Below are 72089 nucleotides of genomic sequence, written 5' to 3'. Positions count from 1 at the left end.
GACCTGGAATGGCACCAACGCGTCTGGGATCGAGCAGGGGTTTAGAGTTATTGTGACCTCGAAATTAGCCTCTTCGCTCATGTCTGCAGTACCAGGTGCACATTAGGCCACAGATAGGGGATGTACTAAATTGTGTCAATAATTTTCAATAAGGAGTTTCGTGCTTGATGACCTATGAAGAAGGATCCCACGTGGAAGAAGATGAGCAGGCGAGGCTGGGACCAATGGCCTGGCATCCCCTATGGAGCAGGCCTCTTATGTATAGGGTCACACCAACCAGCTATTTGGATTTGTTACTTATGTGACATACGTCACTTGTGACGCTTTGTACCTTTAAAAACGATTGCTTTTGTTAATTTTGTCAGAGCGCTCTGTGGCAGCAGAGTTCTTTGCCATTGCGTACTTGTTTTTTATGAGAATAAACCTTGTTCTCCTTGCAAGAGGTGTGCTGGGCCTTTTTCCCTAGTGGGTTGTATTTTCTTCTGGTGTGAGCATTGAGGGGCTTCTCTACACTGTGCTGCATGCGTGAGGTTCCCGCAAATCCCGGTAAATATGTAGGCTTGAAATACCTGCTGTGTCTCTTGATGGTTCCGCAGGTAAATTCTCAGTTAACAATTCTGTTGCTGCAAAGCCAATTCAAAAGCAGCTAATCCAAGCCTAGGCTGTGTGAGAAATGAATGTTGTTAGTAACTGAGTAGGACGGACAGGGTTAATAAAGTAAATATGGTATGTCTAGCCCTAGATGGAAAGTATTCCTTAATACCGCATTAAGGCTGCTTCATAGCACTGAGGAACAGGGAGGGGATTGTTCAGACTGATAACCAGCAATGTGAGTACCATTTAAAAAAAAAAAAAATGATTTACACAAAAAAAGGAAAACCTTTGGCTATTCCAACAAAACAATCTATTGTTGTTTTATAAGTAAAAACAAATTCTTGGATAAACTAAAAATCTCGGTTAAAAGTCTCATACAAAAAACAAAAAGAGGAAATAAGAAAAAAAAATGAGGAAAATTAAATCCCTTCATAGTCTTGTTGCTCTTTCTTTCCCTTTGGCCAGAGTGGTCCTTAGGACAACATGTATCTGTTATTCCTCATGACCGTGATTATGAACCTGTACTTGGCAGTTTTCCCTCTATTTTCCCAAAGATAAGCAGCATGAACTTTACTACCGCCAGGTTATTCGAAATCTTTTCTCCTTCCAGCAGATGTTTCCACCAGAGATCAATTTCTTTGAATCGATAGTCCTGCCAAATGTGGCCAAGGTAGGTCTGTCTTTCCTCTCTTAGAGGCGGGCATTCCAACAACAGATGTTTCAAGGATTCAACAGCCTTCTGGCATAATCTACAGTCCTTGGGTTCATCTTTTATTCTCTTTCTGTAGTTGTTAGTTCTACTAGGCCAGAAGTTGAGGTGGAGTCTTAGGAAGCCAAAAAAAAGTTGGGAAATAACATTAGGTATTTCGGTATTCTATTCAGCTTTCGTGGCACTGCCCACAAATCTTCATATCCTTGATATTTGTAGAGCTCTTCTATAGTTTCGATCCAATCTCTAGTGTACATTATTTTTTTCACCTGGTCCGGATTGGCTAATAATGATTCTTCCGATTCATTCAGATTACAGAGGATTGTCTGACATGTTTTAGTCCATTGGGATAATATCGGCTCAGAGCAATTATCCATTGCTTTTTTTAGGGCGGCGAAGGCACCCTTTGGCGGTGCTTCCAGGCATTTCTGGAAGAAAGACATTATCTTCCACTCTGAGATGACTTTCAACAAAGACAGTGTTAATTCTCTTCGAATTATTTGGATAGGAAAAGATTTTGGCAGTCCGAGGGTCGTTCGCCAGAATGTACCCTCTAGGCGCGACCATATGTTGGCGTCCAAAAGGAGAGAAGTTTGTGATCCATATGTGAGGATTGCCACCACTTTTGTTCGATAGAAATCTATCATGGGTTTCAAGGAGAATCGACAGAATTGTGCCAGCAAGATCTTTGCTTGGCCCATCAAGTTTCTTACTTTGTTTCTCAGGTCTGCACGTCTTGGGGCTTCATTTCGATTGGTGTTAACGCAAACCCCCACGTACGTAAAGGCGGAGACTTCCGTAATCTTTTTGTTGTTTAAGAACCATTGGTCTTTTTTTGTTTTTTTCCCCTTTTTGTGTTGGTGAATCTTAAAATCCTGAATTTTTCCGGGTTGATGGTGATTTTATTTATGCCCACGTAAATCTCAAGAGCTCTTAGTTGGTGTTGAAGGTCTATTGGGGTTTGATCAATTAGGACTATGTCGTCCGCATAGATTAATCTGCCAATTGATACATTAGCGATTTTTGCCGGGAAGATTCTTGAGTCAACAAAGGCGTCCTCCATATCTGAGGAATAGAGATTGGATAGTTTGGGTGCCAAAGGGAAACCTTGCTTTAACCCGATGGTCGTGGGGATTATATCAGACAGAAGGTCAGCCTGATTTAGCCTCACTCTAATTGAAGTGTTTGAGTGTAGGTCTTTTATGTTATGGAGAAGGACTTCCAGACAGTTCCATTTTTTTTGTTTTTTCCACAACTCTGCCCTGTCCACCGCGTCAAAGGCCTTAGATAGGTCTATAAAGGCCACAAAGAATCTCGCCTCTTTGTTTCTTAGGGTTCATGCTTTTAACAGGTTTAGGATGAATATATTCAACAGAGTACCTTGTCCCTTTACGAAGCCTCATTGCCATTCATCTTTGTGACCAGCTCGTACCGCCCATTTGGTCAAGGCTCTTAACTGGATAGTGGCAAATATTTTCCCTGCCACGTCCAGTAGGGCAATTGGCCTATAGTTTTCTGGGGCTGTTCTTAGGCCCTTTTTAAATATGGGTACCACTACACTCGTCTTCCATGAAGTTGGTATTCTTCCTGATTTGAGGACGTATTTGTAAAGTTGGTGTAAGATTTTTGCCCATTCTAATGGGTCCTTTTTCAATCCTTCGTTGGTCAAGCCATCGGGCCCCAGTGCTCTTGAATTCTTCAGTTTTCTAATGATCTCTTCTAATGTTAAGGAATCAATGTCAAGCAGACTTTCGTCCATTCTAGCTGGTACCCATCTAATTATCGGGGGTTCCACTGGAAGTTGCCTTTGTTTGTAATATAATTGCAATTGTTTTCCTGGGACTGGATTGGCTGTTAAGGCGTCTTGCAGGGTGTCCTTCCTATTTATCAGGGCCCACGTCTCTGCGGTATTTCTCTTGCAGATAGTAGATATCATTTCCTGAGAGTCATGATTTAACATTGATTTCTTATGCATTCTTATCCAATTATGATAGGTTTGTTTTAATTTCCGTATTTCTGCAATTGTGTTTGTCTCATTAGATTGCTTCAACTGCTTTAAATGTTTCCTTAAAGTTCTTTTCTTCTCAACCACTGCTCTGTCAAATACATGCCGATTTGTCATTGTTGGTTTAGAACTTCCTAGTTTACTTGTGATGTTAAAGATTTTTAGTAGCGGGACGTAGTCGATTACCTGCAGTGTTGTCTGTGACTGAAGCTCATTTATCATCGTCGACAGATTACCATTCAATGTCGGCAGTTTTGCTGGTTGCATTCTTAGTCTGTTTCTGCCGGAATTAATTTCCAAGTTGACTGGGTAAATTTCTGTATCCCTTTTGACAGTTTTAAACATGTCAATTTGACCGGGTTATGATCACTCGACTGTGTGGTTCCTACCTCTAGTTTTTGAATGAATGTTGAGAGATTGGACGAAACTGTAACGTAGTCGAATGTAGCTTCAGAATTCAGGCCCCGCCATGTAGGTTTCCCAGGGATATCTCCCGGTGTGATCCCATTTAGGATTATACAGTCCCGGGATTGTATGGCGGACCTCCAAGTTATTCCTCTTTTTTGTTTCGTCGTGGCCATTATTGATTCATCTTGAATTGCATTGTTACTCTCATCAAAGCAAGTACAATTAAGGTCGCCTACCATTATTATCCAGGCGTCGTGCCATTTACCTGTCAGATCATCAATTGCAGTTACAACTTCCGTCGGGAGTAATTTGTTTGCTTTTGCTCCTGGCGTCCAGTATATGTTGATGAGAATTACACATTGTGAATGTTGGTCTATTGGGTTCCTAGATACTTCTGCCACTAAGATTTGAATATATGGTGACGAGTTCACAGAGTGGATCATGTTCCAATTTAGTTCATCTTTTACTGCTATAAGCAGACCAGCCATTGGTCTTCCTTTTTTCCCTTTCCTGGCTGCATTTATGTTTACGGAATAGCCTTCAATCAAGGGAGTTTCTCTCAGCCAAGTTTCTTGGAGGCATAAGACATCTGGCATATTTTTTACAAATTCATTTTTTGTTAATAGGTGGTTGAATCCCATTGTGTTCCATGTTATGAGGGCCCAGGTTTCCTTCTGGCAGTCCTTTAGGCATATTGGGGCTTTATTTTTTCCGCTGCTAACCTAGCCAGCCATTCCCACCTCACCTGTTCTCCATCCATGGGCTGAGTCACTTGGGATTGTTTCATGGCTTTTTTATGCATGTCGTATGCCTCTTGGAATTGTGCTTTCTTTGATAGGATTCCCTGCTCTATTACGCCCGGTTCCACTTGTTTGTTGTTTTTTCCATTATCTTGAATCCCATGCTCCATAAGGCCCTCTCTTCTGTCAACAATAAATGGTGGATCATTTGTGAGCGAGTTGAGACCCGTACTCTGTCAATATAGGTTTTATCAGGAAACTTGATTAGGGATATGTCACTGGAGCTTATTAGTCTCAATGTTGGAACATGGTGCAACAATCTTAGCACATTGGCACAATTTAGAGTTAGACCATCATTAATGTGTATTAGTCTTTCCAAGAGGAGACCCCTGCCTTTCATTTCAGGATTTAGTCTTGGTTTAGGTAATCTCAATGGGTTTATCAAGAATATTTAGTCTCCAGTGTTATGAATACCCTCCTCTGTGTTGTTCTCTTTAGTCTTCGGTATGGGAAGGGTGCTATTTTGGTTCTGAGCTCCCAGCCCCGATGCTGGAAATGTCACTGCAATTCCTGGACCACCCTCCTCATTTGGTTTTGGTTTTTTCCTTTGGCTACCTTCTGGGTTTTTAATCACTGTTTTGTTTTCAGTTTCTGAATCACGTGTCTGGAGTTTCTTTTTTGGCATTTATTGTTGATGAGTCATTTGGTCATATATCATATTTCCTTCCTGAATTGTTTTTTGTGCAGGATGGTCAGATTCTTCGACTTCTGATTGATCCTCGTTTACTTGTTCTTTTTCTTCTACTTCCGAGTCATTGGAGGACCCCCTCGTCTTCATCCAAAATTGAGTACGTGGACAGATCCATTAAATCCGACTCCGAGTTGTCCTTGCTACTTCCTCCTCGTCCTCTTGAGTTATTTCCTCCAGCGTGTTGGACTTTTTTTGGTTACTAGCACTTTGGTTGGCGTTAGTTGTCGTAATGTCTTTTGGCATAGTCAAACATTTAAAGAATGTTTTACTTTTGTTTGATTTCCGTGGTCTCTGGTATGAATGGTTTTTTGATTTTTTCAGCACCTGTAATGTTCGAGATGATCTTGATTTCTGTTCAGCAGTGCTTGATTTCTCTTTCGCCCGCACGGGGGCATTCACCAGCTCCAAGTTACCTTTTTTTTTTGAAGATTTCACACATTTTAGATTTAGAGTTATCAGCCTTGGGTGATACAATTTCCTGTACAGGTTGTTGAGTTGCCGAAATTGCTGGTTTTACATTTTTCCCTTTACTGCTCTTTTGTTTTACTTCTTCTTGTGGCACGTTGTCTGGCCAAGTACTTGGACTTGTTTCGCGAGTGTTATTTGGTGTCTCACGTTCCTGTTGTTCTTGGGGTAGATGTACCCAAGGGAGTTGTTACATAGAGTTGCTGTCCTCGTTTTTTTCTTCGCTCTCGTTCCCCTTTTTAGTGACAGCTTCGATGTTCAGGCCCTCCACTAGAGATGTTTTAGGGTCCTTAGTCAAGCCCTTCTAAGTTCTTGCCTTGTGATGTTTTTTGAAGGTGCTCTTCTAGTATCTCTTCGTGGAGTTTTTTCTCCTTGTGTGATTGATCTTTCGTTCTTTTCATTGTTTGTAGCACAGAATTATCGAGGCCTCCTAATGACTCTCTTCGGGGGTTCTTCCACCGGGTTCCCTTCTCTTTCATAATCGGTTCAACAAACTGTGTGCAACATGTCTGAGATTCTTTGCTCGACATTATGCATGTTCTTTTGTAGGGCTATTATGAATCCTTCAATAAAGATTGTCCTTGAGTGTACCATAGCTAGAAGTGTAGTATGATCTTTTAGGGTATCCTTGGCGTCTTTGTGTAGTTTCATGTAGGGGGCCAACATTGCAACCATTGTAGTGACCATCAAAAAGTTATCTTTTTCTGGCCTTTCTTCTATTACCCCATCCTTAAGACGGGGCTCCTCAGATATATAAAGGGGTTCTGTTGGTGGTGACACTGTCAATTTTGGCTCTTGCCGGTAGTTTGTTTGTGTTCACTGGTTTCTATTTCCCCAACCCGTTGTTTGTGTTGCTGTCTCTGTAGTCAGAATGTCTTTTTCCAGAAGCAAAGAGTTTTCCAACATTATAGCGTCAGGGATTTCGCATGGTACAGGATTTTTATGAGACTTTATTTTGGGGAAGTGGGTTGCTGACTCCCCTACCCAATTTAATAGAGATTGTTTCCCAAAAAATAGTTGTTTCTGTCTTGGCCTTCTCCTGAAGATAATGTTCGAGGTTTCCATGTTTTTTTTTCTAAATCCGTGTATCTTATGAAATCCATTCTAATTGATTTGGGGGTTGTTGTTCTTCCATTTGTTATAGGCGAATTCCCCTGTGATGGTTTATCAGCTTGTTTACAGAGGACATTTAGTTGCACCCTAACCCTTCCCCGGGTGTTTGATTTGGTTCACTTTCTTTGGTCGTACTTCTGTGGGCGTACTTGACCTTGGATCTGGTAAAGTGAAAGGGGTGCCAAGGTCACCTTCCTTCAAATTTTCAGCCCTTTTTAGTAATTCTAGCACTTGTTTGTTGGCTTCAGATTCGTCATTTGGCTTAGTTAAATCGGCTCCTTTTTTTTCCTTCAGATCGTTGCTACCTTCTTGTCTTTCAAATGGTTGCTTTTGCTCGGTCACGTTTAATATGGGATTAGATGTGTGATTGGCCATAGTCGGGTTCTTCCCTTCCTCACAGGGTTTATGCTGGACATCATCTGATTCCGTGATCAGCTCCGTTCGCTCCCCAATCTTCACTTCAATCGTAAACAGGCATAGAGCTCCCACATGATTTTAGTCTTTATTCTCAGAACCCAAACAAATGGATTGAAAGACTTAATCGTTATGAGGTGTGTTGACTGGTTCGTTGTGCTCAATTGTCGGTAGTAGGTCCTCTTGAGGTACAACCGGCCATGAAACTACACTTGGAGGTTGAGGGGCCATATGTTCATAGTTCCTCCCCGTCATAGTGAGCTCTTTCACTAAGGTTGTCGTGCTTTAGTTTTGCTTTCAACTTTCTAGTTTCCACTTGGGTCTCACTGGAGTGTGTTATAATAACCCCCCCCCCCCCCGAGTGGTGTACTAGTGTGTCCTCTTTGACTTTGCTTGGCACCTAGTCCGAGGCTAGACACCCTTTTATGTGTTGTGCTACCTTTAGTACCTTTAATAGTAGCGATAGTGTCGGTGGACGGGATCAAAGGGGACACGCCCCAACAGTCTCCCGGTTTCCGAATCAGTATGGACAAACATACTGGGTGTCTTTAATAGCCTGTGTAAGTGCTTGTTTAAAGAACACTACTTTGGCTTGAATAGATTGATTTAGAAAGTTTTTTAGACTATCAGGCTCAGCCATAAGGAATGCCATTTTGCATGTACTCACGTTTGTCTGATGTTCATACTCTACTTTCCGGGTGATTTATTTCCGCTGTGCGGCACGGCAATGGCCAGCGTCCAGCCAAACAGCAACGCCCTTGTCGCCGCAACAGGCTTTTCGCCGCGAGGGCTCCTGAGTCTGAATTTATGCGGCCAGTGGGCGGTGCCTAGGTCCTTAAGGCGACAGTAGGTGCAGGTCAGTTTACAGGTTTCACACAGCCCAAACAACAACGCCTGTGTCTCTGCAAAAGGCTTTTCAGCACCATTGTGCCAGAACAACAGCACTCAGGAGCAATATTGATCTCCCGCATGGGGGAGAGAAGTGGAGCGGCAAGGACCGCTGTTGCAGTTCCGTACGTGAAAGCTCCTGCCTGAGGAGACGTGCAGTGCCTGGATGCACTTCTGCCTGGGGGAGAAGACACAGGAGCGGCCCGCCCCTCCGGACATTTCGCAAGGCACTCCTATACGGGGGAGAGTTGTGCTGCCTCATTTGAAGGCACCGAATTCTGGGGAAAGGTGCACTGCCTCAAGTAAAGGCACTCCTGTCTGGGGGAGAGGTGCACTGCCTAAAGAAGCTCCCAACCTCGGGGCGATTAGTGGCACATAGCGCCATATACAGGGCGGGAGAGGCCTAGGGGGAGAGAAGCGGACCATGCTGCTACAGTGGTTGAACACGCCTGCCTGCGGGAGAAGAGAGGCGCATCAAGGACGGGTGCTGCAGTGGCTTTCACCAACTGTGGAACAATTGTTACCCTGTCTATCCTTGCAGCCAAAGAGCCAGGAGCAGGTCATGCAGCAGGGTACGTCCCCAGCACCTTTAATGGGAGAAGAGCAACACAGCAAGAACCTCTGCTGCAGTGGCTTTTATCCCAGATCCCCCAACAGCAACCTACCGCCTGGAGGTTGGGGGAGCCCACAGTTGGCACAACTTGGACTGCAGCCACAGCAAACTCCTGCCTGGGTAAGGTGGCAATTGTCCAACAACATTGGCCTGACTGCAGTTCTCCCCTGAGAGAATGCTTGTGCAGTGAGGCAGGAGGTAAGCATGATGAGACTGTGTGGCCCAAACATGCAGCCGTCAACTCCTGGGAGTGAGCCTGTCCATGAGGCGCTCATCGCCTCCACTGCATACGTCAGCCTGGCCACGGTTCTCCCCTGAGAGATAGCTCATGCGGACAGGCAGGAGGTGAGCCAGGAAAGACTGCATGGCCCAAGAAGGCCACCGTCAACTCCTGCCTGAGGGAGCCTGGCCACAATACGACCATTGCCGCCGGCGTACCAAATTGATTTGAGACTGCCAAGAAAGGAGTAGACGTGGTGGGCCCTGACCGCAGCCGCAATGTTTGTCCGATTACCTCCTGCCTGGGGGCGGCCCTGCAAGACCCTGACCATTGCCTGGGACAGTTCCTGCCACAGGAAGCCCCAGGCATCAGCTGTTCCCCTACCTGGTGGGGGGACTCAAAGAGAGTGTCCTTCCTCTTTCCCCCATCATCATGGGAGAGCGGGGGCAGAAGATTGACAGACTGTCTGCCGCAAGGAGGGTGGAACCACCTAGGCCATGCCGGAAGGACCATCCTTCAGCATTGGGAGCATGCGGGTCGGCAAAGACGCTCCACTGGCTCTATAGCTGCAGCCTGAACGCTCAGCCCAGATGGGGCAGAGACTTGCCGGGCAGATGGCAGACAATTTGGCCCCCGCTATCCCTGGGCACAGCTTTGCCGGTTACTGGAGCACACTCCACCTTGGGTGAACGGACAAAGAGGGACTGCCCTGTGATGACCTGACGATCTGTCCCCAGTGTCACGGATGCAGTGCATGGCAGGGCATCCTTCAGGAGTGAGGGAAGGTCACTCCTGCTCCTACGCCATACATAACTAAACCACCTTCCACCACCTCTGTCTCTCTCCTTCCACCCTCCTCTCGTTCACACCCACCGCTCACAGACTCAACACTCTCACACTCTGCTTTCAGCACTCTCCTCTCATATCTTTCCCTTCATCCACCCTCCTCTCGTCTTTCTTGATCTAGAAACAAGTGTGCCAGACCCACAAATCTTCATTGATCCTGTGGACCTGTGACACACCCTTGTTGTTGCCTGTTAAGACATATGTGGTTTTAAGTTCATAGACAATGAGTCCGCATGCCTTTGTTGGAAGTACGTCAAAGATTCACGGATTACCTCTAATAACAGAAACTGCCCGCTAACAAGTTCCGCTGCTGCCCGCGGTACCGCAGAGCTCATCAGAATGGTAGGTAGACTCCAGCAGCTGGGAAACTGCATTATTTCTGAGTAACCAGAGGGAGGATATCCCTTCTCTGGGTGAGTACCTAATGTAAAAAATGTGTACTTTGCAACAGATGAACACTTCGTAAAATATATACGTGATAAGGTGTCCTGAAAACATATTCATTCATTCATTCATTTTGTCATTTGTTATAGGGCCTTTTTACCTAGTGGGTTGTATTTTCTCTGGTGTGAGCGTACAGGGGCGTGCCTTCATTTGCGGACCCCATCATGATCCCAGCGACCCCTGCGCCGACAGAGGCTTCCAGGCCGCTACTCCATAGGAGCTGCGTCGACCTGCATTGACCAGTCCCCAAAACACGTAATCCCCAAAGGTTTACAGGAGCAGTTGTTTCGAAGGAGAGTGCAGGCCGGTGTTGGGACCCTGTGACAGAGGAGTTCGGGTGAACACGCATAAGTAAGTATCCCCTTTTAAGTAATAACAAGTATGGGAATGGTATATGGGGAATAGTGTGATATGTGACTGAATGGAAAACAAAGGTGTGAGTGTCACTTGTATTTTTTTTATTATTATTATTGATTTAGAAGGATGGAAAGAAAAGACAGGAGTCTAGGGAACCTTCCAGGGTGAGGGGAGATGGTGGTACTACTTTTTTTGTGTAACAGAGGAAAAGCGTATTGTTTTAGTTTGTTGTTTTAAGTGTTTTATGATTCATTGAAGGAGGGAGAAGCCCAAGAGGGAGTGGTGTTTTTTTTAATTGTGTTTTCCGTGAGTGCAATGAAGTATTGAGAGCATGTGAAAGGGTTGGGGGGGGGGACTAACCGGGGCTGATCGGGTGGAAGAGATGGGAATTATTTTTTGACTGTGCCATTTTTGCAACGTGTGCAATGCGCAAGTAGGATCTTAGGAATGCTTTAAAGCGTGTAAAATCACTGCAATGCGAGGGGACGCTCCGCTGGAGTACATGTACAAGGTTTGGCCCCTTTATAGGCACAACAGTGAAAGGTACCACACATCAGTGCGTAACAGAGACACAAGGGGGGCTTGCCCCTGCCATGGCCAGAGCAAGGTAGCCATAATCAGGGAATTCTGGAACACATGACTACATTTTTAGCTGCTAAATATAAAGGCAAGTAGCTGCAGAGACGGAAGGAGATTCTAGATTTATAGAAGATGACCGAGGATGTGGAGGATACCAATGAGAAGCAGGGAAGAAATACCCTCGAGGGAGACAAACAAGCAGAGGAGAGTAAGGCAAGAACAACTCATAAAGGGGTGTATTCCACTGACAACGCACCCAGCGCCAGGGTATTCTAACACAACATATCTATCTACGTGGGCCTGTGTCCCACCTCCCCATATATACCCTCTCCAGCAATGGCTCCCCCTTCAGAGTGCACAGGGCAGAGGGAGCTAGAAGAAGCATTAGAATCAGCGTGAGCAGAACTAGCGCGATCAGCACAAAGCGAGGCGAAGGGGAACCGTTTAGATGAGTGAAGAGCGGGGGACATTTTGTTTAGATTAGACAGCATGGCAATGAAAGAGGTGCACATAGAGAAGGAACAGGGTATGTAAGGTCGAACAGAGGAGCAGAGGTCCCCGGGAGAAGAGGGGTGGAGTACTGAGGACAAGTTCGAAGATAATGGGGAGGAGGAAGCGCAACAGATGCCAGTGACAGCCCCACGGGTGGAGAGTTTGTGGGATGAGAGGGTAAGGAGGCCTGGCCGGATGGCAGTAGCAAGAGAAAAGTAGAGAAAGAAGCAGGGTTACAGATCCCACTAATACACAAGGGCGTGGGCAGAGCACAGTATGTGCCCTGTGCGCAGATGGATAAGAGTAATCTGATAAAGGCTCTTCTGCCATTGAAAGCAGGGGCGGTGAAGTGGATATACGCATTAGAAAAACAGGCTGCAGGTGTACCCCTCACCGTGGGTGATATGAAATGTTTATTGGTGGCCATAGTAGGAGATCAGGTGGGAGACGTGTGGGTCAAAAGAAGGATATCAGGACATGAGGTTAGACGACGACGCACATGATGGCGCACCGTTCAATAACATCAGAGCGCAGGTGTGGGGTGCACCTGCCCTGACATGCCAGACACACAGTCATTTATGCAACATGTCATGGGCAAGGACGAAGACCATGCGCAGTACATTATTAAGGTTCAGGATTTCTGGAGCGCGATGACGGGGGACAATTGGGACTCATCACTTCCTCTTTTCTATTTTGTGGTACACAAGGTGCTAGACAATATTGTGGGCATTGAGGCGAACGGGTGGCCGGAAATAAAGAGTATAATAATACACCATTGCAAGCGAATAAAGGAGCGCAAAAAAAGGGCGGGACTCAACAAATACAGGCAAATGTGGCAAAACTAGTGCAGAGGAAGTTAGCTAAAGTAGCTGTGGAAGGAGCAGTGACCACACCTGCACAAGCAGAGGTGATTGGGAGCACACAAGGGAAAGCAGATGTCAGGATAGCAGCATTTTGGCCAGCCAGAGGACAAGGGCAGTGGAGAGGGGGACAGCAATGCTGCACTCAAGAGCGGCAACAAATAGGTCAGCAGCGCAGGAGGAGTGGATTTAGGGGAGGTTTTGGAGGAGGTATGGGTCCACGAGGAGCAGGTATGGGGATATCACAGTGCTGGAATCATAGGAAGTGGGGACATTTTTTGAGGGAGTGTAGATGTAGGCCAGGACTTGGATACAACACAGGCAATAACTATCACCCACCACCCAAAAATATGCATCAGATTCCCACACCAGGGATGACCTAAATGCCTTCTGAGATACATCAAGCATACACACAGCTGCCACGTAGACCGCGAGAGCGCAAGCACCTCCCTAAAACAACCAACAATAGCATTATTCACAACACCCAATGCCCCAACACGTGAACTATAACATACATACATCTAGTGAAGTGCCGAACGGAACTGTGGTGCTATACAAGAGAGTGAGTGTAGTGGGGAAGAACCCTTTCACCTTCCACGGGTCGACCACCTGACTAGGACAGCCCACAGAGAGCGCTTGCATGCCCAGTTCTGTCTTTGACCGTCTGATCTGATGAGGAACCCTTGGTGGGCGCAGGGATAGGAAACAACCAATTCATTTTTATGGTCGACACGGGTGCCACAAAATCATGCATCAGTGAGGAAAGATTCCCAATGCCAGGCCAGACTCTAGACATGCAGGGCTTCTCTGGGGCTGTCTCTCCGGTTCCATACACTAAGGAGGTTGATATTAAGATAGAGGGGGAAAGTGGTGCAGGCCCCCCTGTTGTATTCTGAAAGCTCCCAAGTAAACTTGTTGGGCAGGGACCTGCTCTGCAAGTTGAACATGACAATCTCCTTTACAGACAGTGGCATAGTCTGTGCAATGCAAGGAATATGCACCATTAGGGCATGCTTATTATTCATGCATTTGGTAGCGAAGTGGTGGCTCATGGAATTCCCATAGACCCAGACATTTTTGTGTATGGGATAACAGTACTTGTGTAGCAGTGCCTCAGATTGGCAAGGGTGGTTGGCGTGTGCCCACAGACTTCATTTATTTTCCCGTTGTGTCCCCTGAGTTGTCGCCAGGCACAATACTACCCTTGCACTTGCAGAATCTGATGGTGTCTGCTAAAAGAATTGTGGTGATTTCAAATGAACAACATGGGTGCAAGTGGCGCACTGTACTTTGTATTGAGCCTACACTGCCCCTAAGAGAGGTCACTGACGCAGATTTGTTTGAAGATAGGCCTGATGATGGAGAGATAGTACTGGCAATTTGCATGTACAGTACAGGAAAGTTCAGTGCCCCCTGGTGGCCCTTGCAGCCCCATCCCATTTTGTTCAGGAAGATTTGGAACAGGGGCCTGAGAGCTTGTGGACCACTAACCCCCATGATATAGGGCTTCTACACTGTGTGACCCCAGTGCGAATAACACTAAAACCAGGAGCAGTGCTGTCATGAGTGAAACAATACCCACTTTCCAGAGAGGCAGAGGAGGGGGTTAGAGACACAATAAATGATCTACTCAACCAAGGAATATTGGTACCATCTACTACCCCATGTAACACAGCTATATATCCTATCAAAAAGGCAACAGGGTGGTAGTTGGAGAATAATCTGCGATTTACGCCCCTTCATTGACGTAGTGCAACAGGAGTTTCCTGTGGTTCCTAACCCTGCCATGACATTATGCAGCATCGCCAAACAGGTGACACAATTCACTGTGGTCGATTTGAAGAATGCCTTCTTTTCAATACCTTTACACCCAGACTCCCAGTACCTCACCGCCTTTTCACATGAGGGGGGCACTAAGAACACACAGGATTACCTCAGGGATACTGTGAGAGCCCTAGTATATTCAACAGAATACTCCACACAGGCTTAGGGAACATTGAAGTGTCCAGTACCATCTTCCAGTACGTGGAGGACTTGTTGGTGTGCAGTGACAATGAACAGTAGTGCAGGCAAGACTCAATCATTCTGTTACTGCTCCTGGCCTGCAAGGGGTACAAGGTTGACAAGGTAAAGCTACAGTACTGTTTACAGGAAGTGTTGTACTTCAATATCAGAAAATGGCAAACGCATTTTGCCAGACCATGCAGCATCTGTGCGCATAACCCTTCAGACCACAACTGTCAAAGATATGCAAACGTTTTAGGGCTGTGGATTTACTGCAGAGCGTGGATTCCACACTAGGCGGCCTACACTAGGTTGCCTTTACAGAGCCTCAAGGAGGCAAAAAGATGGACAGTAAAATTGTGTCGACAGATAAAAGGGCACAGAGTTATTATGACCTCAAGGAAGTGATTTCTACCACCCCGTGTTGGCCACCCCAGATTGCACTTAGGAGTTCTATTTGTTTTCACATTCAAACAGACAACGTCTGACTTCTGTACTAACACAAAAGAGCACTATAGGCCACAAGCCATTGACCTATTATAGCAGCATGCTAGATTCAGTGATGCAGGGACAATTCATATGAGCAGGCACTTGCAAGAGTATCACCATAGTGATGGGTTGCTCCGTCACTCTGTACGTTGAACATGCAGTGTTTGCCATTCTAGAGAGGTCAAAATCCACATCAACAAAACAAACAGTATCTGGGTATGAGGTTATCCTTTCCAGCCCAAATATACACATTGTACGGTGTAAACTGTCAATCCCGCCACATTCATAACCAAAATGTGCACAGACGAGGATTAAGCAAGACATAACTGTTGACTTACGAAGGGAAGGAGGATGACATACCCAAGGTAATGTCATGGCCATAGGGCAAGGGCCCAGGCCTCCGTCACGCACATGGGCCACTTGGACCCAGTCCTGGTGCCTTTGGCACCAGGCTCATGAAAATATGTGCTTGGAACACTCTGTGCCTAAGGCACGTGCTTTGGGACCGGGCGTGGCCATAGGACTGCATGGGGAGGCATGTGCTGGAATCCTTGGACAAGGCAATGTGGAGCCACAAGGCGTGGCTAAAGGGAGGGGCCAGCCTATATAAGGCCAGCTCAATCTCAGGCCCTCGGTTCGCGTTACTCTGCTTTGCAGCGTGACGCCTATCGCTGTATCTCACTTCGATTCCGGCACTCCAGTTCCGAAGACCTCCGCACTTACCTGATTCCAGCTGCTCCATCGCTGAAAGTGCTTACCTGATTCCAGTCGCTCCATCGCTGAAGGTGCTTACCTGACTCCAGCCGCTCCATCGCTGAAGGTGCTTACCTGATTCCAGCCGCTCCATCGCTGAAGGCGCTTACTCCAGCCTCTCCATCGCAGAAGGTGCACTTACCTGCCTCCAGCTGCTCCATCACTGAAGGCGCTTACCTGACTCCAGCCTCTCCACCTCTGGGTGTGCTTCTCACCTGCATTCCGCCGGAGTCGGGGCCTCTTCTCTTCTGATTCGGACTACCAGCGACTCAGAAGTATCTCACCTCTTCTCCACTTCTCCACGGAATCTCCCTCCGGAGCCATCAAACCATCTCCGTCTCCAGTCTCCGGACTCTGCTCCATGCCATCGGACCGCTCCTGCAAGGAGAGAAGAACACAACAGGTTAGAAATTCCTCAATCACTAACTTTGAGATACATCATACCCAAGTCTTGACTCCCATCATACCGATCTGAGTACCTGTCATCCTTGCGAGCCCATCTTCTCTGGGGAACCCCAAGAGCCGTTCCATGCTCTCGACCATCATCTTTGCACCTATTTGGGAAGAGCAGTGACATAGCAGGAAATCATTACAGCTTACCTTTTCTTCAATACTCATCGCTAAAGACATTATTAGAAAACCAAAGACTTAACTTCAAGTGGATTGGTCACAGCTGGTCTGGATCGCCACATCGTGAGCCAGTGAAGCAACTAGGCCCTCTTTACGCACCCCTACTGAAGGAAGCAGGACGGAGAGCCCAACATCTCAAAAGAACAGGTGAGCTTGCATGGGAAGACTCTCACGTACACTGTTCTGGTACGAAAGAGGCGGGGGAATTCAGGATACCTCCACACTCTCCTCATTTCCTCTCCTCTCCTCCCAGGCGCAATACCAGTATCCAGAACCCTATCCTTTGAGGCAGCTGGGGGAGACAACCGGCACCTGGAAGCCAAGTCGAGGGAGGGCCCAACTGTGCCCCAACGCCCCTGCAGAGACCCTGTGAGCGTAACAGAACGCAAAGCCTCTCCGAATCTCTGCCTGGGTGCAATGGAAACCTCTGAAACAGACCAATTAGCCCAACTCCTGGGGGAACTGGGGGCTGAAGTTCACGCCTCAAGATAAGAGACTAATTCCTTAAGAAGAGATCATATAGTTGCCCATGAGCAGACGGATGATCTGGCAAGGCAGATACTTCAAGCGCACGCAGGACAAACTCTGTTACCCGGAATCAAGCCGACCTAGGTGCCCCAACCATCACCTCCAGTACAGGTGGTTCTGCCGGGGGCTGTTCCTTTGGCTCCACCCGAACGCTTCTTCGGTGGCCCAAACAAATACTCCGTCTTCATGAACCAGTGTCGCCTCCACTTCTTATGTCGACCAGGAGCTTTCCCTAACGACAGCGCAAGGGTGGCTTTTGTACTTTCTTATCTGGGAGGCTGTGCAGCTGACTGGTCCATCCCGTTAGTAACCCAGGATAATCCCATACTTTGGAACTTTGGGGAATTTCAACAGGATTTGGAAAAACTGTTTGCCAGGCACCTACGGACAAGCCTTAGACAATGAGTTGCTATCTCTTAGACAAGGGCATCATGACCTATTAACTTACATTGCCACTTTCATTCGCCTCATTGCACAAACAAATTGGCCCGAAGAGAAAAGAACTACACTATTTCACCGAGGACTACGGGGTGAGTTAAAAGATGTGCTAGCTCAAGTGGTCAATCCGCCCGAGACTTGTGCAGAGTATATTAACCTAACCGTACAATTGGACCATTGTCTTCAAGACCGAAGAATGGATCGCACATGGTCAGAAGGGAGGTCTGTTTATTTGCAACCTCAGGACAATCAAACCTAGGCTCATGAAGCTACCGAACCCATGCAAATCGGGGGGTACAAGCCCCCATTTCCAAAGCTGAGAGGGAGAAGAGGAGACGACAGCAACTCTGTTTATATTGCGGCAAGGCAGGACATTTCTTGCGCGATTGCCCTGTTAAGCCCCCCAGGAAAGTGGTAGGGGTTGTGGACACTGAAACCGAAGTCAAAGAAGAAGAGTCGGAAAAACTCAGACGCCCGACAAGTCTAGAGGTCCACTTGTCGAGCGGAATCAAGAAAGCTGAACAGACCTCCCACCTACTCATCCCAGTGCTTCTAACCCACCACCAACAGCCATCAAAAGTCCATGCCCTGCAAGCCTACATTGATAGTGGTGCAGTGGGGAACTACATCAATCAAGATTTTGCCACAGGGATAGGCCTTCCACTTCAGCAAAAGCCACACTCAGAAAATGTCACTGCTGTGGATGGCTCACAGCTGTCTTCGGGGCCAGTAACTAAACACACTGACAAAGTAATGCTGACATGTCTGGATGGCCATCAGGAAAGCATTTTGTTTGACCTTACAGGGGCCCCCCAGTTCAAAATGATCCTCGGGATGCCATGGCTGGAAACCCATAACCCACGGATTGACTGGCGTACCAGGAAGATGACCTTCCCGCAGGAATGTGCGAGACGCTGTTATCCTAGGGAAGGGAGAAAAGTGCAGTCCAAGGGAAATCCATTCTGGGAATTGTCGGTTCACTACCTTCTGAATATCAAGACTTCCTGGATGTATTCCAAAAAGAACAAGCCAATACACTACCGCCTCACAGAATTTATGATTGCCAGATCGACCTGGTCTCTGGAGCACAAGTTCCCTGCAGCAGATTTTATGCTCTGACTGAGCAAGAAAATCAACACCTGAGAAGTATCTAGACCAGTATTTAGCTAATGGGTTTATTCACCCATCCAAGTCCCCAGCCTCTTCCGCGCTATTTGTCGTGCCAAAGAAGGAAGCGGACCTCAGGACTTGTATTGATTATAGGGTGTTAAACCAAATAATGGTGAAGAATAGGTACCCTCTACCGCTGATTCCCGAACTGCTTGATCAGGTAAAGAATGGACGAATCTATAGGAAACTCAATCTACGGGGAGCTTACCATTTGGTAAGAGTTAAAAAAGGCGATGAATGGAGAACCGCATTCAGGACCAAGTACAGGCTTTTTGAGTAACAGGTTATGCCCTTTGGGGTATGCAACGCACCAGCAGCATTTCAGTTCTTTATGAACGATGTTTTCCACAAACTATTGGATATCTATGTTTTAGTTTAAATCAACGACATCCTCATTTACTCAAAAACCAAAGAAGAACACATGGAACATGTTCGAGCCGTTCTGGGGAAACTCTGTCAACACCGATTATTCACCAAACTGGAAAAATGCTCCTTCCACGTCACGGAAGTAGATTTCCTGGGCTTCATTCTGAACCCACCAGGGGTGCACATGGGCACTCGTAAGGTAGAGGCTGTTCTTCAGTGGCCATCCCAGACGTCAGTCAAGGGGGAACAAAGTTATTCGGATTTGCCAATTTCTACCTGCGATTTATTCCAGGTTTTTCCCAAATTGTGTACCCTATTACCTCTTTATTAAAAAAGAACAAGAAGTTTCATTGGTCTCCCGAGGCAATAAAAGCCTTCCTGGAACTAAAAGCGGCTTTCACCTCAGCACCCATCCTTCGGCATCCTCGACCCGATCTACCCTATATCGTCGAGACTGATGCCTCTAGTGTTGCCATGGGGGCAGTCTTATCGCAAAAGTATCCTGACACGGCACAGCTGCATCCCATAGCATTTTGGTCTCGCAAGTTTACAGCGCCGGAAAAGAACTATGCCATAACCGACAAAGAATTACTGGTGATCAAAGGAGCCCTAAAACCTGGAGACACTATCTTCTAGGAGCCAAGCATACCGTCACCATCATTACATATCACCGTAATCTACAATATTTGAAAACTGCCAAAGCTCAATCTTCCCGTAAGCTTCGCTGGGCCCTCTTCTACGCGGAGTACGATTTTGTGATTACATATCAGCCAAGAGTGCGTAACAGAAAGGCTGATGCACTGTCACGCATGGGAGAAGAGAAGGACGCCTTTATGCCATCAGACCCAGTCCTAATCATTCTGGAAGAACGGATTCAATATCAAATCACTGTAACTGCATGTTTGGAAGACTTAAAGATGGACCTTCAGTCTCAAATGGATCAAACCGCCCAACAAGAATGGTTACGCAAGGGGGATCAGTACTCCATTAACGACCACTTACCCTATTTCCAAGGGTGGCTGTACATTAAAGACAAAGACACTCAAAACAAAATTATCGCAAACTACCACACATCATTTGTGGAAGGACACCCTGGAATTACAAATACCCAAGCCAAGATCAGAAAATGTTACTGGTGGCCAACCTGGAGATCTGGAGAAAGGATGTGGCCCAATTTATCAGCACCTGCGGAGTTTGTGCCCAACAAAAATCCCAAAAGTTACGCCCTTCAGGTTTATTGCATCCACTCGCCATACCACCGGCTCCATGGCACACGTTATCCATGGACTTCATTACAGACCTACCTCCCTGCGACAGTTTCAACACAATCCTAGTACTAGTTGATTTGTTCTCTAAGATGGCACACTTTATTCCACTTAAAGGACTTCCGACCGCATGAGCTTTGGCAACTGTATTCCTAGAGCAGATAGTCAAGCTACATGGTTTTCCTTCGGCATTGGTTTCGGACCGAGGAACGCAATTTGTCTCAGCATTTTGGAGGAGTTCTTGCAAGTTGGCTCAGATTGACCATTGCCTCTCCACGAGTCACCATCCCCAGACGGATGGTCAAACAGAAAGGACTAACCAGACGCTGGAATACTTGAGGTGCATGCTACAACAAACCGAAAAGCCTTGGAAGGACATTATCTGGTTGACTGAGTTTGCGTATAATAACTCCATCCACACCAGTACTGGACAAACTCCCTTCTATATTATGAATGGTCGGCCATCATCCATTGACCCGCCTGATGAGCTAGAAATGCCGGCAATTACCTCCCTACACAAGACAATTACTCAAACTCTGAAAGAAGCAACCAAAAATGTAACCAAAGCTAAGGAACAACAAAAGAAATTTGCTGACGGACATAGGAGGTAAACCCCACGGTACCGTATTGGGGACAGAGTATGGTTGGCTGCCAGGAATATACCTCTAAAAGGGCCGAGTCTTCCGGCCTAGATATCTCGGACCCTATCCTATCAAGGCTATTATCAACCCGGCCGCAGTAAAACTAGACCTAGCCGCCAGTATGCAAATTCATCCTGTGTTTCATGTTTCACTCCTAAAGCCGGTAAAACCCGAAACCAGAATCAAGAAGCCTCCAGAGCCAGACATTATCGCAGGGAACCTGAGTATGAGGTTAAGGACATTCTGGACTCAAAGATGGTGCGAGGGAAGCTGTACTACCTGATTGATTGAGAAGGCTATGGACCTCAAGATCGAACTTGGGAACCCGAGGAATTCGTCCATGCACCACGATTGATCAAGCGATTTCACTGTGACAATCCCGCCGAACCTGGATCAGGGAGGAAGACACCCATGAGAGGGGCCTTGCGGGGGAGTGCTGTCATGGCCATAGGGCAAGGGCCTCCATCACCCACAAGGGCCACTTGGATCCAGTCCTGGCGCCTTTGGCGCCAGGCTCATGAAAATATGTGCTTGGAACCCTCTGTGCCTAAGGCACGTGCTTCGGGACCGGGCGTGGCCATAGGACTGCATGGGGAGGCACGTGCTGGAATCCTTGGGCAAGGCAAGGTGGAGCCACAAGGTGTGGCTAAAGTGAGGGGCCGGAGCCAGCCTATATAAGGCCAGCTCAATCTCAGGCCCTCGCTGCGCGTTACTCTGCTTTGCAACGTATGCTTACCTCTGTATCTCACCTCGATTCTGGCACTCCAGTTCCGAAGACCTCCTCACTTACCTGATTTCAGCTGCTCCATCGCTGAAGGCGCTTACCTAATTCCAGCCACTCCATCGCTGAAGGCGCTTACCTGACTCCAGCCGCCCCATTGCTGAAGGTGCTTACCTGATTCCAGCCGCTCCATCGCTGAAGGAGCTTACTCCAGCCGCTCCATCACTGAAGGTGCACCTACCTGCTTCCAGCCGCTCCATCGCTGAGGGCGCTTACCTGACTCCAGCCTCTCCACCGCTGGGTGTGCTTCTCACCTGCATTCCGCCGGAGTCAGGGCCTCTTCTCTTCTTATTCGGACTACCAGCGACTCGGGAGTATCTCACCTCTTCTCCGCGGAATTTTCCTGCAGAGCCATCGAACCATCTCCACGCCATCAGACTCTTCTCCACGCCATCGGACCGCTCCTGCAAGGAGAGAAGAACACAACAGGTTAGAAAGCTCTCAATCACTAACTTTGGGCTACATCATACCTGAGCCTTGACTCCCATCATACCGATCTGAGTACATGTTGTCCTCGCAAGCCCATCTTCTCAGGGGAACCTCAAGAGCTGTTCCACGCTCTCGACCATCATCTTTGCACCTATTTGGGAAGAGCAGTGACATAGCAGGAAATCATTACAGCTTAGCTTTTCTTCAATTCTCATCGCTAAAGACATTATTAGAAAACCAAAGACTTAACTTCAAGTGGATTGGTCACAGCTGGTCTGGATCGCCACATCGTGGGCCAGTGAAGCAACTAGGCCCTCTCTACGCACCCCTACTGAAGGAAGCAGGACGGAGAGCCCAACATCTCAAAAGAACAGGTGAGCTTGCATGGGAAGACTCTCGCGTACACTGTTCTGGTACGAAAGAGGCGGGGGAATTCAGTATACCTCCACACTCGCCTCATTTCCTTTCCTTCCAGGCGCAATGCCAGTATCCAGAACCCTATCCTTTGAGGCAGCTGGGGGAGACAACCGGCACCAGGAAGCCAAGTCGAGGGAGGGCTCCAACCATGCCCCAGTGCCCCCGCAGAGACAAGGTGAGCGTAACAGGTAAAGGACAGTGCACTCGAGGGGGCAGGTCCTCTTCTTTGACGGTTAACCACCTATTGACCAAGACAACGGGAATTAGGCATTCTTGCACACCAGTGGTACGACTAGTGGATGGTGAATATGAAATACTGATACAAAAAAGATTATCCATGCACTACTCAGCTCAAGCGGTAGAGCTCATTGAGCTCATTGAAGCATTGCAGGCTTCGCACGGGTGTCACATGACTATCTATTCAGATTCGGCTTACGTCACTATAACAGTGCATGCAGGTCTCTCAATGTGGAAAAGGAGAGGATTCAGGAGGGCAGATGGGTCCCCTGTGCAGCATGCCATGCTTTTGGAAAGTCTAATCTTTGCACTGTCACAACCTTCTGTAGTAGCGGTTGTCAAACGCGGTGCCCACACTAACAACACGGACGAGGTGTCACACAAGCAGATGGACCTCAGAACGTTCCGTGGCAGCAGAGTTCTTTGTTGGCGCATTTCCATTTTTGTATGGAAATATAACCAGGTTACTCACCATAGTGACCACCTTACTCCTAGTCCATAGTCCCCTTTCCTCCATACTTATGGGACATTCTGTCATGATGCCTACCCCCGGGGAACCAGACCAGGTCCAGCAACCCCGGAACGCAGGCATCAAGTTATTTTGAGCAAGCCCAAAAACCCCTACTAGGGGCTGTTTGGGTACGGTGCTGGTGCCTATGCCGCCAGGCTCATATGGAGAGTCAGACCTGGCGCCACAGGCGCCAGGCTCATAGAGTAGAACTTACCTGATGCAAACCATGCTGCAATCTTACCTGATGCAGACCATGCTGCAGAGCTCCAAGCCAAATGAGGCTTGGAAGGGACTATTTTACCTAGGGACTATTTTTTACTCGGGTGGGGCTGGGGAGGAATACTTACCTGGGAGTACTTTGGTGGCTATTTAAACCACGCCCGAAGAGTAGCACACGCTTTGCGTTATTCTGCATCCAGCAGCGTAACGCTCATCGTGTCTGCAAGCCTGCATCCAGTCTTCTACCACGCCCGCCTCGAGTCTGCAGCTCCTAGAAAAAGGGAGGAACAGAAGGAGAAAAGGTTAGAATAAGGGCAAAACCTTCGATCCTTACCTGAATTCCGGATCCACCGCGCCTTCAAGCTGGAAGAAAGAAGTATTTTACGCGCGCCGCCTCACCTGCTGCAGTGCCGCGCTAAACTCACCGGCCTTCGCAGCATCCTCACGATCCACCGCATCCTTCTGCATGTTCCCGCCGCACTCCGGCACCTAAGGGGAACACAAGAACAGCAAAGGTGAGCCAAGGGAATAAACAGAGGCAATAGTAACTACCCCCGTAGACTTACCTGATTACTGCCGGGGGTATTATTCCTCTTCACGGGTCGGCGCAGTCTCCATTGCATCCTCGCCGTACCCCGGTCCCTAAGGGGAACTAAAGGACAACAAGGTGAGACAAAGGGACAAACAAGGGTAACTCTTCTCACCACAATAGACGTACCTAATTTTACCGCTGGAGGCATTATTCCCGAACTTCATATGTTCTCCACACCTGAATAAGGGAGCAAGCAACAGGTTACATTCTGGCCTTATTTTATTGAACTGTGTAGGATAAGTCAAATCCTTACCTGAACTTTGTCAGCTACCACGAGGAACTCTTCGCTGGGGTCAAGGTGCAAACTGCAAGGAATCGGACAAGAGTGAAAGTCAGACATGTGAACTCTTACGAACTACATACTTTTCGGAGTCAATATTGTTCTGGAACTCACCAATTCCTTCGAGCCAGTGAAGCAACTGGTTATCAACGCACCCCTGCGCTCAATGCAGGACGGAGAGCTCATATTTTCAAACCATCAGGTGAGACTATAAGAGGGGACATCAAAGGTGATCTGTGGGGAGAACAGTGGGGGTGGGAGGATTTAGGCTCAACTCCACGGGTGGTTAATTCCCTTTCTCCATTTGCAGAAGAATATTCCTACGGGCCAAGCAAACAAAGCTAGGTGGGCCAGTCACGTCCGTCATCTCGGCCCTACGCGTCACATTGGTGGAGACCGCAGCTGTCCAGTTCAGATTGACGCCTCTGTGGGAGCCAGGTGAGCATAACAGAATGCGAAGGCTACCCACAAATTCCCACCCGGGCGTTATGGATACCTCAGAGACTGACCAATTGGCCCAATTACTAGGGGAACTGAGGGCTGAAGTGCATTCCGCCCGTCAAGAAACCAATGCTCTTAGGAGAGAACTGATTTTGTCAAAGGAGCGAACTGATGACCTTTCTAGGCAACTATTGCAAAGCCAGGCTGGACAAGCACCCCTACCTGGTTCTAGGGGAAATCCAGCTCCTGTGTTATCGAGTAACCCTGTGCAAATAAACCTACCAGGACATATTCCATTAGCTTCACCCGAACGCTTTGCCGGAGATCCCAAAAGGTTTGCCGTGTTTATGAACCAATGCCGCTTGCACTTTTTATGCAGACCTGGAGCCTTCCCAAACGATCAAGTCAAGGTAGCCTTTGTATTGTCATATCTCAGCGGCAGTGCAGCTGATTGGTCAGTTCCACTAGGTACTCAGGATGACTCAATTCTTCGGGATTTTCAGGACTTTCAAACAAGCATGGAAAGACTATTTGCCCGGCACTCCCAAGGACAGGCCCTGGATAACAAACTTTTGTCCCTACGACAGGGTAACCAGGACCTTCTATCCTACATCGCAATCTTTAATAGGTTAATAGTGGAAACTGGATGGCCTGAGGTAAAACCAATCACGTTATTTCATCGAGGGCTTCGAGGAGAACTCAAGGATGTCTTGGCTCAAGTCGTGAACCCACCTCAAGATTGTGCTGAATATATAGACTTAGTTGTCCAGTTAGATCACAGACTTCAGAACAGAAAGGCTGATCGAGCCAAGTTTGAGAACAGGGTGTTGGTCAAAACCCACGCTAACCCCAAAGGAGCAGATGCTTCAGAACCCATGCAAATCGGAGGGGTTAAAGGACCCTTAACCCAGAAGGAAAGAGAAAGGAGACGGGAAATGCAATTGTGTCTATATTGTGGAACCTCTGGGCATTTTAACTGTTAAGAACCGATACCCATTGCCTCTGATCCCTGAACTACTAGACCAAGTGAAGGACGCTTGTATATACACTAAATTAGATCTCCGGGGGGCATACTATCTGGTACGTGTAAAAGAGGGCGACGAATGGAAGACTGCTTTCCGCACTAAGTATGGGTTATTTGAATACCAGGTGATGCTTTTCGGGTTGTGCAATGCACCAGCAGCCTTCCAATACTTCATGAACGATGTCCTTCGTGAACTCATTGACGTTTGTGTTGTCGTGTATATCAATGATATTCTAGTATACTCCTCTTCAGAATCTGACCATGTGAAGCACGTCCGAGCAGTCATTGAGAAATTGCGCCAGCACAAACGATATGCAAAACTAGAAAAATGCGTTTTTCATGCCACAGAAGTTGAATTCCTTGGGTTGATCCTGACCCCAAAGGGAGTCCGAATAGACTCACGAAAGGTGGACGCAATCCTTAAGTGGCCATCACCAAATTCAGTTAAAGGAGTACAAAGCATGCTCGGCTTTGGCAATTTCTACCGCAGATTTTTCACATGTCGTACATCCCATCACAGGACTCTTGCGAAAAAATAAACGCTTTATGTGGACTGAAGAAGCTGAAAATGCCTTCCAAGAGCTGAAAGCGAAATTCACGTCTGCACCTGTATTAAAGCACCCGCGGCCTAAACTTCCATACATAGTGGAAACTGATGCATCCAGTTTAGCCATGGGAGCTGTCCTGTCTCAAAAGGACCCTGAAACTGGCCAGCTTCACCCAGTAGCATTTTGGTCCCGAAAGTTCTCGGCACCCGAGTTAAACTATGCAGTTACCGACAAGGAGTTATTAGCCATTAAATCTGCCTTCAAGGCTTGGTGGCACTATCTTCTCGGTGCCAGGCATACCATTACTGTATCACCGATCACCGGAACTTACAGTATTTAAAAACAGCCAAGGCCCAATCGTCATGTCAACTCCGATGGGCATTGTTCTTTGCCGAGTTCGATTTTGTGATAACCTATTGATCAGGTTGTAAGAATGGTAAAGCAGACGCCTTATCCCGAATAGGGATGGGAGAGGCGGAAGTGAACCCAGAACGGGTACCTATAATTTCCGAACAAAGGATTCTTGGCATGACTACTCTACAGACACTATAGGACATTCAGGTAAAGATCCAGCAACTCTTTGATTCTACATCCCTGCAGGACTGGGTAAAGCAAGGCCTGGACTACTCTGTCACCAATGATCTGCCTTATTACCAAGGGCCGCTATTTCTGCCACACCAGGAACTACAAGAGCTAGTCAATTCCCGTTATCATGATACCCTAATGGAGGGGCACCCAGGTATTGCAAAAACTGAAGCTAAAATTAAAAGACAATTCTGATGGTCCACCTGGCGAAAGGATATTAAATCATTTGTGATGTCTTGTGGCATTTACGCCCAAAACAAAAGTCAAAAGAAAAAACCAGCTGGACTCTTACAACCTTTAGACATTCCGCCTACACCATGGCACACCTTATTGTTAGACTTTATTACTGATCTACCTCCTTGTAATGGGTTTAACACCATTCTAGTTATTGTGGATCCTTTTTCCAAGATGGCCCACTTTATTCCTTTAAAAGGACTACCTTCAGCCTCAATCCTGGCCAAAGAATTCCTCGAAAACATTGTTCGCATACATGGATTTCCGTCCGTGTTGGTCTCTGACCGGGGCAGTCAATTCATTTCACATTTTTGGAAGAAATGTTGTCAATTGGCGCAAATCAACGTGAGATTATCGACCAGTCATCACCCCCAGACCGATGGTCAAACAGAGAGGACCAACCAGACTCTTGAAAAAAACCTGCGTTGTATGTTACATCAGACTGAGAGTAATTGGAAGGACATTCTTTGCATCGCCGAATATGCATACAATAATTCAGTACATTCTGGAACTGGACAAAGCCCCTTTTATAACCTATATGGGCACCATCCTCGAACCTCAGACCTTGACTCACCCTAACACTTAGAAATGCCTGCAGAGGACCATCTACACGCTGCGATTACACAAGCCTTTAAGGAGGCAACTGCACATTTAAAACAAGCGAAGGAGAAATATAAGAAAGATGCTGATCGGCATAGAGGTGATACTCCACAGTACCAGATAGGGGACCAAGTATGGTTGGCCACAAAACACATACCTCTCAAGGGAACGCGGACCTTTAACCCTAGATATTTGGGACCTTACTCTATTAAGGCCATTATCAACCCGATGGCCGTCAAGTTGGACTTACCTGCTAATATGCAAATTCACCCCGTCTTTCATGTGTCACTTTTGAAACCAGTGCAACCAGGGGCAAGATTAACCAAGCCACCAGACCCCATCCTTATAGACGGGGAACCCAAATTTGAAGTTAAGAACATCCTGGACTCCAAGATGGTGAAGTCAAAACTTTTTTATTTAATCAACTGGAAAGGTTACGGACCACAGGAAAGGTCTTGGGAACCTAGTGACCACGTGCATGCACCTCGATTGGTGAAAAGATTCCACCGAAATTTCCCAGACAAACCAAAACCACGGGGAAGAACGACTTTAGGAGGGGCCTTGGGGGGGAGTACTGTCATGATGCCTACCCCTGGGGAACCAGACCAGGTCCAGCAACCCCGGAAGCAGGCATCAACTTATTTTGAGCAAGCCCAAAAACCCCTGCTTGGGGCTGTTTGGGTGCGGTCCTGGCGCCTTAGGCGCCAGGCTCATAGAGTAGAACTTACCTGATGCAGACCATGCTGCAAGCTTACCTGATGCAGACCATGCTGCAGAGCTCCAAGCCAAATGAGGCTTGGAAGGGACTATTTTACCTAGGGACTATTTTTTACTCGGGTGGGGCTGGGGACGAATACTTACCTGGGACTACTTTGGAGGCTATTTAAACCACGCCGAAGAGCAGCACACGCTTCGCATTATTCTGCATCCAGCAGCGTAACGCTCACCATGTCTGCAAGCCTGCATCCAGTCTTCTGCCACGCCCGCCTCGAGTCTGCAGCTCCTAGAAAAAGGGAGGAACAGAAGGAGAAAAGGTTAGAATAAGAGCAAAACCTTCGATCCTTACCTGAATTCCGGATCCACCGCGCCTTTGAGTTGGAAGAAAGAAGTATATTACGCGCGCCGCCTCGCCTGCTGCAGCGCCGCGCTGAACTCACCGGCCTTCGCAGCATCCTCACGATCCACCGCATCCTTCTGCACGTTCCCGCTGCACTCCGGCACCTAAGGGGAACACAAGAACAGTAAAGGTGAGCCAAGGGAATAAACAGAGGCAATAGTAACTACCCCCATAGACTTACCTGATTACCGCCGGGGGTATTATCACCTCTTCACGGGTCGGCGCAGTCTCCATTGCATCCTCGCCGTTCCCCGGCCCCTAAGGGGAACAAAAGGACAACAAGGTGAGAAAGGGACAAACAAGGGGAACTCTTCTCACCACAATAGACTTACCTAATTATACCGCCGGAGGCATTATTCCCCGATCTTCATATGTTCTCCATACCTGAATAAGGGAGCAAGCAACAGGTTACATTCTGGCCTTATTTTATTGAACTGTCTAGGATAAGCCAAATCCTTACCTGAACTTTGTCAGCTACCACGAGGAACTCTTCGCTGGGGTCAAGCTGCAAACTGCAAGGAATCGGATAAGAGTGAAAGTCAGACATGTGAACTCTTACGAACTACATACTTTTCAGAGTCACTATTGTTCTGGAACTCACCAATTCCTTCGAGCCAGTGAAGCAACTGGTTATCAACGCGCCCCTGCGCTCAATGCAGGATGGAGAGCTCATCTTTTCAAACCATCAGGTGAGACTATAAGAGGGGACATCAAAGGTGATCTGCGGGGAGAACAGCGGGGGTGGGGGGATTTACGCTCAACTCCACGGGTGGTTAATTCCCTTTCTCCGTTTGCAGAACAATATTCCTACGGGCCAAGCAAACGAAGCTAGGTGGGCCAGTCCAGTCCATCATCTCGGCCCTACGCGTCACATTGGTGGAGACCGCAGCTGTCCAATTCGGATCGACACCTCTGTGGGAGCCAGGTGAGCATAACACATTCCTCCGTCCTGTGGGACGGGACCGGAGCACTTTGAAAAAGCATCAAAATTTTGCAAAAATGTTAGTCCTTCCTCTCATTCTATGCAGTGTACGGCACGCGGCCGTAACCCCGCCTATCTTAGTTCCGCCCCGCGCATCGCCCATCAGTCCTTTTCTATCGGCAGGTAAGAGACCTTTAAGCAATAACAGAGGAACCTTATTAAAGGGCACGGCGGGTGGGCGTATGGAGGAAAGGGGACTATGGACTAGGAGTGAGGTGGTCACTACGGTGAGTAACCTGGTTATACTCCTACGTCCCGTCCCCTTTCCTCCACACTTATGGGAGATTCCCAAGCACTCCTTACAGGAACTACGGGTGGATGGAAAACCCCTCACTGAAACAGGTTCTTCAGCACAGCCTGGCCAAACTGAGCATCAGATCTGGAGCTCAGATCAAGACAATAATGTTTACAAAATGCCGATGGGGAGGCCCATGTAGCCGCTTTTACGATTGTCTCCCAGGGGACAATTGCAGCTGCCTTGCCCCGCACCAGGTGTGCATGAATACCTTTAGGAGGCTGCAACCCTTGGACAGTGTAAAACTCTGTAATGCAAGCAGCGATCCATCTGGAGATTGTCACCTTAGTGGCCTGTCTACCTTGTAGATTACCAAAAGTCACCAGTAGTTGAGAAGAGCTCCTAAATTCCGATGTTCTGTCTAGATAGAACTTAAGAGGCCTTCTAACATCCAAACAATGCAGAACCCTTTCCCCTTCTGAAGCAGGGTTCGGAAAGAAGACCGGCAGGGAGATTGACTGATTCAAATGGAAATCAGAGACCACCTTTGGCATGAAAGAAGGATTTGTCCGTACCAACAAAGCTTGGGGCTCACTCACACGCCTCGCAGAAGTAATGGCGACCAAAAAGGACAACGTCCACGAAAGGTGCTTAAGGTCCACCGTGGCCATTGGTTCGAAGGGTTTATGGCACAACGCCGTAAGGACCACGTTCAGATCCCACATCGGGTCCGGTTTGCGAACCGGGGGTAAAGGCACGACAAACCCGCGAAATGCCTCCTAATCACTGGATTAGCCAGAAAGTAAGAGCATTGGTCCGTGGATAGGTAGGCGGATACCACCGAAAGATAAGTCCTGAATGACAGAACGTGAATACCCGACTCTGCTAGGTGGGATACGAAGGACAGCACAGTTTCAAACCTAGCCGCCCTTGGGTCCAGTTGTTTGTCTAAGCACCAATGACAGAACCTACGCCATTTGCTCCTATACTGAGACCTGGTTGAGGGTTTCCTAGCTGCCTGAATAATGCGCATGTTATCAGCAGACAGGTTGAGATGTTCTAAGGACCTGAACTCAGGCACCATGCCGCCAAGCTGAATGATTGTGTGGAGGGGTGCAACAGCTGCTGGCCACCCTGGTGAAGCAGGTCGGAAATCACTGGTAGCCTGACCGGTGCACACACCGACAGGTGTTAAAGCTCCGAGAACCAGAACCTGGCCAGCCACCATGGGGCTATGAGCAGAGGCGAACAGTTCACTGTGTTCTTTAGCTTGCAGATCGTCCGATGAACTAGAGGCAGAGTCGGGAAAGCATAGGCCCTTATGTTATGCCAAGGAATCTCAAGAGCATCCCCCAGAGAGGAGGCTCCCAGGCCGTTCCTGGAGGCATACAGAGGAAGTTTCTTGTTTGCTGACGTCGCGAAGAAGTCCAACTCCGGCGTGCGCCAACGCAGGAAAATCCATGAGAGGATCTCCGCCTTCAGCTCTCATTCGTAGCTGACCATTGTCCGCCGACTGAGGACCTCTGCCGTAACGTTCAGCTGGCCCGGGATGTGTACTGCTACCAGCCAGACACCATGACGAACCGCCCACTCCCAAATCTGGATGGACAGGTCCACGAGAGGGGGAGACTTGGTGCCCCCTTGCTTGTTGATGAAATACATTGACACCACATTGTCTGTGCGGATACGGACCACTTTGTTGGCAATGACCGGTTTGAACGCTTTGAGCGCTAGAAAAATCGGCAGGAGCTCCAGATGATTTATATGAAGGAGCTTGTCCCGAGGCGACCAAAGGTCCGAGACCTGAAGAATATCCAACTTCGCACCCCACCCCAGCAAGGAGGAGTCCGTTGTGACCGCCACCATCGGGGTTGGGTCTTGAAACCCCGCACCCACCGACCGTGCTGAGAGACGACCACCACTAAAGGTCCGCTCTCATGGAATCCGGAATCAATATCAACTTGGAGTCCGGATCCACCGCCTGACGCCAAGAACTCCGAAGAGCCATTTGAGTCTGCCTCATCTTGAGACGAGCGAGAGGTAAGGCCAAGACACACGAGGCCATGAGGCCCAGAAGCCTCTGGAACCACCAGGCCGAATGCTCTCCGACTGCGCAAAGATCTGACACATGGCCAACAGATCTGCCATTCTGTCTCCGGTCAGGTAAACTCTGCAGTCGATCGTGTTCCAGCGAAAACACAGGAAAATCAAGCCCTGAGAGACCGTCAAGGAAGATTTCCGCCAGTTCACCGGCAACCCGAGATGGAACAGAAGCTGGAGAAGAGACTGCAGATTGCACGCGGCCTTCACTGGGCAAGGGCAGCGTAAGAGCCAATTGTCCAAATACGGATACACATGGATACCCTGCAGACGAAGATAAGCTGCAATCACGGACATCATCTTCGTGAAGACACGTGGCGCCGAGCTGAGGCCAAAAGGAAGCACTCGAAACTGGAAATGCTCCTCTCTCACAGAGAAATGGAGGTATCTCCTGTATGGATTCCAGATCAGTATATGCATGTACGCATCCTGAAGGTCCACCACGCTGAGCCAATCGCCCATCTGTAAAGAGGACCGTATCTGGCCGGGGCGTGATCATCTTGAAATTCTCTTGGGGTAGGAAAAGATTGAACTGGGAAAGGTCCAGGATGGTGCGCAGGCCAGCCTGGTTGGGTTTGGGCACCGTAAACAGTCGGGAGTAGAAGCCCTCCGCTCGTTCCCCTAGGGGAACGGGCGTCACTGCTCTGAGTTCCAGCAACTTCTGAATCTCGGCTCTGCTGGAAAGGAGGGTTAAAGGGTGGGGTAGGTGGTAGAGGTAAGCGGAAGCCCGCCCCAGCGACTGACAAGACCCACCGGTCTTCGGTGATGGTCTGCCACACCTCCCATTGAGATGCAATGCATCCTCCCACCGGGATCTTGAGCGAGCGCTGAGGAGGAGGCTGAGGAACGGGAGAAAAACAGAGTCCGTTGCTGCCTCCAGTGGGAATTCCCTGAAGGGGTATCCACTCTGCGAGATTTCCGATCTAGAAACCCCCTGAAACCAGAGGAGGGCCAGCTTTGTGACAACGGTCTCTGAGTCCTAAAAGGGGTTTTAACCAGGACGGACAAGGACTTAGCTGTCTGGGTGCTGTCCTTCGTTTTGGTGAGCTCCACATCCGTTGAGGAATGAAAAAGCTCCTTATCATCAAACGGCAGGTCCAACACTTTGTTCTGCACCTCTTTTGAGAACTTGGTAGCATGCAACCAAGCCTGCCGAGAGGTAACAACTCCAAGCATAAGGCCCCGAGCCGAAGTGTCAACGTGATGAGCCGCGGCCTCCAGCAGATCCTGGGCCAAGACCCTGGCATCCGATAATCCCACTTTAAAGTCCTCCAGCTTCTCGACCGGAATGAACTCCTCGAATTCCGCCAGACCTTTCCACATCTTCATATTCGCACCCGCTAACACCAGTTCTGCATTGGCCTACCGTAGCTGCAGGGCCGAGTTATCAAAAATCTTCCTTCCAAGTGAGTCGAGGAGCTTATCCTCTTTCCCCAGGACCTGAATAGCCGTCGTAGAAGAGGATGCTGCAGGCCTGGACTGTAACGTGGCCGCAGCCACTACCGTGGAGGAGGGGGGCGGACAAGAAGCTAGAGCCACCTCTTCTGAAGAATACAGCCTGTAGCGTGTGTCAATTTTCTTATTGACGAAAAGTCCAGAGTGTGGTTTCTCCCAAACTCTACGGATCTCAGCCAAAACATCCTTCTGCAAGAACAGGCCAGTACGCTCCGAAGGAGACAAGGTGAATGCCCCCGAAAGCACACCCTCCTGCGGAGTGGGTGCCTCGGGCACTGGGACATTCAATAGACACATCATTTCCAGTACCCGGTCGTGAAAGGCTCTGATAGAGCGGGGCTGGTCTTCGCTGTCTTGATCGCCCTCACATCATCCGACAGGTCAGGATCCTGCTGAACCACGTTGGGCACCTCTTTGTCCACCGGGGACAACGGAGGCAAGAGCGGAAGTGTAGGGGGAGGCCCCGCAGGCAAGGGCAGCGCCGGCGGAACCACTGGAGGCGCGAGTGGAACCGGTGGCGCAGGCAGGCATATCTCCCTAAAAAGACCCTTGAAATACTCTCTCATGGGGTCGGTACGCATGAGTACCTGAAATTTGCTGAAAAAAGCGTCCTCTGGAGAAAGCTTTGGAGCCGCCGGAGAAGGCCTCTCATGAGGGGGATAATTCCAAGGATGCAGAGGGGAGGGTTGCCAAGTGGGCCCATCCCCAGAGGTGTCCACATAAATCAAGGGTGCCGAACCAACAGGCAGCGAGATGTTGTGCGGAAGAGGCATCCGAGCGTTCCAGTCATAAACCGGACGAAACGGATGCGCATAAGGAATCTTTTGTTCACCAGCAGAACCTAGAGCTAGGGCCGATGGCATATTTGCAGGGGAAGCGCCCAAAATGGCCACCATGGTCTTGGCGGGAACGGCTGCCATTTTGTCGTCACTTGAAGGGAACTGCGGCACGTGTGGAAGTGAGGCAGGGGTCCCCACCAGTCTTCATTTTAGCCTTTACACAAGGAACCTCGGCCGAGCCGGTACTATGCGCCCTGGGATGTTTCTGCAACATACCAATATCCAAACTAGCCTTCACAGGAAGGACCTCGGCACTGCCGGTAAAGGAGGAACTACGTTTCGAAAAAATCACTCCTTGCCCCCTCAATGGTTCTGGTGTCGCCACAAGAGCGGGAACGGTGAGAAACACCTTTCACCGATAAGGCCTTCTCAGGCCTCTCAGAACTGTTGGTTGCCTTAGCCTCTGTACGAGGGACCTCGGACCCGGGTCCGGTAGAAGCATCTTCATGGCGGGCCTCGAACATACGTTCGGTTTCACCAAACCCAGCCAAGGCCTCGGGGCGCACCCCAGTAATTTTGAGGGAAGCTCCCAATAAGGAGGCCTCGGAGCAAGCTCCGGTACCCCACGATTCAGTAGAACTAGGTCTACAACCAGCCCCCACAGGAGGGGCCTCGGATTGCAGTCTGGTGTCCACAGGCCCCTTACAGAGACCCTCAGAGAAAACTCTGGTACACTTTTTAGGCCCAGAAGGCACCTCAGGGTTGAGCCCCAGTGACAGAGCGGTCAACGCTCCTCCCAGACCGGGAAGACCCCGGGAAGGAGTCCCCCGGCCGGGGTGCCCTAAAAAGTAAAGAACTCACCAGGCGTTTTTTCTCTTCAAGGAACATTACAAAATGCGATGGAGGAGCGCGTTGCAACACCTCCTCCCACCGCTCCAATCGATGTTGAATCGCCCGGACCAAAAGGGAATTGCAATAGAAACAGGAGTCTCAACGGTGATCGGGACCCAAACACTCTAAACAAAGAGGATGCGGATCCGCCCTCACAAAGCGCTGCTGACACGAAGAACAATTCGGGAAGTGTAGCTTAAACGGCATAGACAGACTACTACGCAATCGCTAGTGAGAGCCAGAGAGGAGGAAAAAAGGAAGAAATTCTTCCTCAGATGCTAGTGTGTCCAGTCCCAAACGAGCGGAGTAAAGGACTGATGGGCAATGCGCAGGGCGGAGCTAAGATAGGCAGGGTTATGGCCGCGTGCTGTACCCCGCGTAGAAAGAGAGGAAGGACTAAAACATTTTGATGCTTTTTCAAAGTGCTCCGGTCCCGTCCCACAGGATGGAGGAATGTCCCATAAGTATGGAGGAAAGGGGACGGGACGTAGGAGTAAAATATGTGTTATTCTTGTAAGAGTTTCTTGGGTCATATTGTCTCTGGTTTGAGCATACAGGGGCGTGCCTTTACCATCCTGCAGCATTGGGAGCGGGAGGGTCGGTCAAGACCCTCCACCGGCTCCATAACGGCAGCCTGCACGCTCAGTCTAGACGGAGCAGAGACTTTCTGGTGAGACAACGGGTGCCCCCGTTATTCCCGGGCACGGCTTTGCCAACTAGTGAAGCGCACTCCACCTTGGATGAACAGACAAAGAGGGACTGCCCTGTAATGACCTGCTGATGTGGCCCCGGTGTACCCGATGCAGCTTTTCCGGCCAGTGGGGTGATCCCCACTCTCATGTGGACTAAGAATGAGGGGCTACCCCCCATAACCAACCTGCCGATGTAGCCCAGTGTCCCTAGTGCACATTTGCCGGCTAGTGGGGTGCTCCCTACTCTTGGCAGGACTAATAAAGTGTCAAAGTTTCAAAGGTGTGTTACACACCAACGTATATATTCATGTAAGTGCATACCATGACAACGAGCCGTGTTTACAATGCAGTGATACCGCAAACATACTATGCTTAAAGTGGACTCAGTAGGAATGTGTACTGTAAGCTGTGATCCTGTGAATGACTCTCATGCTTAATGTAGATCCAGTAAAATAGCATGCCATCTGTGTTTGCCAAAGCTGCAAGTAGGTCAAGTAGTTACCACCATCACTCACCAGATAATAAGCTGAACCGCCCGAACTTTGGCAGTGGACCCCTCTAGAGAGTGTGAAAAATAGTGTCAAAATGTCCCACGAGTGCAGTGTGCATTTTTACTGAGCACTGTAATGCAAGACATTTGATATTGTTATTATTGCGTGAATTATTTGTTTTAGCTCTGGCATGGGATGTTGTGAGTCACATGTTGGGGGTCCCATGCATGAGCATGTGACCCATTCTAATAAAGGGGGCGGGCGGGCTTCTGCTCTGCGGTTGCAGCCTGACACTGGTGTATTGTGGTTATTGCAGCCTCTGGCTGCCTCTTGGACAATGGTCCCACTGGGCCGCCCTGCTCGGTAGGGCATCCTTCAGCAGTGAGGGCCGGTCACTCCACCCCTACACCATACAGCACTAAACCACCTTCCACCACCTCTGTCTCCCTCCTTCTACCCTCCTCTTGTTCAATCCCACCTCTCATGGGCTCAGCTCTCTCACACTGTGATTTCACCACTCTCCTCTCATTTCTTTCCCTCCATTCTCCCTCCCTTGTCCTTCACTCTCTCGCACACACACACCCTCCACCCTCAAAGCCTGCATCACTAAACCTTCTTTCACCACTCATGTCTCTCTCCTTCCACCCTCCTCTCGTCTTTCTTGATCTAGAAACAAGTGTGCCAGACCCATGGATCTTCATTGATCCTGTGGCCATGTGACACACCCTTGTTGTTGCCTGTTATGACATATGTGGTTGTGAGTTCATAAACGATGAGTCTGCATGCTTATGTTGGAAGTACGTCAAAGATTCACCAATCCCCTCTAATAACAGAAACAGCCTGGCAACAGGTTCCGCTGCTGCCTGCGGTCTCGCAGAGCTCCTCAGAATGGTAGGTAGACTCCAGCAGCCGGGAAACTCATTCTGCAGTATTTGTGAGTAACCAGAGGGAGGATAGCTCTCCTCAGGTTGAGTACCTGAGGTAAGAAATTAGTACTTTGCAACAGTAAAATATACGCGTGATATGTCCTGAAAACATGTGCATTCATTAAGTTTGTTTTTTGTTATAGTGCCTTTCACCCTAATTATGGTCCCATGCTCTTTTGGTTGAACGCCCTCGGAGGGTCCGGAGTCAAAAAATGTGGACGAATTTGGGAGGTACTATTATGCTTGTGTGCATTTCAACCATTAAAGTTATGCGAGGGGGGCCAAGACCCTGCTAGCCACCCATATCTAAATGGAGTGTGTATGGGCACAGCAGAGGTATACTATGGACTAAAGGGGGAGAGAGATGCGTTTAAGGAGATGGTTATGTTGTAAGCTACTGTTCTAATTTTTGTCGTTAAGATTAGCTTCATTCTTATGGCCGAGGTGATGTGCAATAGTGTTTGTGTTATATGTGAGTGCAGAGTGTGTGGAGTGACCCGGTGCCTTGCGAAGTTGCGAAGGTGCAGTATGTGAGAGGAGCAATGGGTTAGCTGTACAAACTACAATGTTTGCATCCTGGGTTCCATCTACGTACCTTGCACAATTGGGCTAAATGCAAGGATTGGCTACCTTGAACATTTAGGATAAATACGAGAAATGGCTGACTAACACTAATGGGCTAAAAGCAAGGTATGGCTACCTTACTAACATTAATGTGCTAACATCAAGGTATGGCTACCTTACACAATTAGGCTAAATGTGAGATATGACTAACACTAATGTGCTAACAGCAAGGTATGGCTACCTTACTAACATTAATGTGCTAACAGCAAGGTATGGCTACCTTACACAATTAGGCTAAATGTGAGATATGGCTGACTAACACTAATGGGCTAAAAGCAAGGTATGGCTACCTTACTAACATTAATGTGCTAACAGCAAGGTATGGCTACCTTACTAACATTAATGTGCTAACAGCAAGGTATGGCTACCTTACACAATTAGGCTAAATGTGAGATATGGCTGACTAACACTAATGGGCTAAAAGCAAGGTATGGCTACCTTACTAACATTAATGTGCTAACAGCAAGGTATGGCTACCTTACACAATTAGGCTAAATGTGAGATATGTCTGACTAACACTAATGGGCTAAAAGCAAGGTATGGCTACCTTACTAACATTAATGTGCTAACAGCAAGGTATGGCTACCTTACTAACATTAATGTGCTAACAGCAAGGTATGGCTACCTTACACAATTAGGCTAAATGTGAGATATGGCCGACTAACACTAATGGGCTAAAAGCAAGGTATGGCTACCTTACTAACATTAATGTGCTAACAGCAAGGTATGGCTACCTTACTAACATTAATGTGCTAACAGCAAGGTATGGCTACCTTACACAATTAGGCTAAATGTGAGATATGGCTGACTAACACTAATGGGCTAAAAGCAAGGTATGGCTACCTTACTAACATTAATGTGCTAGCAGCAAGGTATGGCTACCTTACTAACATTAATGTGCTAACAGCAAGGTATGGCTACCTTACACAATTAGGCTAAATGTGAGATATGGCCGACTAACACTAATGGGCTAAAAGCAAGGTAAGGCAACCTTACATAATTAGGCTAAATGCAAGATATGTCTGACTAGGTTTTTTTTTATTTTTTTTATTTCATTTAGTTCATTACAAACCTTTAAATATACAACTTCAAACATTTCAATTCCATCAAGAATTTCCATTAATTAAACTATATTAAAATGAGCTGTCACTAAGGATTAGTCGTCCCAATGTTTAAATATTAGAAGACAATTACAATAGCTCCCACTCTTATCCTTTTGGGGTGCAGGCATCAGCTTCTCCTACTTTTGCCCCCAGTCTCTCTGCCAGTTGTTCAAGGAAGAATATTAATGCAAAGGTTAACTTTTTGTCCTTTTCTTCGCTCATCGCTCTCCATCACACATTTGCAATTAGATGCGATCTTTCCAATATCAGATTCCCCAGGTAAGTAGTTCTCAGATCTCTTAGTTTATTGCAGTGTAGGACAAGGTGTTTCAAGGTTTTGTTCATCATTTCGCAGAATCTACCATTTTCTTCAACCATTGTTATTTTCTTTCTCAAATTCATAACCTCGTTTGTTTTAAATAGATTCAAACGAAACTTCATAAATACATTCCTTATATTCTTGCAAGGGAACAACTACAAATACCTCGTTAGGGTGTTCCTGGCTCTTGATTCAGGAGGAGCTAAGCTCATATATCTATGTCTTCCTTTTTGGTCCACAGTGTTAGGGAGAATTCTCCAAATGTGCTAATTTCCCTTACGTTTTGAGACCCTTAGCAACTTTGTTGGATTTCTAGGATTTAATTTTTTTACCTGGGAACAGTGCCAGAAGTTTTTTCCCACTCCTCTTTGTATTTGGGTGTGTTTTACTTTTGTGTTCTTTGGTTATGGAGTTTTACAACAACTCCAGTGTCATTATCTTTTTCTGTGTGTCACACAGCACCTTCAGTGCAGTGGCACATGGGTGTCTTTTCATACTCCCCAAAGGTTTAAATACCTTCCCTGAGAATGACTACTGTCTCTCAGAACATGTAAAGTTAAATTGACTTTACTAGCGTCTTTAAATTGACTGACCCAGCACACCCTATCTTACTATAGAGTGCTGCAGGGGTTGCTTAGCTTCCCCTGAGTCTAAACACTCATGTAACAGTAAAATGTTACCTTTTACTATTATAAATGGCTGGTGGCAGTGGTTTAGATACACTACCATGATTTCTCGCGACCGCTAACAATGGAAGTTCAAAATCAGGGGTAGCCAGGTTTTTCAATATGGCGCCCCAGATCTATCTGTAAAAACAGACTCTCGTCATCTTTTTCGCCATTTCTTTTAGGCAAAGTCCTTTTTGTGTGTAACTGTGCTCGCCAAACCAGGTTTGGTCCCTTTGTTTGTGCCCTTTGGCAGGCTTCTGTGTTGAAGCCCTCCTCTGGTGCCAGAGTGTCTGGGGTGGACAGGATGTGAGGGAGGTGCACAAAACTCCTTGTGCTTAGTCTCCTAGGAGACCTGAATACACTCTGACGTGACTGGCTGGCTGACTGTCCGGCAAGGACAGCCACCCAGCTTGGTGATTGACAGCCAGGTGGAATGAATGGGGGAAAACTGTTTAAAAGTGGGTCTCTGGGATTTGGAAAGCAGAGTCGACCACTGGAATGAAAGAACCGAAGACGAGCTTAAGAAAGAGGACTGCTGCAACTCCTCGACGACCAGTGAAGCCCTGCTGTAGGTCCGAATTGCCTGAAACTCCAATCGACAGAGAAGCCCTTCAAGGTTGACTTCTTCCTTTGAGTTTGGTGGGACCAACCAACTCGTAAGCCACCTGAACACCGTCCTATTCTGGTCGAATTTACAGCAGAGTGCTGTTGAAAACCAGATAGCCAGAGGGAAGGAAACCACTGGGACTTTAAGGCACTCAAACCTTAAACTGACGTCTTGCTACAGCTTTTGGCCTCTTCCCTGGGCAGTACAGGAACCTCCCGACGTCCTCCTTGTCCCCGCGACTGAAGCACAGGAACAGCAAGATCTTCTCGAACTGCCAGGAACAACTGCCTCAGCTAGAGCTGTTCTTCACTAACAAGGTATTGTGCAAACGCAGTCCGGAAATCTTTTCGGCCATCAAGAAAGTGCGTGAAACTTTCCTCAACTACAAAGACTTGTCCTTCCCTAAACATTCATCAAACTTTTAGCCTAGCCAAATTCTTTAAAAATCTGTGGCAAAGACTTAACCGTTACTTACCAGAACTGTGCCATCCTATACAAAAGACTCTGAACCATTGACTTTGGCACAGGCCAGTTGAGAAGAATTGCTGGTTGTATTTAACTTGCACCCTTTGCCCTGCCTATGAATGTATTTGGGCTGTCTATTCTTATAACCTTGTCTTTTCCCTCCTTTTCTAAGTATCTAAAGTGCCATTTTGCTCACACTTCATTTTTGAGCTAAACATGTTTAGTTACTTACCGGTTGGATTTTTGTGGTGTATCTTTGTGTGATATTGAGCTGCTTATGCTAGTGTAATGTTTTATAAATGATTGAGTAAATAAATGTATATTCTTTTACTAAAAAACCTTGAGTAAGTGTTTACTTGAATCACTGTATTGGTTGGTCCTTTGTGTAACTTGTTCTACTGCTCACTTAAACTCTTGAGGTAAGTCTGGCTGCTCAGCCATCGCTACCACTTTACTGTGTAGTACGGGCTTGTACCAAAGGTGAAATTGTGCTTACACTTGTAGTCCTAATTGCCTGTAGTGTTCCTAAGGGGTACTGCAAGTTATTCTGCCTAACACACAGTTTCGCACCAATCTTGTTCCAATAGTTTCCTCCTCACATTGTTCGGATTTTGAATCAAGGTCTTCCTATTCTCATTTAATTGAGTCAAGTTTCCTTCACACCTTTGCTTCATTCAGCAGTGATTGAGTCTGGTTTTTCTCTTAGCAAATCATTCAGGATCCTGAACTGCATCAGATCATCCACATCACTAACCTTCCGATACAATACAAGAGTGTTCCACATCACCCTTGCGTTGATTGAGTTCAATCCTAACTCGTATCACGTACAGGCAATTGGCATTCCTGTTGGAAGGTGCAAGATTTTACTCCAGTAACTGTTTTCACACCATGACCACGTTGAGTAACCACAACCTAATATTGCTTCACAACCAAACATTGGGGATGGTATCACTTTCATTTTGTAAAACTCAAGTGTGGGTTTTAATGAGAATTTTCCCAACTTTTTATTTATTGTGGCGCCTTGGGCAGCAAACAACTTACATTTCCTTTTGATTTTCTGAACCATTGGGTCATCATTTATATGTGAGCTGATCAGCACCCCCAGATAATGTATCTGATTCGAGCATTTTATTGTTTCTTTGCCAATTTGCCATTTAAATTTACTTTTTTTGCTAGCATAGGATCCTACAAGGATTTGTATAACAAAAATCGCAGTTTTGGATGCATTTATCACCAGACCGTTTCTATCTGTATACACTTTCAGAGCAGACAATTTACGCTGTAACCCAACTGGCGTTACGTCGAGCAAAACAATGTCATCTGCATACAGAATATAACTCAGTTGGTTCCCGTTTATCCTTGGTGGAAAGGATCTCACTTCATCCATTTCGGTTCCAACGTCTGAAATGAATAAATTAAACAGTTTAACATCTCTTGATGTTTTTATAGTGCTTGAAAGGGCGCCCTTTGGATTCAATCTGATTTTGATTTCAGTATCAGTGTGTAGCTCTTGGATGGCCCTCATCAAGCTGGCAGGACATTTCCTTACTGCTAGTTTGTTCCTTAGCAGTTCAAGATCCACGCTATCGAAAGCGTGTCCTAAATCGACGAAGGCTAGATATATCTTTGTTCTTTTCTTAACCGCCTCCATTTTTAGTAAGTTAATCAAGAGCAAATTAAGGGCACAACCAACCCCAATCACAAACCCCGCCTGCCGGATGTCTGATACTTCCGCATCTTTAATCCACAATATTAGGCGGTTTAATAATTGAGTTGCAAAAATCTTGCCAACTACGTCCAAGAGTGCTATTGGTCTGAACATTTTTGGATCGAATCGTATACCTTTTTTAAAAATTGCTACAATTAATGTTCTTTTTTACCAAGACTTTGGGATTCTTCTTTGTTTTATTTTGTTTTTGAATAGATTGTCACAAAATTCTGCCCATTCCAAAGGGTACTGTTTAAGTAAAGCGTTCGTAAGGCCATTAGGGCCGGAGGCCCTCAAAGTACTACGTTTTTTGATGTTCTCTAAAATATCATGCTTAGTGATTTCAAGGTATTTATTATGAATGTTAATAGGCTAATTTATTATAGGATAATGGTCGCCACCCTATTGTTACAGCAAAACTAAGTTTTGGCCTTTCTGAAAATTCTATTTTAACAACGTTTGACTCAGCGGACAGATCTTGCTGAATGTCTTGCAGATATTTTAAAGGTCTGGGGAGAAAGTGTGCACACTGGGGAGGTTCTGAAAAACTTTCTGGTGGCTGCTGGAAAAGTATGGCAAAAAACTCTACAACTCAACATACTGCATGCCGCACATATTTGTTCTCCTAATGAGCACAGCCCGTTTGGGGAGCTCAGAGTATATTCTCTCGCTACAGATGGCTGCACATCAATATATTGGGATAGCCTGGCACCAACCTGTCTCGCCATGAATTACAATTAGGTCGAGGATGACATGACATGGAGCAAACACTTAATAATAATCTTTTTGGCACCAGGGTGCCAGGCCCTTACAATTTTATTCTACTTGTTTAATTAGTCCATTCCCTTACCTTGTGTTATCAACAACCTTCGCCTTTATACACAGGCTATCCTTGAACATGCACTTAACATTCCGGCGTCTGAGCTGGGTACTAAGTAGAGCGGGCGCAGGCAGATAAGCTACCAAATAAATGCACAGCACTGCTTGGGCACACTCTTGGGCCCCTCGTACATGCAACATTACATTGTAGACTAACTCACAATTCTCCAAATCAGCCTTGGAAACACAACCACCTCCTCCCTTGTCAGAACTATGCTCCACCTACAGGACCGGCAGGCACTTGGGCTATCACATAGCATCCTTCCACCACTGTATCCCTCGCTGCCTCCCTCTGTTTGTAGCATCTATCTCCTGCTTCCCCCTCCTCTTATCTCTCCGGCGCTCATTTTCTTTCCTCCAGAAGACTGCGGTCTGCCTACTCCTGGCAGCAGAGGTGGGGCAGAAAGACACTTCATAAACAAGTCTAGTCACTCTGAAACTACGGTGGTGATTTAGCAAATTACAAACGCATATTAAAATAACATCAAAGGACACTCATAAGCAATAACAAAGCACTGTTCAACGCATATGACAACATGTGTGATGAGCCATTGGCCCTCATTAGGAGACGGCCGGTACCCGCTGGTGCTACTGGCAGGTTACCGGCAAACTCCTCTAATTGTTACCGACGCCCGATATGCCGGTGTTACCAGGATAATACGGGGGCGCCGGCAAAAGGGGTAAGTTCCCATTCCATGGAGTTCCTTACGACTCCACGGAATGGGAACTACTGAATCACTGGCACCTTTGCTAACGGTGCTGGTGATTCAGTGAATACTCTGCCGGTAGGGGCTTGATCTCCCGGCAGATCGGGCCTGCCGGTAGTTCACTGCCCCTACCGGCAGACTCTTAGAATGCCAGTCCGGAAAATGTGCCGGTACACGTTCTTACCGGCACCTTATTTCCAGACCTGCATACCCGTAATGACCCCCATAGTGTATTTAAAACTCAACACTCCTCACTGAGCTAAGGCGCTACTTAACAGGGCCCCTTTCTAGCGTTTCTTCTAATTTTGTTGAATACCATTTTGTTACAAAAGAATATTTAGAAAACGTATCTGAGGTATTGACTCTATACCGAGGGCCATAAATTGGGGAAGGATCCTTAGCGATAATGCCCCCTCCCGAGGTCGATGAGGCTATTAGCACATGCTAGTAGTAGAAACACAGGTTTTGGAGCTGTGGTGCTGAAGTTAAACATTTTAGTTTAATCATGAGAAAGTACACTGACAAACTGATTTAATTCAATGGGGTTTTAATAACAAGGTTGTCTTCATAGGATAAGCATTTCAATTGCAAACTTGGTTAAACTGAATGGAGTTTCCATGAGCATGCGTTAGGGGTCATGTCAAAGGAAAAGGTTTATCTATGATGACATGAAAGCATTTTCCCATCTGTTAGCGTTCTCTTTGGTATATTAACTAGAAAGTTGCAGTGAAAAAACAGGTCCTCCTCGAGAGGAAGTGTCTTGTTGATAGGCTATTTCCTGGAAATTGCATTATTGTTTCCCTGTCTGCTTTTGAAGTAGTGTTCAGAATGCAATCAGTACCAGTAGTTGTTGACTGCACTTTGAACATTCTGATTGGATGAGAGTAAGTCAATAACCATTTCCCCGTCCTAATACTAGTTGACAAAGTCAGTGTCTGTTTCCTCTTGTTGGCAGGGAACCTATCAAGACTTAGAGAAAGCACACTCACCCCTCCAACCCACAACAGTCAGTTCCCCATAGGCAGTGTAAAGAGGGCCATCACAGAAGCCCTAGTGGGAGGACACTGATGACACTGAAATATAAAAGCCTATTGTACAAGAAATCCTCGCCATTGGAATCCAAGTGCTGCTGCTTCCTCAGAACGTACTGCATCTGTGAAAGGGACGTCGTAACAAAAAAAACTTGAGACACAGTCCTTTCCTTTTGTTCCAAATGTATCGATTGACAGCAGCTTTTGAACAAGAGATTTTTCAAAACTCTATGCAAAAACTGTGATCGCTGTAGCACAATCCAGATGAAACATAAAGAACATACTTCCTCAAAAACTGCACTGGTTGCAATTTTAGGGGCAACGTTAATTCCTTATTTAACAAACCCCCATCCTAGCTTATCCTATGCATATACATTCCGTAAGGATGTGAGTGCACAATTTTAGGAAATGTAAAGCAGCACAGTGGCAGACATTGCTTACTTATTTGCAAACTCCTGAGTCTGTCCGAGTGAGTATATACGATTCATGGGTGCAAGTACTTTTAAAGTTAGGGTAAGTGTTGTGAAAAATGTAACTGCACTAAGCCAAGTGTCCATTGCGTACTAGATTCAAGCATACAAACCTTTTATGAAAGACACATTTGTGAAATATGAAGACCTGTGAGAAATGTTGTCAAAATTATCTTTGATTTTATGCAAAGCAGCAGGCACCCTAATTGATGGTATTTGAACCCTCCTGCTCGTCCTTAAAAAGAACACAATAGGAGTGAAAAAGACTGTGCATCTTGGAATTTTCAAAAACCCTAAAATGTGCGTTCTAAATTTAAATGTTATGATTGTATGTGGAGCTAGAGGGGATACAAATTTGGAAAATTGGGAGTTTCTATGTTTTTATGCCATGAATTTACAATTAATTATGCGCAATTGTCTTCATTAGATTTTTCCAAATATGTCATATATCAACACACACATATAATATATATATATATATTACATTACAAGGCCCGCGGCAGCGGCCGTGTAGTTATGGTTAAGTTGCTAAACTCATAGGAAGACCACTTTTTCGGCGGCTTATAACTTTGCTCGCCGTGCACGAATTTGGATGAAACTTGCCAAAAAAGTATATGGGGCCTGCTGAACTATGTTGGAGAGTTATCCTATCTAAAAAAGTAATGTGCATGGATATTCTAGGTTTTTAAAATGTGCTTTGCTCAGCAGGACACGTGTGGCGGTCTTATCATGAATACAATGTATACTAGAAGTGGTCATTTGCAATGAACATCATACAATTTTAAAAAGAGCCAGTTTACAATGTTAGCACAAATAAATAATTCCTTTTTAAGCACTGCTTTTCACAAGAGAACACACCATTCTAACTCTCAACAAACAGAAAATAACAAACACAGTTGCAGACCCTAAAGCCTGCCTCTCTGGTCCCTTACAAGGCCAGTAACAACCGCTTCACCCCCTGCAAATCCTATCCGCAATCAATCCTGCCTGCATGGACAATGCTCGTGCACAGATATATGCAAGTATATAACACATTTTTTGTGTTTTTCAAAATTATAATTCCAAGATTCACAGTCTAGTACACTCCTATTATACTCTTTCGATACACCCCAACAAAATAGGGGAAGGAAACTAATAGCACAAATGAGGGTTCCTCCCTGAGCTTTTTGGAACATAATAATCAGCCCAGGTCTTCATGTTTTGAGAAAAATATCTATGATTAAATGGCTGGACACTTGAATCACTAAGTACACATTGCACACTGGGCCTGGGGCACATTTTATGTTTGACAACATTAACCATAACATTAAAGTATTTGTATCAATGAACCATATATACTCATTCAGGCAGCTTAGGGTTTTGATAGGAGGATGAAATGCCTGTTGCCTATTTCCAAAACCTGGGCAGAAGTCCCATTTAAGCCAACATTTCTTTTACTTATTTGTTATTAATATAGTGTGTTATAGTTTCACAAAGAAAACTTTTCACACTTACATGTTAAAATTCAAATTCACATATTTCACTTAAACAGCTTCTACCATTCTTTAAAATTCCATTTACATAAGTGATATTCACCAATCACAACAAATATAAACAATAACAAATATTTTACTTATTTGTTATTAATATAGTGTGTTATAGTTTCACAAAGAAAACTTTTCACACTTACATGTTAAAATTCAAATTCACATATTTCACTTAAACAGCTTCTACCATTCTTTAAAATTCCATTTACATAAGTGATATTCACCAATCACAACAAATGTAAAAAACAACAAATATAAACACATTGAATGCAACCATAAAAGAAACCTAGTTCATATTAAGCAATTAACTAATTCAACTTATTCCAAATAATTCACAAAAGTATCAGAATCTTAAATTAGTGAGACATACATCCGATAGGAGCCAGCTTTGTCCTCTGACTCGACCCAATCCATTTGGTATAACATTTTTTTTACAATAACCCACTCTCGTTATTATATCTTCTGAGGTGATATTAATTTGCTTAAAGGCGAGTTCCATTCTTTTTTTAAACAATACGATAGATGCAGGATTGTCTGCTGTTAGGAAAGATTTCGTTATTGTAGGGAACTTTCCTTCCATGTGGCAACCCCTAAACTTTTTGCTATTGTTTTCAACCTGTTTTCTTGACTTTGCCAGAGAAGTGCAGCCTTCTGCTGTACTCCTCTGGGCTTTCGCTCCTTTCTTACGGGGAAACTGACATGCCCTTAAGACAGTCAGTACCGGGGAACGCTGTTTCCCGTAGTTTCTTTTATCGTGTCGCCATTTTAGTGCAACACGACACAAGAGGGCACTGTAAGCTAAGTTACAGCTCTCTTGGGTCTCTAGCCTTCTACAGACCCTAGACACTCTTATAGGATGGTTTTTGGATCGGTGCAAGTCATTCAGGGACTGGGCTGGTGGCAGCGATCATTTGGTTTATTTTGAGCTCCTTTTGCCGTTCTGAGCACGTTTTTGCCGCGAACACAAAAGGGTGGCCCGGCTACACAAAATGGCCGGACCACGAGGCTCCTTTGTCTAGTCCACTGTCCGTCTTGCTCCCTTTACCTTCCCCCGGGTCAGGCGACCCGGGGCCTTCCTTATTTGGGCATGTAGTTTCCCGCGAAACACGGTTGCTTTCGCGGGCTTCTACATGTCGTTTGAGTGCCCCCAGGATGTGGGCTGGGCTGTCTGGTCCCAATACACATCCTGGGTGCCAGAGAGTCTAGGGTGGTGTGAATGCCTGGGACCACCGTGGTCCGTGATTGGTCCACGTATGGTATGTGTGTTGATGAGCGGATCTCCCATTGGCTCCCCTCCGTTTTGGCGCGAAGGGAACCGTGGATAAGAGGGAGCTGGAAACACCACTGCCATGTCGATCTCCTGAGTTCTTACGAACCCAGGGATACAGGAGCCAAGTATCCTGCGAACACGAGGCTGGACCGAGGAATCGCTGGTGACCCCCTGAAGAACTTCTGCTCCTCATTGCTGTCGTCCGGTGAAGCCCTTTCCACCTAAGATCGAACAAGAAGGCCTGTACTGGCGCTTCGACCTATTGGAATAGCAGGACCAGCTATTCCCGGCACCTTCATCAACTCCTGCTGTAAGCCTTCGGAAGTGTCTCTGGGCCATCCAGTTGACTGACCAGCTTACTAAGGAGGCCTGCTCTGTAATCGCCGACAGGTTGGGTGGTATTCTGAGTCCGGGGCACGCTCACACGCTTCGTTTGCTTAGCAGTCCTAAGCTAGAGGTGAGCGGTGCTCGTTTGGCTTGAATACACCCGGCCGTTCCGTTGCCCTGCTGTGGCGACAAAACTGTGCTTGTTTCTTCGATCGGGACGTCTTTTTACTCTGCACGACGACGAGACGTTCCCTGCTCTTCAGAACCTGCCAGAAGCTGCATCTATCGAGGAGAAGCTCGGGCCTGCTTGCTTCGGGGACCGGTGAGTAGATTAGCTAGGATCTGGTCGCCCTCCTGCAGTGCCCCTTGCTTTTCCCCGCTGTGAATACAGCACCCCTTGTCCGTACTCGCGCCCTGCTTCTGCCTCACAGTGGAGGCTGCGCTAGAGTCGCGGACCGTGTTCTCCTTCATTAGAGCTCCCTACAGAGCTGTTCAACGTCCTCCGAAGAGCTTCACCTTCTGCCCATTGGCACCGGCGTGTGCAGGTACTTTTGAGCGCTAGGCTCCACTCTTCGTAGGGATTGGACTACCATCCAGTTAGGGGCCTCAGAAGGCGGACATATCACACGCATTGGTTCGCACTGCCTGTTTTCCTTCCCCTGCAGGTGGATAACATATTTCGTGCTGCTAATGCTGCGAAACTGTGTATTCTGTATATATATTGGGTGGATAGTGTATGTGTTGGTTTAATATCGTTGTATACCGCTGCTTTTACTGTGGTTATTAGTTTCAAGGCCTTATAATAAATGTGTATCTATTTTTGATATAAACAACTGTTTGGAGTAGTTTGTAGCGCTCTTTCTCTGTGTGCTCATTGCGGGCTTCCAGTCACCCTCACCCCTCTTGAGACCTAGTCTTGACCGCCGCGATCGCTACCTTGATTGGTCTGGCTTGTCCAGAGGTTACCCTGTTCCAAGTAATTAGGTTGGCCTTCTGAACTTCTGCGCCACCAGGACAGAGTTCAGAAATCCGTCTTAACAAATTGGTGTACAGCGGTGGGATACGACTGAAGGTATCCAGTGTTGCGCACGAGCTAAGGCGTTTTTAGGTTATTCCAACCAGGACACGCAGTATAGTATTGAATATAACGTTAAAAAGGCCATAGTCCTATCAACAGTATGGAAACGAATACTTTATTAACCTTAAATGCTTCGAAATCTGAAACATTGAAGAAGATGTGTGCGGAGAGAGGGGTTTCCTCTCAAGGCACTAAATTGGAAATGATCCAGAGAATCGTGGCGTGGCAAGAAGCGCAGCTTGACGCTATAACTTCCGAGGACAGTGCAGAAGGTGGTGGGGCTGCTCTCACTGGCAGAACCGACGGTTCTGCCGCTGCACTGATCCATCACGACCACGAGGACAGGGAGGATGTAATGTCTAACGTTTCCTCTGCCAGTGTTGATGGGGAGGCTATGCTTGAATTCAAGAAGCAAGAGCTGCGGTTTAGGCAGCAGGAGCTTGAATTCAGCATAGCCAAACTGAAAATCGACCAGGCAGAAAAACAAAAAGACAGGGATCACCAGTTGGAACTGGCCAAGCTTCAGTTCGCAAATGGGTCCAAGGGTCCTGGACATGGTTCTGGGGCTTCCTCTCATCCACGGTTTCCAAAAGATCTGCTCAGTGTATATGAGGAACGAAATGACATTATGGACTGGTTAAATGCGTTTGAGTATGCATGCGAGGTTCAAGAGGTTGATAATGCGGATAAGATTGCATGGTTACTCAGCAGACTGCCCCATTCTGGTTGCAGTGCCATTATGGAAATGTCGAAGGCTGAGCGCGCTGATTTTGCAATGTTGAAGCAGACTCTCATTTTAAAGTTTGGGAAGACTCCGACCCAATATTTGAAAAGGTTTAGAGAGTATAAGAAAAAGGAAGGTGGTACTTGGGTGTCGTATGTAGCTGAGTCCCTGAAAAACTTGACTGGCTGGGTTGAAGGTTATAAGGTTTCTACCTTCGAAGGCATGATCAATCTGGTCATGCTGGAACACATTTTTGCTTCTTCTTCCCCGGAGCTTAAGCAGCATTTGGCCGATTCGAAGGAGATAGATCCTAAGAAGCTGGCCATTGCAGCAGACTTATGGGTGTCACATCGAGTGTCCCATAAGGACAAAACTCATCCTGGTAAGCAGGAGGAAGGGAAAAAGTCCAAAGATATGGAGGGTGGGGAATCTGCTAAATCTTCTTCCCATAAGGGCCACAAAAAGAAAAATAAGGGTAAGCCATCCGAGAACTCACAGGGTAGTGGAGGTTCGCCTCCGAAACAGAACTCTGGTTATAATAAGCCTCCCTACGTAAACAGACCCAATGGGGCTTGTTTTTCTTGTGGAGCAACTGACCATGTGAAGGGGGATCCCCGTTGTAAGGTTAGACCTTTGGGGGTCCACTCCGCTAATCTGGCCTTCTCCTCCTACGAGGAAGAAGAGATTACAGGAGCATCCTTCTCCTCAGACTCATTTCCCAGCGGAATAGAGGCTGAGGTAGTTTTAGTGTCCCTGGGTTCCTGGGAGCCTAAAGTCGCAGAGGCGTATGCTAGGATTCCGGATAATACCAAGCACTACTTTAAAGACAGTGTGCTGATCAATGGAGTGGATACTCCAGCTCTTAGGGATAGTGGGTGCAGTCGAACTGTAGTGGATTCTACCTTGGTAGACTCAGAGGAAGTTGCCAGAGCTACTCTGATGCCCACTAAGTTGGCTGACGGCCCTCTCCGTATGTTTCCCGTGATCCCTGTTAATCTAACTTTAAATGGTACAGCAGTTAGGATTCCAGTGAGCATTCAGAGAAACGTCCCAGGAAAGGTCTTGTTGGGCAATGATCTCAGAGCTCTAGGGCTCGTAGGAGACACTGCCGAAAGACCCTACACACGGTCTCAAGCACGGGCAGCATTGGCCAAGTCCAATACGCCGCCCCAGCCGAAGGGGAAACCCAAGGCGAAAGGAGTCAACAAGTCCCGACGGGGGAAAGAGAATATTCCCCCGAGCTCGCCTACCACTGCGGTGGAGGGAGTTGGTCAATCGCCCGAGCCTGACGAGGAGGTGGCGATGCCTGAAGTGTTCGACCCCAACGACCATCCTGAACTAAAAGACTTGTTAGTTGAAGGAGGTCCTGATAGGGACGACTTCAGTAAGGGCCAACGTGAGTGCCCATCTCTGGAAGGCCTAAGGAGACAGGCCTGCTCCCAGCTTGAGGGTGAACCTCCTGGGAAGCATCGGATTTATTGGGAAGGTGGACTCCTGTACAGTGAGCCCACAGAGTCTACAGAAGGAGACCATAGGAGGTTGGTGGTTCCCCTTGCTGTTAGACCCTTCCTCCTGCAGTTGGCGCATGAAGTTCCCCTTGCTGGTCACCTTGGAATGAAGAGGACCAAGCAAAGGTTATCTATGCACTTCTACTGGCCCAAGATGGGGGTGCAAGTAGAAAGTCACTGCAGGAGTTGTGCCTCCTGCCAGTTGTCTGGTAAGGTTGGCGCGACAATCCAAGCTCCATTGGTACCGCTCCCAGTTGTGGGGGTACCATTTGAAAGGGTAGGGATCGACATCGTTGGTCCCCTTGACCCGCAAACATCCTCAGGCAATAGGTTTATCCTGGTGCTGGTCGACCATGCAACCAGGTATCCTGAGGCCATCCCATTAAAGACTGTAACTGCCAAGTCAGTTGCAAAAGCTTTACTCGGCATATTTACTAGGGTTGGCTTCCCTAAAGAAGTTGTGTCAGATCGTGGCAGCAACTTTATGTCGAAGTATATGCAGGCTATGTGGAAAGAATGTGGGGTCACCTACAAGTTCTCTTCTGCATACCACCCCCAGACCAATGGTCTGGTGGAGCGTTTCAACAGAACGCTAAAGAGCATGATTGGGGCTCTGGAGGAGCCCCAGAGAAGAAAATGGGATCTTCTTTTGCCATGCTTGCTGTTTGCCTACAGAGAGGTACCACAGGAGGGTGTTGGCTTCAGCCCCTTCGAACTTCTGTTCGGTCATCCCGTACGGGGACCCTTAGCCATCGTCAAAGAGGGATGGGAGATGCCCACTCCCCCTGTTACTACCAATGTAGTTGACTATGTGCTAGGGCTCAGAAAACGGATGGTACTCCTGATGGGCTTGGCTAGTGAAAAGTTGAAGGCAGGACAAGCGCTGGTGAAACATTGGTACGACCAGAAAGCTTCCTTAATTCCCTTTACCCCTGGTCAGCAAGTCCTGATCATGAACCCTATAAGGCCTCGCGCTTTACAGGACAAATGGTCAGGCCCTTACACAGTGGTGGAGCCCCTGGGTGAGGTGAACTATTTAGTGGACCTTGGAAGGCCTGGACAGGCTCCAAAAGTGTTCCACGTAAATAGGCTGAAGGCTTTCGTCCCAAGAGTCGAAATCGCAGCACTGCTACTGGCGTCAGACGTTGAGGAAGAGGAGTCAGAACCTCTTCCCGACCTGTTCCAAAGCGGTCCTTCAGATAGCTCCGTTGAGGGTGTCCGAGTGGCCCCTCACCTGACTTCTGATCAGCAGGCTGAGGTGAAAAGTTTGCTTAGGCAGTTTTCCCCCCTGTTTTCACAGTCGCCTGGTTTGACACCTTGGTGCAAACATAACATTGACACAGGAGACAGTGTACCTACCAAAAGTAGGGGATACAGGATGTCGGATAAAGTACGGTCTTATATTAAGACCGAGGTCAACAAGATGTTAGACCTTGGGGTGATTGAACCCTCTAGTAGTCCTTGGTCCAGTCCTGTGGTTCTGGTTCCAAAAGCAGGCACTTCTGAATTGAGGTTCTGCGTGGATTACAGGGCTCTGAATGCTGTCACCAAGACAGACGCTCACCCCTTGCCTCGAACTGACGAGCTGGTGGATACCTTGGGTGCCTCCAAGTACCTCAGCACGTTTGACCTGACTGCGGGCTATTGGCAAATAGCTTTAGCAGAACATGCCAAGGAGAAGACAGCATTTTCAACTCCCGACGGGCTTTACCAATTCCGGGTAATGCCGTTCGGATTGAAGAATGCACCTGCCACTTTCCAGAGGCTTGTGAATCATGTGTTGAATGGGTTGGACGAATTCTGTCTTGCATATCTGGACGATATAGCAGTTTTCAGTGCCACCTGGGAAGACCATGTGAAACACCTCGGGATTGTGCTCCAGGCTCTTCAGAAAGCCCACTTGACCATAAAGGCGAGTAAATGCCAGATTGGACAAGGCTCAGTGGTTTACCTTGGGCATGAAGTAGGTGGAGGAAGGATACAGCCTCTCCCCAGTAAAGTACAAGCAGTACAAGACTGGCCTACCCCCACTACACAAACCCAAGTGAGAGCCTTCTTAGGACTCACGGGTTATTACCGCAATTTTATGGCAGACTATGGCACCATAGCTGCTCCTCTGACTGCCCTCACAACTCCGAAGAAACCCAAGAAGGTAACTTGGACTGACGAGTGTGAGAAGGCCTTCAATGGCTTGAAAGACTCCTTGTGCCAGGCCCCTGTGCTCAGGGCCCCTGATTATCAAAGACCTTTTATCGTGCAGACGGATGCCTCTGACACTGGGATAGGAGCTGTACTATCACAAGTAGATGAGAAGGGTAAGGAACACCCTATCGGTTTTATTAGTCGCCAGCTTAAGGACAGAGAGCTCAGATGGTCCACGGTAGAGAAAGAATGTTTCTCTGTTGTGTGGGCCCTAAGGAAGCTGCGACCCTACCTCTATGGGACCCACTTCACTGTGCAGACTGACCATAAGCCGTTAAAGTGGCTAATGAACATGAAGGGGGAGAATCCAAAGTTGCTTAGGTGGTCCATAAGTCTACAAGGCTTCGACTTCACTATTGAGCATAGGCCAGGTGTCCAACATAGCAATGCTGATGGGTTGTCCAGAATGTTTTACCGACCTGAACAAGAGACTCATCCAGGGGTGGATTAGTTCCCCCTGTCCATAGTCTGGGAGGGGCGAGTGTTAGGAAAGATTTCGTTATTGTAGGGAACTTTCCTTCCATGTGGCAACCCCTAAACTTTTTGCTATTGTTTTCAACCTGTTTTCTTGACTTTGCCAGAGAAGTGCAGCCTTCTGCTGTACTCCTCTGGGCTTTCGCTCCTTTCTTACGGGGAAACTGACATGCCCTTAAGACAGTCAGTACCGGGGAACGCTGTTTCCCGTAGTTTCTTTTATCGTGTCGCCATTTTAGTGCAACACGACACAAGAGGGCACTGTAAGCTAAGTTACAGCTCTCTTGGGTCTCTAGCCTTCTACAGACCCTAGACACTCTTATAGGATGGTTTTTGGATCGGTGCAAGTCATTCAGGGACTGGGCTGGTGGCAGCGATCATTTGGTTTATTTTGAGCTCCTTTTGCCGTTCTGAGCACGTTTTTGCCGCGAACACAAAAGGGTGGCCCGGCTACACAAAATGGCCGGACCACGAGGCTCCTTTGTCTAGTCCACTGTCCGTCTTGCTCCCTTTACCTTCCCCCGGGTCAGGCGACCCGGGGCCTTCCTTATTTGGGCATGTAGTTTCCCGCGAAACACGGTTGCTTTCGCGGGCTTCTACATGTCGTTTGAGTGCCCCCAGGATGTGGGCTGGGCTGTCTGGTCCCAATACACATCCTGGGTGCCAGAGAGTCTAGGGTGGTGTGAATGCCTGGGACCACCGTGGTCCGTGATTGGTCCACGTATGGTATGTGTGTTGATGAGCGGATCTCCCATTGGCTCCCCTCCGTTTTGGCGCGAAGGGAACCGTGGATAAGAGGGAGCTGGAAACACCACTGCCATGTCGATCTCCTGAGTTCTTACGAACCCAGGGATACAGGAGCCAAGTATCCTGCGAACACGAGGCTGGACCGAGGAATCGCTGGTGACCCCCTGAAGAACTTCTGCTCCTCATTGCTGTCGTCCGGTGAAGCCCTTTCCACCTAAGATCGAACAAGAAGGCCTGTACTGGCGCTTCGACCTATTGGAATAGCAGGACCAGCTATTCCCGGCACCTTCATCAACTCCTGCTGTAAGCCTTCGGAAGTGTCTCTGGGCCATCCAGTTGACTGACCAGCTTACTAAGGAGGCCTGCTCTGTAATCGCCGACAGGTTGGGTGGTATTCTGAGTCCGGGGCACGCTCACACGCTTCGTTTGCTTAGCAGTCCTAAGCTAGAGGTGAGCGGTGCTCGTTTGGCTTGAATACACCCGGCCGTTCCGTTGCCCTGCTGTGGCGACAAAACTGTGCTTGTTTCTTCGATCGGGACGTCTTTTTACTCTGCACGACGACGAGACGTTCCCTGCTCTTCAGAACCTGCCAGAAGCTGCATCTATCGAGGAGAAGCTCGGGCCTGCTTGCTTCGGGGACCGGTGAGTAGATTAGCTAGGATCTGGTCGCCCTCCTGCAGTGCCCCTTGCTTTTCCCCGCTGTGAATACAGCACCCCTTGTCCGTACTCGCGCCCTGCTTCTGCCTCACAGTGGAGGCTGCGCTAGAGTCGCGGACCGTGTTCTCCTTCATTAGAGCTCCCTACAGAGCTGTTCAACGTCCTCCGAAGAGCTTCACCTTCTGCCCATTGGCACCGGCGTGTGCAGGTACTTTTGAGCGCTAGGCTCCACTCTTCGTAGGGATTGGACTACCATCCAGTTAGGGGCCTCAGAAGGCGGACATATCACACGCATTGGTTCGCACTGCCTGTTTTCCTTCCCCTGCAGGTGGATAACATATTTCGTGCTGCTAATGCTGCGAAACTGTGTATTCTGTATATATATTGGGTGGATAGTGTATGTGTTGGTTTAATATCGTTGTATACCGCTGCTTTTACTGTGGTTATTAGTTTCAAGGCCTTATAATAAATGTGTATCTATTTTTGATATAAACAACTGTTTGGAGTAGTTTGTAGCGCTCTTTCTCTGTGTGCTCATTGCGGGCTTCCAGTCACCCTCACCCCTCTTGAGACCTAGTCTTGACCGCCGCGATCGCTACCTTGATTGGTCTGGCTTGTCCAGAGGTTACCCTGTTCCAAGTAATTAGGTTGGCCTTCTGAACTTCTGCGCCACCAGGACAGAGTTCAGAAATCCGTCTTAACATCTGCTACCAACATCTTGGCAAACTCAACATAAATGGAGTTTCTAGGTGGGCTTAGCATTTTAGTATATGAACTTATTTGTCGCGCCATAGAAAACGTGAGGCTAGACTTGACAAGCCCAATTCTATGCGTATACACACATTAGGAACTGAATTAGCCAAGCCCAACACTTGTTTCCAGATGCGGCCTTGAACAAAATTTAACAAATCATCAATGTTGTGCAGGCAGCATTCTAAATTGTACAAAATTATCGGTTCGATCTTCAGTAGGTAGAATTGAAGTGCCGGATTTAAAGAAAATTTGCAGTATTTCCGATAGATTATTTTCAAAAGAGAAACTAATGGTCTTACTTTATTTGTTATCAGTTTGTTCCGGTGTTTTTTGGAGAAATCATTTGAAATATCAAAACCCAGATATTTAATCATAGAAATTCCCTCCAGTTTATGGCCATTTAGGGTTCAGGTATAATGCGGAATCTTTTTTGATCTTGACAGAATAAGAATCTTAGACTTGTCTACGTTTGCACATAGATTGTGTTTGCTTGCAAAATTAGAGAAGGCTTCCAGTTTGTTTGAAGTCCAAAAGGGGGTTTATCAAAGATTATGATGTCATCCGCATAAGCTAACCAGTGAATTCCGAGATTCACTGGATAGCATATAACTGTTTCCCAAATGTCCTCAATATCAGCCATGTAGAGATTGAAAAGAGTTGCAGCAAGGCTGCAGCCCTGCTTTACCCCAGTACAGGTAAGAATCTCATTAGTAACATCACCCTGTCTATTTATTCTTATCTTAAAGTATGTCTCTGAGTGTAAAAGAGCAAGTAATTGTATTATGTTTTCAGGGAACCCCAACTTTCTCAACTTGCATCAAAGTTTGTCGCGAATCACACAATCAAATGCTGAACGCAAGTCTAGCGATGCCATATAGATGTTACCGGCCTGGTTTTTTTTGCACGAATATAGCAAATGCGACAAAATAACTGCATTAATGGAGGTGCCCATTTGTTTCAGTACATGAACGCACTCATGAAGAAACGTAGGCATTGTCTGCAGCATTCACTATCAAGGTGCAATATTCAAAATCTTCCCATGTTGGATACTAAATTGATAAATGCTTACATTACAGAATTTTGCCTTCTGTGAAACATAAGTATCTGCGACTTCTTCCCTTACTGCATAATTGTACTATAGAGACCACAATGCAAACAAATAGAAGCATATACAGGGAACGTAAAGTAAGCAAAAAAAACTGCAGTATTACCAGAAAGTGTTCATAACCGAACTAATTAACTTCATGCACAGAAAAGATTCTTGTGTTTCAGGATTCCTTCTTCTCCCGTGCATATGTATCATATGATGTAACTGTACCCTAAGGAAAGTATTTTAAGAACATATGAGAAGGGTAAGGTCTACAAATATAGTACTTTTTACTTTTTTAATTCCTGACTGACAGTGAACAAAGCCACCTGGCTTAGATATGACAGTGAACAAAAAAAGAGGGAGCTAGACATGTGATGTCATCAGTGATGTCATCAATGACATTTGTGATGTCATCTTTGATTTCCTGGGTGTTAGTCTTAGCAGTGCACGGTGGTGGCGCGAGTTATGGTTGCTTAGCTTACCATAACATGTGATGTCATCAGTGATGTCATTAATGACATTTGTGATTCCATCTTTCATGTCCTGGGTGTTAGTGTTAGCAGAGCACAGTGGTGCGGGCAGTTATGGTCGCTTAGCCTACCATAACTGGCGAATTTCAGGGGATTTTCGGTTTTACTTTGAACCATAATGGCACGTTTGAAAAGTTTTTTTAGTGAAGTGCCCAGGTTTTTGGTAGGGCAACTTAACCATAACGTCCCCTTAACAAAGTTTTTTTGTGTGAATTTTATGGGTTTTTAGTAGGGCAACTTAACCATAACGTCCCTTTAACAAAGTTTTTTTTAACTGAATTTCACAGGTTTTCAGTAGAGTAACTTAACCATACCGTCCCTCTCGCAAAGTTTTTTTTCTGAAGATGATCGGTTTACAGTAGTGCCACGTAACCATAATGTAAAGCAATTTCTGACTTATTTAAACACCTTGCGGAGAATACCACTTGACAATATGCTGGTGTACAGCACGGTAACATGTCCCAGAATCCGTAAACACTTAACAGTAAGATTTTTGTGTTGTGGTCAATGTGGAAAAAGATTTCATATTGATATAGGAACGTCCACCTGCAACATGTGCCTTGTACAGCGCCAACACATATTGGTCGTTATCCATTAACAATGCAGTGCACATTGTATACTTTCAGCAAAAATTTTAGTTATCTGAAAATGACATCAGCTAAGGCCATCCATCCTCCCCAACAAACAAAAGCACTACTGTAATGAAGGAGCATGACAAACACTGCCCCAACCTTAGAAATAACGAACGCACAATATTTTTCGACCGGCCACCCACTGCCCGATATCACTGTTTGATACGTCTTTCCTAATTTCCGTTCGCAAATGGCCTTATTAGCTGTCCTACCAAAAAAGAAAGCCATTGTTAACAAAGTAAATGTTGCGTTAAGAACCCCCTTTCACAGTACAGGACATAGACGCAATACAATTTGACAATAATAGTATAGATGTGCAAAGCATTAGCGTGTGCTACGGAAAAATGGGATTTCTGGTTAAACAAAATCCTTTTTCAAGATGGCCACCATCGAAAGGAAAGGCGGTTGTTCCAAACATAGCCCCTCTTCGCTTTCCATGACAGCAAGGAAAAAGCAACAGTATGTACCATGACGCAGAACCTGTAAATAAATATACAGTGACATATAACGTGGTACATTACATTTTGAAATGATACACGTGATTTTAAAAGAAAACGGTAATATTTTAGAATTTGAACAACAACTGTCAGAGATGAACGGACTAATTGCATTTGCAAATAATTTGTAGCAATGACTCCAAGGGCCAACATTGAAAATGTTCATGGAGAGACACATGCAGTTAATTTCGCATACACAAAGTATGCGTTTCTGTTGAAGCACTCGATTTGTTTGCACAGGCGGTATCACCGTTACTTTACACCACCATAAATGATTTTAAGTCGCTCCTTGTCGCTAGTTCAGCGTAGGAACAGAGCGGCCCTGGCCTGTCATCCCATAACATTATAATGGACAGGCACCCATTCATCAGCAGTTGCATCTGGCGTGGAAAGAAGCCGTCACTCGGCATCTGAAAGCCGTGGCACGCACAGTACGGCAAAATGTAGCTAGGCGAAAAACTTAAGAGAAAATCTGTGTCAATACCCAACCTTTAGGAAAAATTTCCAAAACAGACACAAAGATTGTGGAAAATACTACACAAATGTAAGTGGCCAAACATGACATTTTAAAGAAGTATTAGAGTTCACCATGGGGACATATAATGACACCCTACAAATGCAGATAAACAGCACTCGCCGTAAGGGTTAAAAAAAAGGACAACTATACAGTGACATGGTAATTCAGTTATGGAGGCAGCATGAATGGACATGCAAGAAAATTACATGTCATAATGTTACACAAGACCAAAAGAATGTGCAAACTGATACATAAAGCTATTTGGGCAAGCATAACATTTAAAAGAAAAAGAAATAACGTTCACACATGGTGACTCTAGTCTTAGCTTGCAAACGCGAACAATGTACACTCTCTGGTATTGGAGGAAAATTACAACTCCGCAAAAATATAATACTTCAGTTACATTGTCACAATTAGTGTACAGTCGTCAAAATTAAACTTACATCATCTTCACAGCCTCCATTATTTTTGGCAAAGTCAGAAAGCAAACTGTTCGCATCAAAGAATATTCGTGAACTGATATTTCATGTTACTTACAAGCGTTTTCAAACTATAACCTTATCAAATAGTATTTTATTCCAAGCTTTGATTCCATGCGTAGCTTTTAAAGTTTCACTTTCGATCAAGGTCAAAAAACAATAGCCCCTTATGAATTGACTTGAATGCGTGGGCCTTCTGAGCTTGCAACAAAAAAGTAAATCAACTGACCTTCACTCAGAAGGCAAATACATTCTCACTTTGCAACAACATATGAGCATCCTATCATGAGAACCGCTACTCCCATACGCCTCCAAAACCACTGTTTCCATCAAACACTCCAGGTGGCCGCCTCAGATTTCAAAACATAGGACGCCAGTCCGACTTCAATATTAATCTGAAAACATTACAACACAGACGCAGGCATTGGTCGCCGTACATTGAGCACCAACATCCACTTTACCGTATGGATTTGGTGGCAGGAAACCTGCCCACAACCACCATGCACCCAAGACTGCAGGCCCTCCCCACAACCACCTGAGTGATGTGTGGTAGTACGAGTGTATCTATAGGTGTGGTATGCTTCAGTGGTTGTGGCCAGAGGCTACACTCTGTGGCCAGAGGCTACACTCCTAGCTGTATGTCCACAGATATTACAATGTATGGGTGTGCAGTGGCTTATACCTCCAGTGCCCAAGACTCTACACACTCCCCACAACCATCTGATCGATAAGCAATACTACAGGTGTATACTTTGCTGTGACATGCTGCGGTGGTAGTGGCCAGGGAGTACAGTCTTGGAAATATGGCCTTTGGCCTACGGCCATGTATCCAAGACTCTAGGCCCTGGTCACAACCACCGCAGCATGTCACACCCATGGCGGCGTACAAATGAATAGCACACCCATAGGAAAAAAATAATTTAATTACAGCATGTACTCAATTTCAATATTCGCTAACACCACGCGTGTCCTTAGAACAGTTTCAAGTTGCCTGCGCACAGCACAGACTGAAATACTACCCTTATGAGACCCCTCATTTTCTGTACTTACAAACATCACAAACAAGGCGGGCATAGGGAATACATCATTAACACCTCCTGCCTCAACAAATACAGTTTTTCACCCATCTCTTACTGTCTGAACCTCCCCAAGCACTCTGACACAGCAAAATAGTTCTCGAAATAGCATGTTCCGCTGGTGGCCGCTGCGCTGTCGGCGGATCCAAGATGTCGGGCGCATCCAAACAATCTGACGCAGAACACGTCTCACTGCGGCCAATCGGCAGAGATGTTGCGTGTCCGCGGTCATGACGCCAGCCCCTTAGCCAATCGCTCTTGTCCGCGGAGCGAACAGGGAAGTGTGTCCGCGGAGCGGACATAGATATCACTAATTTTTTTGCTTTATGTTTTGGTCATTTTAAAAAAAACTACTAGACGGATTTACACCAAATTAATAAAAGCACGCTTTCGGGATCAAACTATGCTCCTGCCGCAAATTTGGTGAAAATCCATCCAGCGGTTTGGGCTGTAGGCATGCGCAAAGTTTTTTCCCATTATGTCTATGGCCCATATACTTTTTTTGCAACGTTTGGTAAGGATTCGTCCAAGGGCAGCAGAGTTACAGGCCTCCCAAAAATTGCTCTTCCTATGGGAACAGCACCGTAACCATAACTACACGGCCACTATCGTGGCCGTGTAATATATTCAGTGAAAAACCTTTGTTAAAAGGAACGTTATGGTTAGCTGTCATGATGCCTACCCCCGGGGACCCAGAACAAGTCCAGCAACCCCGGAAGCAGGCATCAAGTTACCCCAAGCAAGCCCAACAACCCCCGCTAGGGACTATTTGGGTGCAGTCCTGGCGCCTATGGTGCCAGGCTCATATGGGGAGTCATAAATTAAAAATTACCTGATGCAGACCATGCTGCAAACTTACCTGATGCAGACCATGCTGCAAGAGCTCCAAGCCAAACGAGGCTTGGAAGGGACTATTTTACCTAGGGACTATTTTTTTACTCGGGTGGGGCTGGGGAGGAATACTTACATGGGACTACTTTAGAGGCTATTCAAACCACGCCCGAAGAGCAGCACATGCTTTGCGTTATTCTGCATCCAGCAGCGTAATGCTCACCGTGCCTGCAAGTCTGCATCCAATCTTCTGCCACGCCCGCCTCGAGTTTGGAGCTCCTAGAAAAAGGGAGAAAGAAGGAGAAAAGGTTACAACAAGAGCAATATCTTTGATCCTTACCTGAATTCCCGATCCATCGCGCCTTCGAGCTGGAAGAAAGAAGTTATTTTATGCGCGTCACCTCGCCTGCTGCAGCGCCCGCTGAACTCACTGGCCTTCGCAGCATCTCGCATTTCACTGCATCCTCCTGCATGTTCCCGCCGCACTCCGGCACCTAAGGAGAAGACAAGAACAGCAAGGTGAGCCAAGGGAATACACAGAGGAATACCCCTCATAGACTTACCTGATTTTACCACCGGGGTACTATTCTTCTTCACGGTTCGGCGCAGCTTCCACTGCATCCTAGCCGAACCCCGGCCCTTAAGGGGAAACAAAAGGACAGCAAGGTGAAACAAGGGACTAACAAGGGGAACCCTCCTCACCACAAAAGACTTACCTGATTTTACCGCCGGAGGCATTATTCCCCAAGACTTCATACTTTCTCTCAGCGCCTGAATAAGGGAGAAAGCAACAGGTTACATATGGACATTATTTTATCGAACTGTGTTGGATAATACAAATCCTTACCAGAACATTACCGGTTGCCACGAGGAACTCTTCAGTAGGGTCAAGCTGCAACCTGCAAGGAATCGGACAAGAGTGAAAGTCAGGCATTTGAACTCTTATGAACTACATACTTACGGCGTCTTGCTGGGAATATCGGAGTCAATATTGTCCTGGAACTCACCAATTCCTTCGAGCCAGTGGAGCAACTGGTTATCTACGTGCCCCTGCACCCAATGCAGGATGGAGAGCTCATCTTTTCAAATCATCAGAAGAATATCCTACGGGCCAAGCAAACGAAGCTAGGTGGGCCAGTCAAGTCCGTCATCTCGGCCCTACGCGTCACATTGGTGGTGACCCCAGCAGTCCAGTCCGATCGACGCCTCTGTGGGAGCCAGGTGAGCGTAACATTAAGTTGCACTAATAAAAACCGATCGAATTCAATGAAAAACATTTGTCAAAGGGACGGAACAAGTTACTTACCTGTAACTGTTGTTCTCCAGCATGGGTCTGGCATGGATTCACATGCTCATGAATATTCCCCGTCGTCAGGCTGGGAATCCTCGGTAAAGAAAAAAATCAGTATCAGTTTCGTTTCTGATCTGTCTTTCGTAGTAGTAACCAATCACTGATCTCTGCGTCATACTGACCACAGCCAATGACTGCCCTCTACCTAAGCCCCGCCTCTGGCAGCCATCTTCAGATTTGGTAGCACGTGAAGTGGCAGTATGACCAAGTGAAGAGCTGCAGAGGGGAAGGCGGGAGGGTTCGCATGTGAATCCATGCCAGACCCATGCTGGAGAACAACAGTTACAGGTAAGTAACTTGTTCCTTCTCCAGCATGGGGTCTGGCATGGATTCACATGCTCATGAATAAAGAATACATAGCAGTACACACATGCACAACCACGGGAGGTGGCAAAGGCTCAACATTAAGCATTACATCAAACTCAATATTAAGCAATTCTTACCTCCTCACCAGGATCACCTTAGGCGAACAGGTTGCGCAGCACTGCTTGGCCGACCCTGGACTCCTCCCTGGAATCCCGATCGACGCAGTAGAATTTCGTGAAGGTGTGCGTCGACCTCCACGTAGCAGCCCTGCAGATGTCCAGCAAGGGCACACCAGATAGGCACGCCGTGGTAGCTGCGATCGCTCTGGTGGAATGGGCTCTCGGACGGCCAGGCAGCGGTCGGTTTGCCAACCGATGACAGTACATGATACAGCCGGAGAGCCATCTGGAAATGGAAGCCTTCGAGAGAGCCTTCCCCTGATTGACAGGTCCAAAGTTCACAAAGAGTTGTGACGTCTTCCGAAAACACTTCGTGCGGTCCACGTAGAACTTCAGCGCTCTAGCCACATCCAGCGAGTGCAAAGTCCTTTCAGCCGGCGACGAAGGCGACGGGAAGAAAACAGGCAACACCAAGGGTTCGTTGAGGTGGAAGTCCGACGGCACCTTGGGCATGAAGGAGGGGTGCGTCCTGAGCACTACCCTTGTGTCGTGAAAAGTCAAGTACGGGGCCTTGCAGGAAAGGCCTGGATCTCTCCCACCGGTCGTGCGGAGGTGATGGCCACAAGAAACGCTGTTTTCCACGACAAGAACTTCAACGGAGCTGAGTGCAGAGGCTCGAACGGAGGTCCCATGGGCTTGGTCAGCACCACGTTGAGCTCCCACGCTGGGGCCGGAGCCTTCACCGGCGGGAACGATCTGAACAGTCCCTTCATGAACTCTTTCACCAGACGATGAGACCACAAAGACGTCCGCCCCGTGGTTCTGGTGTATCGGGAGATCGCAGCAAGATGAATCTTGATGGACGCGTGCACCAGTCCAGCCTTGGCCAGCATCAGTAGGTACGGCAGTACTTGGGGAGCCGTAATCCGTAGAGGGTTAATCTTCTGTGCGTGGCACCAGACAGAGAACCTCTTCCATTTGTGTCCGTAGCATTTAAGAGTTGAGGACGCCCTGGCCTTTGCAAGAACCTCTCTGCAGTCGGCCGGTATGTCGTATCCTCCAAACTCTAACGCTGCAGGAGCCAGGCCTGCAAGCTCAGCGACTTCGGGTCGTGATGGAGGATGGCGCCTCCTTCCCTGGAGAGAAGATCCGCGTCCACTGGCAGCTTGATTGACGGGGACGCTGACAAGTCCAGAAGGTCCGGGAACCATATCTGCCTCGGCCACGCAGGTGCGACGAGGATCATCCTGCACTGTGACCTCTTGAGCTGGTTGATGAGCCGGATCAGCAATGGCAATGGAGGGAACGCGTATAGAAACAGGCCCTCCCAGGGGAACGAGAAAGCATCGCCCATGCTCCTCGGTTGGGGAAACCTGCTGGCGAACCTCCGGCACTTGGAGTTCGTCGCAGTCGCGAACAGATCGATCTGGGGTGTGCCCCACCGTCGGAAGAGGCGGTCCACTAGATCCTGTCGTAGTTCCCACTCGTGGCACGAGCGCAGCTCTCTGCTGAGAGAGTCAGCAATGGTGTTTTTTATCCCTGCCAGATGAAACGGCACCAGAAACATCCCTTGGGCGACGGCCCAATGCCACAGATCCTGTGCCTCCTTGGACAGGGTTGGGGACCTGGTTCCGCCCTGTTTCCTGATGTAGAACATGGTGGTGGTGTTGTCGGTGAAGATCCTCACCACCTTGCCCTTGAGGGATGGAAGAAAGGACCTGGGGGCCCAAAACACTGCACGGAGCTCCAGGACGTTGATATGGAGGGACTTCTCCGTCGGAATCCAAAGGCCTCTCGCTTGCAGATTTTCGGTGTGCGCTCCCCACCCTTCCAGGGTCTGGAAGTCCATGCCCGCCGTCAGATGCGCGCGGGTGCCCCACCACCGGATCGCTCGTCGGAAACTCTCGTTGAGTGTGATCCTCTCCTCGAAGCTGCCCGTCGTCTGGATCCAGCGCGCGTCCAGGAACTCCTGCAACGGCGCATCCGGAGCCTGCACAGGCGGATGAGGTAAATGCAAGAAGACATCATTCCGAGGAGAGACTTGATGGACCTCACTCTGGCCGCGTCCGCAACCAGCATCCGCTGCACCTTGCCCAAGATGGCTCTCGTCCTTTCCTCCGATGGAGAGGCCAGAAGCGACACTGTGTCGAGCTTCGCTCCCAGAAACAGTGCGTCTTGCGCGGGCACCAGGTGGGACTTGGCGTAGTTTATGGAGAATCCCAGGTCCGTGAGTAGTTGGACGGTCCTTGCCGTGTGCTCCACGGCAAGCTCCTTTGTCTTCGCTCGGATGAGCCAGTCGTCCAGGTAGGGGTAGACGTGGATCCCCTCTCGGCGCAGCTTCGCTGCCACCGGTGCAAGGCACTTGGTGACCACCCTGGGTGCCGACCTCAATCCGAAGGGAAGGGCTCTGAACTGGTAGTGACGCCCTTGGACCACGAACCTGAGAAACTTTCGGTGTCAGAGAGGACCGTCTTCCTCTTGGCCTCGCGCCGTTGATAAAGGAAACCTTCCTTCTTCTTCTCTTCTGGGCAGAGCTGGAAAAGCTCGGATGCCCTGGTGATCATGGAGTGAAACGATCCAATCTCGTCGGGCGGGGAAGCCCGGGTGGGAGGTGACGACGGCAGATCCTCGTCGTAAACCTTGTCGTCTGTACCCGTCGCGGCCATGTCAGTCTCTGTATCATCCCCACGTGTCGTGGACGGGGAGGAGGGCTGAACAGGGCGCGATGGCTGAAAAGGAGGTGGAGGATGAATCCTTCTTCTCTTAGGGGGAGGGCTCCCAGAAGGGCCTGGCTCCGGGTCCCCCGTCGGGAGCGGTTCCTCCGCTGGTGGTAACGCAGTCTCGTCCTTATCTCCGAGCATAAGGACTGTATAGCCAACAAAATGGCCACCGAGTTGTCTTGCGGCACTAGTTGAGGGGAGTCCGACGTGCGGTCAGGAGCCCCGTCGGCACCCTCAACGTTATCGTCGTCTCCTACGTCGGGGTCCCTCCCGACGGGCTGGTCTTCTTCCACGCCAACGCTGTGGCTTAAGACTTCGATCAGCTCTTCCTCAGAGGTTGAGGCCGAATCCACGATGACCTCCTGCCCCCCCTTTTTCTTCTCCGTCGGAGGTTTCACGGGGGTCCTGTCGATGGGCATAAAAGAGGACTCCCTCCGCGGTGGCAGGGAGACTCTGAGCCCCGAGGTCGCCACCACTGGTGTAGCCTCCACAGGCTGAGCCAGGGCCGCCGCGACTGTCTCGATAGAGGCCTTGGCCGGATGGATTAAGGCTTTCACCACCTTAGGTGCGCTCACCGCCTTCTCCTTGGGCGGAGGGTCACTGCCTCGCTCCCCCTCCGATGGGGCCTTCGAGCTCGACCGGGGTCTCTCCAGGAGCTTCGCCGGGTGCTCGGCCTTCCTCTTACCCGAACCAGAGCATTGGCTCGTAGTTGATGGCGCCGGGGAGGATGCGCCCTGCCTGGCGCCCGTAGAGCCCGACCGTTCGGCGCTCCCGGTGCCAGCGGACTTGCGGTGCTTGCCCTTGTGTTGGACCCCCGTCGCCGGGGCGTCCTCAAAGGTCTTAGACGACCGCTCGGACTTCTTCTTCTCGCCTGACGGGCTCTTCCCTTCCAGCCAGTTGGCGAGACGTTGATGGCGGTCCTTCATGGTCCGCTCCGACATATTGCCGCAAAACGCACAGTCCTTCTCCACGTGCGTCTTGTCCTCATGTAGGCAGTAAAGACAAAGGGAGTGTTCGTCCTCCTTAAAGACATTCTGAAGCTGGCATCCAGGGCAGACCGTGAACAGCTTTCCGGGCGTCGAGCTTCCCTTCTCCTGGGCCATGTCCGAGATGGGCCTGAGAAACTTCTGGAGTCCTCCAAAAGCGTGGCTCGACGAAATCTTCACCCTTGAGGGGCGTAGACGAATCCGACACGGGTCCCCATTGATCGGATGAAGAAACGGTGGAGCTTGAGGCTCTTTTGACCGAAAAAGAGAAATTTTTTGAGAAAAAATGTGAAAAATAGCACTAACGCTCGAGAGCAATAGCACGAGGTGTTTTTTATCCCTGCCAGATGAAACGGCACCAGAAACATCCCTTGGGCGACGGCCCAATGCCACAGATCCTGTGCCTCCTTGGACAGGGCTGGGGACCTGGTTCCGCCCTGTTTCCTGATGTAGAACATGGTGGTGGTGTTGTTGGTGAAGATCCTCACCACCTTGCCCTTGAGGGATGGAAGAAAGGACCTGGGGGCCCAAAACACTGCACGGAGCTCCAGGACGTTGATATGGAGGGACTTCTCCGTCGGAATCCAAAGGCCTCTCGCGTGCAGATTTTCGGTGTGCGCTCCCCACCCTTCCAGGGTCTGGAAGTCCATGCCCGCCGTCAGATGCGCGCGGGTGCCCCACCACCGGATCGCTCGTCGGAAACTCTCGTTGAGTGTGATCCTCTCCTCGAAGCTGCCCGTCGTCTGGATCCAGCGCGCGTCCAGGAACTCCTGCAACGGCGCATCCGGAGCCTGCACAGGCGGATGAGGTAAATGCAAGAAGACATCATTCCGAGGAGAGACTTGATGGACCTCACTCTGGCCGGGTCCGCAACCAGCATCCGCTGCACCTTGCCCAAGATGGCTCTCGTCCTTTCCTCCGATGGAGAGGCCAGAAGCGACACTGTGTCGAGCTTCGCTCCCAGAAACAGTGCGTCTTGCGCGGGCACCAGGTGGGACTTGGCGTAGTTTATGGAGAATCCCAGGTCCGTGAGTAGTTGGACGGTCCTTGCCGTGTGCTCCACGGCAAGCTCCTTCGTCTTCGCTCGGATGAGCCAGTCGTCCAGGTAGGGGTAGACGTGGATCCCCTCTCGGCGCAGCTGCGCTGCCACCGGTGCAAGGCACTTGGTGACCACCCTGGGTGCCGACCTCAATCCGAAGGGAAGGGCTCTGAACTGGTAGTGACGCCCTTGGACCACGAACCTGAGAAACTTTCGGTGTCCCTTTAGGATGGGAATATGGAAGTAGGCATCCTCCAAATCCAACAACGACAGGAAATCGCCCTCCTCCAGCTGACCCAGGACGTGTTGGAGGGTGACCATACAGAACTTCTGTGCCTTGATTAATTTGTTCAGTCGTCGTAGGTCCAGGATGGGACGCCATCCTCCTGTCTTCTTCTTCACGAGGAAGTATCTTGAGTAAACTCCGGAGCCCCGAAGCCTCTTTGGGACGAGCTCGATGGCGCCCTTCTTGAGCATCGCCTTTACCTCCAAGAGAAGTTGAGGGACGTGATGTTCTTTCCTGGCCACAGGGGGGACGCGCGGGCACCTCTTTAGAAACTCGAGCGCGTGACCCTGAGCTAGGGCGTCCAGCACCCAACGGTCGGTGGAGATGGACTCCCACACGCTGACGAAGCTCGCCAGCCGGCTTCCCACCAGGGTGCTTCGGTGGGGGCCCGACCCCACGGCCTGTTCAGTCCTGCTTCGACGAGGCTTTGCCGCCTTGTCCTCCTTGGCGACGACGGCGGGGTCCGCCTGACTTGCCTCGTCCCCTGTAAGCTTCCTGTGACGACGAACGGGCCGATTGACGGTAGGTGGAAAATCCGCCGCTGGAACCTTTGGAGGCACCCTGTTTGCCCCCGCCACTCCGAAAGGGTGGCCGCCATTGCTGGAGAACCCCAAGAGCCTGGGCCGTCTCCGTGTCTGCCTTGATGGCTTGAAGGGAATCGTCCACTGTTTTCCCAAACAGGTTGTTTCCGTCGAACGGCATGTCCAAGACTCTGGTCTGCACTTCCTGACGGAAGTCAGTAGCCTTGAGCCATACACGCCGCCGAAGGCACACGCCGTTGCCCAACTGGCGAAATCCAGTGTCAGCGATGTCCGTCGCAATCGTAATGGAGTGGTCCGACGCCACCTCTCCTTCCTGCAAGATCTCTTGGGCTTCCGCCCTCTTGTCGTCCGGTAGGAAGTCCAGCAGGGGGGCCAGTTTGTACCACAACTCCCTGTCGTAGCGGGCTACGATAGTCAAGCTGTTGGCCGCCTTAATCGTCGTCGCTGCAGACGAGATGACTCTGCGTCCCATCGTATCTAATTTCTTTCCCTCGCCGTCCGGCGGGGAGGTCGACGTAGAGGCCGCGCCCCCCCCCCCGCTTTCTTCCTGGCCGCCGCGGAGACGACCGAGTCCGGGGTCGGCTGTGCCCGAAGGCACAAGGGGGCCCCGTCTGGGACTCGGTACTTCTTCTCGTACCGATCCCTTCTAGCCGGCGTCGTGGATGGGTTCTTGAGGAGGGCGAGGCCCTCATCCCAAATATCGTCCAGTAGAGGTACAGAGAGGACCGTCTTCCTCTTGGCCTCGCGCCGTTGATAAAGGAAACCTTCCTTCTTCTTCTCTTCTGGGCAGAGCTGGAAAAGCTCGGATGCCCTGGTGATCATGGAGTGAAACGATCCAATCTCGTCGGGCGGGGAAGCCCGGGTGGGAGGTGACGACGGCAGATCCTCGTCGTAAACCTCGTCGTCTGTACCCGTCGCGGCCGTGTCAGTCTCTGTATCATCCCCACGTGTCGTGGACGGGGAGGAGGGCTGAACAGGGCGCGATGGCTGAAAAGGAGGTGGAGGATGAATCCTTCTTCTCTTAGGGGGAGGGCTCCCAGAAGGGCCTGGCTCCGGGTCCCCCGTCGGGAGCGGTTCCTCCGCTGGTGGTAACGGCAGTCTCGTCCTTATCTCCGAGCATAAGGACTGTATAGCCAACAAAATGGCCACCGAGTTGTCTTGCGGCACTAGTTGAGGGGAGTCCGACGTGCGGTCAGGAGCCCCGTCGGCACCCTCAACGTTATCGTCGTCTCCTACGTCGGGGTCCCTCCCGATGGGCTGGTCTTCTTCCACGCCAACGCCGTGGCTTAAGACTTCGATCAGCTCTTCCTCAGAGGTTGAGGCCGAATCCACGATGACCTCCTGCCCCCCCTTTTTCTTCTCCGTCGGAGGTTTCACGGGGGTCCTGTCGATGGGCATAAAAGAGGACTCCCTCCGCGGTGGCAGGGAGACTCTGAGCCCCGAGGTCGCCACCACTGGTGTAGCCTCCACAGGCTGAGCCAGGGCCGCCGCGACTGTCTCGATAGAGGCCTTGGCCGGATGGATTAAGGCTTTCACCACCTTAGGTGCGCTCACCGCCTTCTCCTTGGGCGGAGGGTCACTGCCTCGCTCCCCCTCCGATGGGGCCTTCGAGCTCGACCGGGGTCTCTCCAGGAGCTTCGCCGGGTGCTCGGCCTTCCTCTTACCCGAACCAGAGCATTGGCTCGTGGTTGATGGTGCCGGGGAGGATGCGCCCTGCCTGGCGCCCGTAGAGCCCGACCGTTCGGCGCTCCCGGTGCCAGCGGACTTGCGGTGCTTGCCCTTGTGTTGGACCCCCGTCGCCGGGGCGTCCTCAAAGGTCTTAGAAGACCGCTCGGACTTCTTCTTCTTCTTCTCGCCTGACGGGCTCTTCCCTTCCAGCCAGTTGGCGAGACG

This window comes from Ambystoma mexicanum, chromosome 9 (assembly GCF_040938575.1).
Source record: "Ambystoma mexicanum isolate Mex_15411 chromosome 9, UKY_AmexF1_1, whole genome shotgun sequence".
Classification (NCBI taxonomy): Eukaryota; Metazoa; Chordata; class Amphibia; order Caudata; family Ambystomatidae; genus Ambystoma; species Ambystoma mexicanum.
The sequence above is the reverse complement of the archived record's forward strand: the minus strand, read 5'-3'. Positions refer to the sequence as shown.